Source organism: Anolis carolinensis, chromosome 3, assembly GCF_035594765.1.
Source record: "Anolis carolinensis isolate JA03-04 chromosome 3, rAnoCar3.1.pri, whole genome shotgun sequence".
Taxonomy (NCBI): domain Eukaryota; kingdom Metazoa; phylum Chordata; class Lepidosauria; order Squamata; family Dactyloidae; genus Anolis; species Anolis carolinensis.
In genome coordinates, this window is record NC_085843.1 from 113,397,672 (window position 1) to 113,469,760 (window position 72,089).

The following is a 72,089-nucleotide window of genomic DNA, read 5'->3' on the forward strand; positions in this document are numbered from 1 at the left end:
GGGGGTTGGTGCTCATCTCCATGTCTAAGCCGAAGAGCCGGCGTTGTCCGTAGACACCTCCAAGGTCATGTGGCCGCCATGACTGCATGGAGCGCCGTTACCTTCCCTCCGGAGCGGTACCTATTGATCTACTCACATTGGCATGTTTTCGAACTGCTAGGTTGGCAGAAGCTAGAGCTAACAGCGGCCGCTCACGCCGCTCCCGAGGTTCGAACCTGGGACCTTTCGGTACGCAAATTCAGCGGATCAGTGCTTTAACACATTTCGCCACCAGCGCTCCTGTTCTTTATATATTGTCCTGTAAATAAGTGAGCGAGAGTAAGTAAAAAAAGTAATATATTGTCCTGATTTGAGAGTTTACACCTGCAATGACTTCATGGCATGGAGCCAGGGTAGTTCAAGCGGCGCCCGAGTGCGTCAATTCACCCTTCCTTGTCTCTTTGGCGGGGGTCGCAGGCTGAAGGAGAGGGCGAGGGGCCTGCCGGACGCTGATTGGCTCTCCCGCCCTGGGGTCTCCGCCACTGGGCGCCAATGGAGACAAAAAGGCGGCGCCTCCGCTCCTCCTCTCGCCCGCGGACCCTTCGGAGGCGAAGATGGGTCTGTGCCGCCAAAGAAGCCCGGCTCCCCTGAAAGCCAGGCAGCGCCCGCCGACGCTCCCCTTCCCCTTCCTCCTCCTGCTCTCCTGCCTTTGCACCGGGCGGCACGCCTCGGGTAAGTCCTTCTACATTGGGACACCCTAAGCACATCAGGCATAGAGTTTTCTCGGCGTGATTGGTTCGGGGGAGTTTGCCACTGGGGCCGGGAGAAGGCAACTTCCATGCCATCCTTTAGGCAGGAAAGCGGGAAGGGAGGCCGACAAGGGGTACTCGGCATCACCATCTCCTCCTCCTCATCCCTTTATTTCTACATTTGCCCGCGAATCCGGGAAACTGAAACATTAAAAACATAATACTGTTAAAACTTTGAAAAGAGTACAATTCAAACCATAGGGGAGAGTTTGGGAAGAGATCGCAGCACTTCTAAGTTTGTTACCAAGAAAAGGCACCTGTTGAGAGATGATACAGGGAAAGCTGTTCCTCTGTTGGGTTGCTGTGAGTTTTCCGGGCTGCATGACCGTGTTCCAGAAGCATTCTCTCCTGACGCTTCGCCTGCATCTATAACAGGCATCCTCAGAGGTTGTGAGGTATATTGGAAACTAGGCAAGTGGGGTTTATATATCTGTGGAAGGTCCGGGGTGGGAGAAAAAACTTTTGTCTGCCCGAAGCAAGTGTGAATATTGCAACTGGCCAGCTTGATTAGCATTGAATTGGCTGTTTCCTGCCTGGGGGAATCCTTTATTGGGTGGTGTTAGCTAGTTCTGATTGATTCATGTCTGAAATTCCTCTGTTTTCTTAGTGATGTTCTTTATTTACTGTCCTGATTTTAGAGTTTTTAAAATACTTTTAAAATTGATTTTCAATGCTAATCAAGGTGATTAATTGCAACATTCACACTTGCCTCCAACAGACAGGAGTTCTTTCTCCCACCCTGGACCTTCCACAGATATATAAACCTCCCTTGCCAGGTTTCCAATATACCCCACAACCTCTGAGGCCATAGATGTGGGCAAAATGTCAGGAAAGAATGCTTTTGGAACATGGCCATACAGCCCGGAAAACTCACAGCAACCCAGTGATTCTGGCCATGAACGCCTTCCACAACACATAAATAAATAGACACTGCTTGCGACGCTCTCCAAAGTTCTGAATTAAGCATGGTCTGGTCATCTCTTTATACAAGCCTTGCCATTTAATTGACATAGAAGTGATGGTGGGGACGGAGCTATCAAAATCAAGTTACAGATAAGGAAACAAAGCACAAAAATTAACTGTGCTTAAATATGTTGTTAAAGGCTTTCATGGCCAGAATCTCTGGGTTGTTGTGAGGTTTCCGGGCTGTATGGCCATGTTCCAGAAGCATTCTCTCCTGACGTTTCACCCACATCCATGGAAGGCATCCTCAGGAGAGAAACGTCAGGAGAGAATGCTTCTGTTACATGGCCATACAGTCCGGAAAACTCACAACAACCCAGGGCTTAAATATTTGTTGTACATATTTGATTTACCTTAAGTCTACTGCGCTTTCTTTGAGAAACCCATTTGCAATTGCTTTATTACCAGTTTATTTTCCTCACCCCTTCTCAAGGATGACAACATTTTCTTTAATATTAAGCACTGACAGTGAAAATTATCCTTATTCCATGTATTATTGCAAGGGAAAGCATTGCTTTGTGCACTGGGCTATGTCAGTTGAAACAACTTTTTTTTATCCGCAGCTATGCCTGCATTTTATGAATTTTAATGTTTTACATTATGTATGTGTGTGGTTGAAATTTTGTGGTTTTTTATTGTTTCAGATTTATGTATTATATTTATGTATATATGTGGCACTTCGCTGTATTTTATTGGCCACCCCGAGTCCCTTCGGGGAGATGTTGGCAGGGTAGAAATAAAATTTATTATTATTATTGTGCTATTTGTTGTACCTGGATTTGTCTCCATTTTCTTCTTATGCTCCTGCCTTTATGCTCATTATTGAATTAAAACATTTTTACTCTATTTAAAGGCTTCTTTGCTGTTTTACAGGTTTTCCTCAACCTTTTGCTGGCTGGCTAAGTGAATCAGATATTCCTAAAAGTGAGGTACATAACTTTTTTAATGTCCTGTGCGTTTACTAGTAACAATATGAGCTCCCATGGGGAAAGTGCGTGCGATCTCTGTTATAGAGGGAAGGAGAAAGATTGTGATGGACAATCAGTTTTGGTGTGTGACTATTCCAGTCCTCAATGCCTGTTAATATAAGGATTGATTGTCACAGTTCTACATTGGCTGTAAGACCAAAAAATACTAGTGTAATGTATATATAATCTTTAGGGAATGTTATAAGCCTCACAAAATCAAGTGATAAGCTTTAGTGCAAACTACAGACTGCACTGGGCATCTGAGTTTATTTTTACATTTTTTTTGTAGAGACTGGCACTGTGTTTCAGTCAGTGGATAGAACTCTCTGACCAACCTCAGGTAAAATTGTGTTATGATTAACTTTGATTTTTATTAATATTTCTCAATGTCACCAACTGTGTGTTTCAGGGTTAGAGATAATTCATACAAACCTTTTCTACATTGCCTGAGCCACAAACAGCAACTTGGTGTATTTCTTTATATTTCTCTGTCTCACTTTAAGATGCATATCCAATTTGGTTTCTTATCTCTAGAGCAGGCATAGGCCAACTTGGGCCCTCCAGGAGTTTTGGACTTCAACTCCCACCATTCCTAACAGCCTCAGGCCCCTTCCTTTTGCCCCTCAGCCGCTTAAGCGGCTGAGGGGCAAAAGGAAGGGGCCTGAGGCTGTTAGGAATGGTGGGAGTTGAAGTCCAAAACTCCTGGAGGGCCCAAGTTGGCCCATGCCTGCTCTAGACCATATAATGATACCATCACTTCGCCTTCCATGATTATTTTCACAAACTATATCTATCTTGTAGGTCTCCAGTTCTGTTATGGATCTTTGTAACTCCATGTTTAATAGTCTGCAGATAGATGAGGTAAGATCTGAGTTATCTTTCCAAAGGAGCTACAGTATTTACCTAGTTAAGTAATCATTAAGTACTGTTTAATCTAATATCCCCATTGTCCTCACCAGGAAAACAATCAGGAAATATATAAAAGGGTAAGTATTTACATTTCTTCATCATAAATATTGTGCAACTTCGTCTAAACAGTGTAACCTACTAAAATAGCTTTCTCTGTGCAGTTTTTATTTCACTACTCCAGAGCTCAAGACCCAACTTATCCACTTAACGCTGGGGTTAGTATTTTGTCATACATTACATTATACACACAAAGTAGTCTAGAACACAGAACAGATAATTTGTCTTAAATACAATGGCATACTTAATAGCTTAAAACACATGCATGAAGTCTATTAGATTTCTCCTATGTATATGTTTTATATATGGCTTAGTTCTAAAGAGTCATCAAACTGGGTTGCTGTGACTTTTCTGGACTGAATGGCCATGCTTCAGAAGCATTCTCTCCTGATGTTTTGCCCACAACTATGGCAGGCATCCTCAGAGAACAACACTCTGAAAACAGGGGAAATCCAGACATGAAACAATCAGGGTCAGCTAACACCTCCCAACAAAGGATTCCCCCAGGCAGGAATCAGGCAGTTCTTGAAGCTGCAAGACTTTTTAATGCTAATCAAAGTGATTAATTGCAACATTCACACTTGCTTCCAACAGACAAGAGTTCTTTCTCCCACCCTGGACCTTTCACAGATATATAAACCCCACTTGCCTAGTTTCCAACAGACCTCACAACCTCTGAGGATGCCTGCCATAGATGTGGGTGAAATGTCAGGAGAGAATGCTTCTGGAACATGGCCATACAGCCCAAAAAACTTACAGCAACCCTGTGATTCCGGCCATGAAAACCTTCGACAACACAGTAATCAAACTACTTTAATAAACTTAGTGGGACGTTAGATAAGGCTATTTCTAGAATATACAAAATAGTTTGTGATGTGATAGAAACAAACTTTTAAAATATAACATGGGTTAATGCAAACTGCTGTTAAGCATTTATGAGTTTTTTGGACTACTGTATCTAATAGTTAATGATTTCATCCAAAAGGAAACTTAAGGCTATTAAATGCTTTTAATAAATAATTAATACTTTGTTGATTAAAAATGTGTGTATACATATATGGGATGATTTGTTTTATTAAAACAAATAAAATGATTGCTTTGAAATGTATTTCTACACATGAACCCCATTTAAAACAATGGTGTTTACTCACTCAACAGCATGTTAGAATGCAGCATGAGTGACCAATAGAATTGAACTGTTGTTTGCATTAACTCAGAAATAATGTGATGACTGTTGTCGAAGGCTTTCATGGATGGAATCACTGGGTTGCTGTGAGTTTTTCGGGCTGTATGGACATGTTCCAGAAGCATTCTCTCCAAACAGACAAGAGTTCTTTCTCCCAACCTGGACTTTCCACAGATACATAAATCTCACTTGCCTAGTTTCCAACAGACCTCACAACCTCTGAGGATGTCTGCCATAGATGTTCGGAGGTGTCAGCTGGCCCTGGACACAGCATATTATTTGAGAACACAGAAATACTGTATCACTCTAACAACTACCATGTCAGACTACACAGAGAAGCCATTGAAATCCACAAACATGTGGACAATTTCCCCAGAAAGGAGGAAACCATGGAAATGAACAAAATCTGGCTACCAGTACTAAAAAAAAAAAACCTCTATAACCAGGACAGTAAATAAAGAACAACACTTTGAAAACAGGGGAACTCCAGGCATGAATTAATCAGGGCCAGCGAACACCTCCCAACAAAGGATTCCCCCAGGCAGTAAGCAGCCAGACCTTGAAGCTGAAAGGCTATTCAATGCTAATCAAGGTGGCCAATTGCAACATTCACACTTGCCTCAAATAGAGAAGAGTTCTTTCTCCCACCCTGGACCTTCCACACGTATATAAACCCCACTTGCCAAGTTTCCAACATACTTCACAACCTCTGAGGATGCCTGCCATAGATGTGGGCAAAGTGTCAGGAGAGAATGCTTTTGGAACATGGCCATACAGCCTGAAAACTCACAGCAACCCAATGTGATGGCAGTTTCTAAGATAGAAGCAATTATGCATAGATATCTCATCACCTTTTGTGTAGGTCAACTCAAAGTAGAGACAGAAGTGACAAAAGCCATGGGTCAAGTCCCCAAATGAATGTGTTTGATATTTATTTCCAACTCAGTTTGGAATTTACTAGTTAGCAGGGCCGTAGCCAGAAAAAAATTTCGGGAGGGGTTTTGAAAATTTCGGGGGGGGGGGGGGGTGAACCCCTAGCACGCACCCCTCCCCACTACAAACCTGTCAATATCTGCTTGAGATAGTGCCTGGAGGGACTCTTAATGTTTTGCATCTCATAGACTTAGCATGGGGATTTAGTTAACCAGTTAAAATTCATGAGTAAACCAGGTTTTTTTTATAACCTGAAAAATTTCAGGGGGGCGGGGGTTTGAACCCCTAAAACCACACCCTCGCTACAGGCCTGCCAGTTAGGATGACCCAGCATTCTGTGCATATGTCTCTTTTGAAATACGCTTATTCATACGTTAGTAGTATAAGACTGTTAAAACCAATTGGTTTGTTGTAAGCCTTAGATATTTCCTTTTTTTGGATGTTTGTCACAATATAAAACTAGTGTTCATGATATCTCTTTGTTATAGTCTTTCCCTGTGCATCCTTTAATGAGCCTTGCTCCAAAGCTCTCGGAGAGAAGAATGAAAAGATTCCTTGATCCAGTATGCACTTATTACTTCCATAGTATTTTGTGGCACTGAAATGTCATCTCAACTGTTGTTGTCCTTTAAAAAGCCATTGTGCCAGTGTTAACACTGTGAGCTTTCGATATGGAGAAAACACCATCGCTGCCCACTCCCCTTTCCTTCTTCTCTCCTTATTTTATTTCTTTATATTTTCATTTCTTCATGACTTTCATGCAAATGTCTCTAAGGTTTTTCACAACAAAAATGCTGATGAGGCACACTAAGTTGGCATTGGTACTCAATTCTGGGCAGCATGGCATTTGAAGTTGCAAGTCTACTCCAAGCTTAACTTTAAAGGTGTTATCCAAGGTCCTGAACCATTTAAATTCCAGCTAAAGTTCCACTAACATGGAAGCTACCAACTGTTACTGGGAATGTAATGACAACATTTTCCATGCACATCTACAATATCACTGCCCAAGTAATGACCACTTCAGTTTGAAGCTTATTTACAAAACTGTTAGAATGTAGAAGTATATTGTCTTATCATTTCTACATCTTATAGAATAATTCATTGTTATTTGTGGAGCCCCCAGTGGCACAATGGGTTAAATTTTTGTGCCGGCAGGACTGCTGACTGACAGGTCAGCAGTTCAAATCTAGGGACATTGGATGAGCTCCCTCTGTCAGCTCCAGCTTCCCATGCGGGGACATGAAAGAAGCCTCCCACAAGGATGGTAAAACATTAAACATCCAGAAGTCCTCTGGGCAACATCCTTGCAGACGGCCAATTCTCTCACACCAGAAGCAACTTGCAGTTTCTCAAGTCGCTCCGACATGAAAAAAAATGCTATTTGTCATATGGAAGGAATGGTTCAATTGACTACCATCCACAAAAGGCTTGAGCGTAGACACACCTATGTAGAGTATCACAAAACATATACATCCTTTAACAGCAAATGGTAGCTATGGTGATTATTTGAAGGCTAAGAAAATACATTATTGAAGAATGTTATAATAAGGATTTAATCACAATTATAACATAATAAATTGCCATTTTATGAAGACTGTTCAAATTGCCATCCTTTATGCAGTAATGCACTGCTCTCATTGTTGAAGCACAGAGTTGTAAACTTTACTTAAAGTGTCTCTTATAATTTCACAACACTCTACTATTGAAAATGTATACATTTTTGAAAAAAAATAGGTAAAAATCCAGAATTATAAATTGTTAAGGGTATGTATCTGTGTGTGTGAGTGCATCTTTACTGCATTGTAAATTAGCATCTGCGGCTTGTGACTGGATTAAAATATCTTTTGAAAAATGTAGAGTGGCATATATAATATTCCAACAAAAATACGATTGCCCTTTCAAAAGCCAGCCCTAGAATATTATTTTTCATCTGAGCATTTGCACTGTGTTGAAGAGACTGAATTACTACATTCTCTATGTAGTAGGGTCAAAGAATGGCCTCAGCTAAACTCAAAAAGTATATTCTGTCTCTGTTTCAACATTGCCTGTATTGTGTTTTAAATGCTCCAATACACTACACAAATCTACTAAATTCCGTTGCAAGGCTGCAGTGTGCTAGCATTTGAGTAAAACGAAATTAACATTCCCATCTTTCATTGCAGGAATCGCAGGTGGCCGCTGCAGAATTCACGAAGAAGGTAGGCAAAACATGCTCATTGTGACTGACAAGGCAGGGAAGGGGAAGTCAAAGTGAGAAGGCAGCATGCTGCAAAATAAGATTAAAGAACAAAGAAGGGAAATGCATGGAGTGGCTGAAACAAGGGGTTGAGATGGATGCACGGCTGTGGAGGGTCCAGAGACCTGTCCCACTTGTTACACACCCCATGGACCCACATGGACCACAACCACACTCTCCTGGGAAACCATTAGCAATAAACATTGGCCACCTTTTAAAAATGGAGGGGGAGATGGCTGAGTTCAAAATATGTTATATAAATCATTTGAAGCCAGAACTGCACACTTGGATGGCTTCTGGGCACAACACTCCATTTTATATCATTTAAAAAAAGATGGAAGGTGCCCAGGGATGCTACTTAGAACAGAATAAAAACTAGATGTCATGAAATTCCTGAGTGGGAATTCAGATGTTGTTGAGCCAAAGTGTTTAACAGTTCTCACATTGGTGTGTTGGCTTTGTGAGTAGCAGTTCAAAACACATCTGGAGAGCTGCATCATTCCTCTCTTGAGCAGGGAGCAAGCCCCATTTAATTTAATGGAAACTACTTCTGGAATATAAAAGATAACACTATGTAACAAAATTTTCTGTTCCTGGTTTGAAAGTGTTATTTCCTTTTTAATTGTGCGGTACTTACTCTGAAAGTAGTTGTTATACTTCAGAAACTTTGTTTTTGTGGCTGTCATTTTAAACCTTTCATGTGCCATTCTTAACCTTTTGTGCAAACTGCAAAAAAAAAAAAGGTTTAGCAGTTCAATAATTTTCCCCATGTTTTTGTGATACAACCAATTAGGAAATGACATTTTATAACCAAGAAATAAAAATCATTTTACAAGGTGTAATATTCTGTACCTCTCTTGCTGAGAGGACAGTTCTTTGTACTCTGCTTGCTGTGGGATCAGTTTCCTTCCCTGATCTGTGTTTTACTGTTTCCATGTTATACCCCAGTATGTAGATAAACAAGTGCTAGTCTATGTCAAGGAAGCTAAGTCTACTTTTGTTTCTTTTATTTTACAGGATGGTTTGGATCCCTTGGGGCGACCCTTTTTCCTTTTTCGGGTATCTAATTTTTCTCTTCCCTTTGAAAACAACTTCCTTACACCTTCAGCCACACATAGAGCTCTTTGCATACACATTAAAACATATTAAAACTAGGGAGTTCTTTTTCAAACACCCTGTATAATGATAGCACGAAGACTCCACTTTGGCCCCTTCCACACAACTAAATAAAATCCCACATTATTTGTTTTGAACTGGAATATATGGCAGTGTGGACTCAGATAACCCAGTACAAAGCAGATACTGTGGGATTTTCTGCCTTGATATTCTAGGTTATATGACTGTGTGGAAGGGCTCTTAGACTGCCATTCCTACATTTGAAGAAATCCAGGCGTTTGTAGTTTGGTTAAGCAGTGCTAAAAATTCTAGGGGTCTAAGCTGCAAACCCCAGGAATTTTGTAGGATGGAATCATGGCAATTAAAATAGATTAGTGGTGCTAAAATTGTGAAAGGACCCACAGACCTGATTCTTATTGGTTAGTCCAAAGTAGCCTTATTAAACCAACAGTTACTGGTAAGTAACGTGTCAACATGTAGATAAATCTACTGATTCAACAAGTCAACTTCAGTTAGGGCTAACAGGACATCTAAAATATCAAATTAATTTTTACTCTTGAAGAAAAAAAACCTTTGTGTTCTAAACAAACAAAAGCTCTTTGTTCAGGTCCAAATGCTCATGAGATTGTTGTATAATCATTCTCTTGGCTATGTCAAAAAAAGTTCACATTTTTTGAAGTACCCATAAAGGTTTTAGTAATATTTTTAGCACCTCTGCTAAAGCTAATCTAAACTAATAACACCAACATTTTAAAGACATTTGGCCTGCTCCTCAATATGGCCCAAAATATCTCACTTTCGAGGTAAAACTTGGCTTCATGAAAGGAATTAGGATTTTCAACAAAGGCTTTACTAGTACTACTGCATTAAGCTGAATTTCACCACAGAACATTTGCTTAGGTTACAGCTTATTCATAGCTATGGAAAAACTGAAAATAATGCAAAAAGGACCCTTTAGTTTTTCATTAATGTTTAGTTCTATTTATTTTTTTTAAAAAAGAAAATAATGACCTTTTCATGAATTCTAGTTAGACAGGATCACTTGGAAGATCAGCTCAGGAAATTTTATCATCAGTCTCAATTAGTTTATTTTCATTTGTATTTGGTTATGTCATCTCACATCTAGAATCATAAATCTGAACACTATAGTTAATTCCAACTAGAAAAATCCATTTGATCAATGGGAACTACTTATGTGTTGACTCACCAGTGATCAGTTGATTCAATGAGTTTAATCCAGTTGGGGCTAATAAAAAAAATTCAGGGCATTGGTTGGATGTATTACCATATCTAGTACACAATATTTAACTGTAGGGAGTTAATTTGACAAGAAAGCCTGAATCAGAAAAAATGTGCCAAAGATTGGTATGCTTACTCTAGTTTCTATTCCAGACACCTTTGAGATTGCAGACTAATAGATGTGCAGTTGTCCCCCTACCTTTGTAGTTTGACTTTTGTGAATTTGAGTATTCAATATGGTTTAATTTAAATGTTCTTTCTAGAAACCCCAAGCTTCTTAAGTGTGACTCTTCCTCTGGTCATGCTGGGGACCCTAAAGATTTAGAAAAAAATAAATCTCTAGCAATCTCCAATGTGATTCTATAGTCAGCTTCCACCAGAGTTAAACTACGGAGCCATTCTGGAAGTCCAAGGATTTCCTGGAGGGATGCTCTCTCAGATAAAAAAAGGGCATTTTCTTTATTCGCATTTTTAAATTTAGGGAGTATCTGAGTCCCTTCAGGGAAAGAGGGTGGGTTATAAATAAAGTATTATTATTATTATTATTATTATTACACAACATCATGCAGTGTAGAAGAAAGGCCTACATTTAAGCATAGATCAACACCCCACACCAAAATAAAAGATCAAGCATAGAGCAATTATTTTCAGCAATTATTCTGCTTTGTGACCAAATTGTGCTTTTGTGAATTCTTTCATTTCAAACCAATAACTACGTGATGCACTGACAAAACCATGTCTGCATGTGTTCTTTTCTAATGCCCACCTTGACTTGCACAGAACTCTCATTATTTCTTAGATTTAGTGCATAAACTATATTATAACGTTTGTTTGCATATTGCATTTGCAGCCTAGGAATGGAAGGACAGTGGATAATGGAGGTGAATAGGCCAAAATAAAAGGTGATTTTCATTTATCATCATGGTTGTTCTATTTGCTTATGTATATAGCAGTACTGACATCAGTAGAAGCTCCCTCCTCCCTTGAATTTGTTATGGATGTGGCTGGGGAAATGTAGTCTAAACCCAAATACTATAATTTTAATGATACTATATGTCTTAATTGTTTAAAGTCTTATATTTATATGACCAATGTCTATAAGTTGTAATTATGGATTTTATTTTTATTTATTGTGTTTTGTCTTTGATCTGTTGGTTTGATTTAATTTTCTGATTGTAAGTGTGATTGATATCATTGTTTTCTCATGTTATAAGCCACCCAGAGTCCCTCTGAGGAGAGGGGACGGGATATAAATAAATTATTATAATAATTATTATAATATTAGTTAGTTAGAGGTAATTATTATTATCTCTAACTAGATTGGATGCATACGATCAATAGGTTTTTATCATTAATGGGATGATGATTTGCCATTTGGGGAAGTCACCTTTATTTATTAAAATGCCTAAAACCACATACTCAGGATGGGATCTGCACATGAACTGTAATTCAATCTGCTCAGCAAGGCAAGATTATCTACAATGTCTTTTTAAATTTGGTGATCTTTTTCCAGGCTCTTGTGGATCCTGAAATTCTTGGCTTGGCCTCCATGCTCCATCCGTTTGTACTACAAAGTGAAATGTTGGGACTATGCTTAGCCCCTGTTTTAAGAGACATGCCTCTCTACTATATGAAATCATACACAATAAACCTGCAGCCATGAATTATGCTTGTAAATTTTCTCTCTGTGTTTGCATCTTTATCTTTAATTCATTCAAACCTTCATGTTCTTATTCGGCTGAAACCCATTTGGGAGTCTGCTGACTCACTGCCCAAAAGGAAGCCCATCAAAATGTAGATTCCCCATTGCTTAGGGGAGATTCATTCAATTTTCTCCAACCTCACTTGTAGCTTTTTAAAATTGACATGTAGACTGCTTAATAAACCCTTCACAAAGATTCACAAGTGACCCAGTCATGAGGCTATGGGTTGTATCATTTGTGACTTTCATTGACTAATTGATATCACAACACTGTACAGTCACCTTCCTTTTATATATTTTTTAGCATGATGTGGATGGGAAATACAGGCAAGTCCCCAAGTTATGAACAAGATAGGTTCTGTAAGTCTGTTCTTAAGCTGAATATCTATGTAAGTTGAAACAAGTACATTAAAGATAGATAGGTAGGTAGGTAATAGGGGTGGACAATTCTCTTAAACCCTATTCTTTTTTCCTCTTCTTCTCCTTCTCCTTCTTTTTTGATATTCAGATTTTAGTGGACCCCCAGATCCGTTTTTCAATCTGGCAACCAAAAGATTGGAGGAGCTCCAGCCCATTGATGGCAATGGGGAACTTATGAGGCTTCCCTTTCTCCTTGAACCTCTTCACACATGCCACCATAGTGCCCACCCCATGCCCTGCACTATCGAGGTTTCCTCCTCATCCCCCTCATCACATGGAGGGAAGCCTAAGCCTCAATAAGCCAGCTGGGTTCAGACTTTAAAAAGGGAGACCCGGCTATTTCTCCTTCACTCACTCTTCTTTCCTAAGCTATTTCAATCCTCAAGCCAGCTGGATTCAGGCTTTAAGGGAGGAGACCTAGCTATTTCTCCCTTCAAGCCTCAAGCCAGCTGGGTTCAGGTTTTAAGGGAGGCTTGGTTATTTCTCCCTCCACTCGCCCTTCTTTCCTAAGCTCAGGTTTTACATTGCCAGAGATGAGAGAAGCCTCTCATCCTTTCTGGGATCCTTTCTCCTTAGCTACAATCAATGAGAGAGCAGCTAGGGATGGGGTGGACCCTATGGCTAGAAAATGTGCAGAAAGTAATCTGCTTCTTTATTGCTATTTGAATCAAAAAGCAAGCCAAGCCATGCAGAGCTGTGACCGGCACCGAAAATTTAGATCACTGATCTGTCTCTCTCAGAATCCTGCTCACAACAAAAACTGGAAGCCCGTCTTGGCTAAAAGAAACATCATGTCTTTCTTCTGTTCTGATTGGCTCAGTAAGCAGGGCTCATAGGGAAACCCCATGTGGGTGCACGGGTGCCTCTCCTTGCTCCATGTGTAGCCAAAAGAAAGAGAAAGCCATCGTTTTCATCAGCCACGTGGTCTGTTGCAGCTGGGGAAAAAATCTCGAAGCCTTTCGTGTTGTTGGCACTGCCTCTTGTGACAATTCAATTTCACTTCAGGCATGGAGCCCTACTGGAAGTAGATCTACGGCCTCCGTGCTGCCCTCTTTCAGAAAGCAATTAAAAACTTACCTATGTACCCAGACATATGAAGAGCCAAATGTTTGAAGAGCTGGCTTTACCAAATAAGGGCTGCTCTATGGATATGGCTTTTAATTTTGGATAGGCTTTTAAACTATGGATATAGTTTTTAACCCATTTATTGCTGTTGTGCAAAGTGTTTTGTTTTTATTATGATTTGTTTATGATAGAACCCTTATATTGTTTATTTATTGTTCAATTTATTGCTTATTGTTTTTGAGGCATCGAATGATTTCCTTCATGTTGTAAGATATCCATAGTCCCCATGGGGAGATGGGGCAGGATATAAATAAAGTTTGATTGATTGGTTGATGATTAATGGGATCTGGCAGGCTCCATGCCTGAAGTGAAGTCGTACTAGGATGGGCAATTTTGCCTGAGTGATGAAGTCGTAGGATTCTATAGTCTGGATCTCGGCCCAGCCACAGAAATCTACTGGAAAGCCTTAGACAAGTTGGACTCAGCCTTAGAAGATGACAATGGCACTTACCGTATTCCCCTCAAGAAATATTGTCAAAAAACCAGCATTAGTTGAGAGTAATCTTGAAGGCATGTATCAGTCACAGCACTAACTGCTCCTATCTCCCAGTATCTAATTCCAGTTTAACTGCTTATCCCAGATTATCAGATAGTGGAGACATATATAATCCAGTTCAAAGCAGATAATCTGAGATCAGATTCTGGAATATAGGGCAATGTAGAAGGTGCCTAAGCGAACAGTCGGTCTAAAGCAGTGATTCCCAAACTCTGGTTCCCCAAGAATTTTGGACTTCAACTCCCAGCAGCCTGAAACACTTTGGCCAATGGTCTGAGATTCTGGGAGCTGAAGTCCAAGATATCTGGATGACCAACTTGATGTAGCAACACAGGGCCTCTGACATTTAAAAATACAGTACTTCTATATTTTGCAGTCTATACTGTTCAATGTAACCATTCAAAGGTTAGGCTGAGACTCAAAATAAAATTTCCTACCTGATTTTTAAAGTAATAATTGGCCCGTAATATTTTTAAAAATATTTTAACAGTTGCATAGCAGAGCAATGCATCAGTTCTCTCTCTTTTAGAGCCTCAAAATGGTTTGCACTCCGATTCCTTTAAGGCTGAACTATGGTACCTGCCCCTGGCATTATGGGAGCTGTACATCAAAATATTTGGAGGGAACTAGGTTACCTACTACCAGTAGTAACATGTTAGTTGTGCCCAAATAGATGTCATTTTTATTTTATTTTTATCTTACCTTTTCCCAGTATAGGGAGTCATGCTCTTTGTGGAAGGGTTTGTTTGTATAACAATATAAGTTTTTAGCACTTGGATAAATGTTTGGAGAAAGGAGCAGCTGTCCAGTACCACCCCAGAAAAGAACAGTTGAACTGTTTATGTTAAGATATACAAGTCCAAAATGCTTCTAAGTACACTAGAAAATTTGCTTTTTATTTTAACATGTAAAAATAATGGAAATTATTTTACAGTACATAAAGGTATTGTGTTATTTTACATTAGAAAGCACACAGATTGTTGCTGCGCATATAGCCCAAAGCTATGATGCTTACAAATATTATCCAAGTTCATGCCTGTGAGATAGTAAGATTTTAGCAGGCTTTAGAATTCCTGAGACCAAGTATCTTCGGCAACCACTTTCTTCCTCATAGTCTTCTTAGGGAGAAGCTGGGCATGGATATGCGGCAGAACTCCTCCTTCAGCAATGGTCACACCGTTAAATAACTGGTCTAGTTCTGGGTCATTCTTCACCGCCAGTTGGATGTGTTGTGGCAAAATCCGCTGCTTCTTGTTTGCATGAGCAGTGATGCCTGACAGTTCCACCATCTCTAAAGCCAGATATTGCAACACACCTGCAAGAAATACTGCAGCTCCAGGGCTTACTCGGTGAGCATAGTGACCCACCTTCAAGTACCGTCTGATGCGTCCCACTGGGAACACCAGGCCAGCTTTGACACTCCTGTTTTCGTGCAGAGTAAAAGCAGGCTTTGCAGGCTTCTTGCCCCGTACAGACATTATAGCCCCTATAAACAGAGAAAAATATCTCTTTAATATCACAATTTATTAGGCTTCATATCATCTAACATTTTACTAATAAAAACCAGGACAAAGTAGAATGTGGTCAAGATGGGGAAAGTTGTTAATGATAAGGAAGAAGGCACAAACTATAACAACTTGTTTTGCCTGAACCTATTGGGAAAGTCAGGATTTCACTCCCTTTTTCCCCCCACCCACCGTTTTAACTGAGTGCAAATTACTTTTTAAAAAAATTTTGAACTCACTTTGTACCAATGGAAGTAAGCTAAGGACAAAGGGAGAAAGTTGAACTGCAGAAGATTAATTGTAACTGCTCATACCAAATTGGGAGAGTTGAAAGAGAAGAATAGAGGCATAGTAGACTTCCTTGCTAGCATATTGAAAAGCTAGAATTGAAGCATGAACTTCAGAGTACAGTATTATGGTGAACCTTATTATCTAAACCACTTTCCATATGTATTAGATCACAGTAAGTGCCACATCTGGAGTTCCCAGTGGCGCAATGGGTTAAACCGCTGAGCTATGGAACTTGCTGACTGAAATGTTGGTGGTTTGAATCCAGGGAGTGGGGTGAGCTCCCACTGTTAGCACCAGCTTCTGACAACCTAGCAGTTCGAAAACATGCAAATGTGAGTAGATCAATAGGTACCGCTCCGGCAGGAAGGTAATGACACTCCATGCAGTCATGCCGGCCATGGCCACACAACCTTGGAGGCATCTACAGACAATGCTGACTCTTCGGCTTAGAAATGGAGATGAGCACCGACCCCCAGAGTCGGACACGATTAGACTTAAGATCGGGGAAAACCAAAAATGTGTTACACCCAGATCTCTGTTAGGCAAAGTCCTTAGCCTCAAATCATTAGGACCTTTTTTAAAAAATGGAGGGAAATCAAAGTATTCCCAGTGAGACTCAGGAAAAGAAACTGCCCCCCAAGCCATGTTCAGCCCTGTGCTAGGTTTACTTAATTTCTTGCATAAATATTGCTTATGTCTCTCATTACTCAAATAAACTTAGGATTTGTACATTTTATACATTTTATACAAATATAAACAAGTATCAGAATTCTTTTTTTAAATTCCCTATTTTAATATGAATGCATTTTCCCCATTAACTTGTTTAGTAGTTACTTCCTTGTAAAATAATATGAAGATGTAGGAATTGATTATACATGTGGAAATAGATGCATACAGACATAAAAACACACACCAAAATCACAAGCTTACACAGATATTATTCAGCTCAAGACAGAACAGTTAAGTTGAAGAGAAACTTACTTCTAAAACGAAGGAAAAGATTCCTTTGAACCACCACACTTGTGTCAACACAGAATATGCCTCTCTCTGAGGTTTACAGTACTAGCAGTAGAAAAGTTGCTTCCTGTCAAAAAACCAAAATATTCTAACCTTCAGATATTATCTACGTAACACCACTTAGTCATTCCCTTGGAAGAATAATTTGCCCTTAATTTTCTTTTAAGCTCCCCGTTGCAGCAATCTCATTAGATTCCTTTCAGTTGAAATCATTTCATTAACTTGATTTAATCAACCACCCAATTAGGGAGAAATGTCAATTGCTTTATCTTGCAACAGGTGAGTTACCTGCTAAATGGTAAATGTTACTGTATATTTAACCCTAGTTAATTTATATGATTCAATGCTGTTTCAAAGAGGGCACTGTAGTCACATAAATAGATATGCAATCGATAACCCTACTAAACTGCAATTCTCTTAGATATTTTGGACTTTACACCTTCTAGGTTCAGAACAACATGGCCAAATGGCCAGAAACAATCGGAGCAATAGGCTAACATCATGATTCCCAAATTTTGGTCCTCCAGGTGTTAGACCTCAATTCCCAAAAGCCCTAGCCATCTTGTCCCACAGTTGGGGATTCCAAAGATCATCTGCATTGTGGAATTAATTCAATTTGACACCACTTTAACTTTCATGGCTCAATGCAATGGAATCACGGGAGGTGTAATTTTACAAGCTACTGTATTTAGCCTACTTTGCTAAAGAATGCTGGTGCCTCACCAAATTATAACTCCCAGGATTCCATAGCATTGAGCCATGGCAGTTAAAGAATCAAACTGCATTAATTGTAAAGTTTAGATGCATCCTCAGTTGAAGTGCAAAGCATCTGGAGGAGCAAAGTTTTGGAACCACTGGTTCAACAACATATGGAGAACCAATAGGTTTGCAAAAAACTCATCTCCTTCACCTTGAACCAAAGTGATCACGTTTTGCCACTATAAGTCTCTTATTAAGATACCACCAGACAGGCCTTTTGCATATCTTAAAGGTGCTTCCTTAAATTAGCTTTGATGAGTTTTTTGTAATGCTGGCAGATTCTATAATTTAGTATGTAACCTGCTTGGATAGGTGATATATGAGGAAGATTTTAGATGCCGAGATGTAGCCAGTGACTCAAAATGAAGTTTAGATTTTGCAGGTGGAGGACAAAACATGTGTGAGTTCTGCTGCACAAAGAGCATGCTATTTATTTTTGAGGGAACTAATGCTTCTGTAGGTATTGTGGGAACCTGTGTGCACCCCCATATTCACCCTAAGTTTCTGGATACAGAAGGCTGACCTTCTGATAGGCAGAGCTTTCTGAACGATCTTAGGTAAAGGTTTTCCCCTGACCTTAAGTCTAGTCGTGTCCGACTCTGGAGGTTGGTGCTCATCTCCATTTCTAAGCCGATAGAGCCGGTATTGTCCGTAGATATCTTGAAGATCATGTGGCCGGCATGACTGCATGGAGCACCATTACCTTCCCGCCGGAGTAGTACCTATTGATCTACTCACATTTGCATGGTTTTGAACTGCTAGGTTGGCAGAAGCTGGGGCTAACAGCGGGCACTCACCCTGCTCCCTGGATTTGAATCGTTGACCTTTCAGTTAGCAAGTTCAGCAGCTCAGTGATTTAATCCGCTGCACCATGAAGGATCTTCTGATTTGGAAAAACAGAGTACACATACACAATGCACGATGACTCTACATATGCACACACTACTCCCTGATGACTCTTGAGTTCTCAAAGACTATCATAGGTGTATATAAAGCCAACAAGTCTTCACCGATAACCACAGAAGTGAACTGTTCACCTATTGTTCATGGCTAAATATGAAGAGGCTAATCAGTAGAAGGATCGTCACCGGGTAATGAACTGGCTTTAGCAAGATTGCATGGGTTAGCAGCCCCTTCTATTGATGGAGGCACTTCCCCTTCAACAAAATTACAGATATTGAAAGATATCATTGTAGTGATATAAGATAGACACAAAGCTTCATTAAACTGCAACTACATTATCCACTTAGATTGGTTCTTAGCACTTAGTAATCCATGTTTGGGACCTCAATTCTCAACATTTCTGTGAATTGTCCATATTGGCTGGGATCTCTGCTAGCTGAGAACCACTGACTTTAATAGAGCCAGTAACTGGTATTAGAGGATACCTGGTCTTCTTACACCCACCAGCATATCAATAGATACTTTCAAATTTGTCTTCCTTGCTTCTTGTTCAGACTGTCACTTTTATTTTGATGTGCTTATTGTAATTACCTGGGCTTGGCCCCATGTAAGCCGCCCTGAGTCCCTTTGGGGAGATGGAGGTGGGGTACAAAAATAAAGTTGTTGTTGTTGTTGGCCACATCAGGGACTTAGAAATGTAGGAGGGAAGGCTTGCCACTTTTCACCATCCAGGTACTAACCAGAGCTGACCCTTTTAGCTTTCAAGATCAAACAGGATCTGGTGCCAACATCTGGAGGACTGCACAGTTCATACCCTCATCCTTGGAGATTGTGCAGCAGGAGTTGGATCTTGGGGCCAGTGCAACAAAAAGCAGTTCAGAATGCAGAAGGGGTTGAATGCAGAAGGCAGTACTTGAGTCTTCCTGCCTTGAGGGGGGTTTTAAGAGTAGCCCAGAGTTCCTTTGCACTGCAGCTTCATACAGGTAAAACATTTCATATTGGTGAAATGCTATAGTTCTTTTTTTTTTTTTTTTTAAACTCAAACCACTTAGTACCAGTTAAAGTGATAAGGGGCATTATGTGAAACATACAAGAGCTGTGGCTCAAACTGCTATTCTAGGAAATGGATTAATTTTTTTAAAAAGGTGTGGGGAGGTTGTAGGGAATTTATTTATTTACAGCATTTATATTCCTTCTCACCCCGAAGGGGACTCAGGGCGGATCACATTGCACACATAAAGGCAAACATTCAATGCCTTGACATAGAACAGAGACAGAGACAAGACGCAGGCACCGGGCTGGCCTCGAACTCATGACCTCTTGGTCAGAGTGATTTGTTGATTTGTTGCAGCTAGCTTGCTTTCCAGCCTGCACCACAGAACAATCTGTAGAGTATGCATTTGTTTTAATAACTCGTTAGCAGCCGAACTTGTAGTAAGTTTTTGAATGTGGTAACTAAACATTCTGCTCTTGTTCAGAAACCACTTTTATGTTTTAACAGTAGCTTCACATTATGTATATGCCATAAAATGTGAAACCGGCACTAAGGGGATAAGACATCCAAGTGTCTCCCCCTTTTACTAGGCATGAATGAAGAATTACTGAAGCTCAAAGCTTTTCAAGGACCCTTTGCTACAATGCAACAGAAGAGGATTCTGTTCATGCTTGGGAATATTCCTTATCTGCATAATTTTCAAAAGACCTACCTGATGAGCAGGAAGGAAGAGAAAATCTCCCACAGGGATGTAAAAGCTAAAAGAACAAGTGGGTGCTTGCTTAAGACTGTAAATTTGTTAAAATTATATGACCTAGAGAAATTTGAATTTGTTTCCAAGCCCAGTCTTTAAGCAATGGATAGCAACATTGAGGATTTTTTGGAGCTAGAAGACCTTCTTCATCTGGCATCAGCTGGGTTTATTGCTTTGCAACAAGAACAAATACTAAACAACGGGTAGATGTTAATAATAGTTTGAACTCAGTGACTTCCAACCTTGGTGCTGCTAAAGGATGTGGGTGGACTTAAAGCAGGGGTCCCCAAACTTTTTAAACAGGGGGCCAGTTCACGGTCCCTCAGCCCATTGGAGGGCCGGACTATAGTTTTTAAAAAAATTATGAACAAATTCCTATGCATACTGCACAGATCTTATTTTGAAGGAAAAAAACAAAACGGGAACAAATACAGCCTCAATGTTAATAATAATAATAATAATAATAATAATAATAATAATAATAATAATAATAATAAAGAGGGTTGGAAGAGAGCCCTTGGGCCATTTAGTCCAACCCCCTTCTACCTTTGTGCACCAAAAGCACAAGTAAAGCACCCCTGACAGATGGCCACCCAGCCTCAATGTTGATGATAATAATAATAAATCGTAGTCCTAAACACAGTGTTCGTCTTGTGATTTTGTTGTCGACCGCGTTTTAGGGGATCGGGCCCTTAAGGAGAGACCCGATCTGGTCCTGAGAGAACGGACCTTGGCGAAGCCAAAAGGAGAATTACTAGCCGCAATACAACCTGAAGCCGAAATGAAGAAGGTCCGCCAAAGTTGAAGGAAAATCCGCCAAGGAGTCTTTATTGAGCAATTCAGCTGAAGAGGACTCTAGTAGCGATCATTCGGTCTACCAGGGTACCATACAATCAAAATAAAGCCATACTTATACAAAATTTCAGTCTGACAACCCTTTGAATTTCCTGCCCTGCTTCCCCGCCCATCTGATCGTTGATAGGCTAGAAGGTTGAACGAGGTGGGCTTTCGTTTCCCGCCTTGCTCCGTTGGCCCAATAGGAAGCTGCCTTTTGTCTCTACTCGGGCTAATCAGGAAAGAGAAGGCGGGAGTTATCAAAACAATGAGGTGACGGGACAGGAACTAGCGGATTAAGTCCTGCTAGACCGATTTCTAAAGGGTGCTTAATTTATTAATGGCAGCAATCAAGGGTGTCCGGGTTTCTGTCACGTATACAGATTTTAGATATGCCTTGGGGTGTCAGAGATGGAAGCAAAGATGGGTGGTGATGAGCCATATTGACAGGCTCTGCAGGGCGCCTTCCTGAGGTGTCCTGGTTTTTCCTTTGGGTGAGATATGACAATGTTTGCCTTGGGGCGAATCACCTTTAGGTCAGCAAACTCCGAATTCGGCGACTCAAGCCCTATATTGTCCATGCAATTTGAATTTGATTGGATTTAGCGGTGGCAGATTATCCTTTTGTTTTTGGGAAAGGAAGCCTGGGTCATAGGAAATGGGATAAGTTCTGGGGTTCAGGTTGAGTTCAAAATATTTCCTATTTGATTTCATGATTTGACAATTATATGAAATAAAATGAAAAATAAAATAAAGTTGGAATATAAACCATGCTGGGAAAAATACATATTTTCCGGGGATCCCAAAGAGTACAAATACATATAGGCAGATAGATAGATTTCATGGAAATAAGGGAGAATCCATAAAAGTGAGTTACATTGCATAAAGGGGAATCATGAATGATATAAACAATTGAAAATATTTGATAAGAACGAAGTTCATAACATCTGGAGAACCCAGCATGGAAATTCATAAAAGTGGAGTTTTAGCAGCATGATTTTACAATTCATGAAGTTGTTATCTCTTGCCTCAGGCTAAAAGGTCAAACACCTTTTGTGCAGAGAGTCACAGTAAACTCCAGTAAAAAGTCTCAATCACCTTCTACTATAAATATATGGAATATAGAACATAAAGTCTTGATTTTTGAACTATCTTTTACAAAGTCCTGGGGGGGGGGGGTGGTCACCTCGATCACAATTTTGTGATATGAAATCCAGCATATATATCTCGTTTGCTGTGTCATACTATGCCTTTGTGTCAATAATAATAATAATAATAATAATAATAATAATAAAGAGGGTTGGAAAAGACCCCTTGGGCCATTTAGTCCAGCCCTCTTCTGCCTTTGTGCACCAAAAGCACAAGCAAAGCACACCTTAATAATTAATTATTAATTAAATAATAATTAAAATACCATTATAAACAAGCAAAGCTTTGAAAGGTACACACGCCTTCCTCAACGGAGGAAGAGGGAGCCGCCACCGCAGGGGGCCGGATAAATGGCTTTGATGGGCTGCATGTGACCCCCGGGCCTTAGTTTGGGGACCCCTGACTTAAAGAGTTTCACCAATATGAAATATTTCAACTGTATGAAAGTACAGTGATAAGGGATATCTCCCTTTTATACAGTAAGTCTCATCACAAAATACTCTTTAAGGATGAGAATCTCAAATGTTAAGAATAAAATATTTAAGAATATGGAGAAAAAAGTTCTGCAACAAGATCTTCCTTTTTCTGCTGCCTTCTATCTTAACAAGCATTATTACCTTTTCTATTGAGAAATTTCTTTTCATGATATGGTCAAAGCATGAGAGTCCCAGTTAAGTCTTCTTGGCTTCTAGGAATTGTTCAGACGTGATTTGGTCGAAATCTGGAAAATCTGTTTCAATATACTCATTCATTACTATAATTTTATGCAAATAATCTGTAAGGAGTCAGTATGGTGTTGTGCTTGGAACATTGGGTGACCCTAGTGACCAGGGTTTAAATCCTTTTGACTATGGAAACCCACTGGATAATTTTTGGCAAGTCACATTCTCACAGCCACAGAGGAAGGGAAACTACCACCAAATAAATAATGCCAAGAAAACGCCATGATAGAGTCACTCTGATGATTAATTATTGCAGGTTCGAACTATCTGCCCATTTAACAATAGGATACTCTGCCATTATTACTATGCTCTTTATTGACTACTTAGGCTAAGAAACTACCTCTCCCATGTTGAAATATGCTGCACCTTGGCCCAGATCCGTGTTTTAGTCTTCTGTTTTTAATATTTTATGCTGTATGTTGTTTTTTATGATGGTTTTATTGATGTTGATGTTTTATTGTTGAAATATTCGCTTCACTGTTTTATTGTTGTATATGTCGGGCTTTGTCCCCATGTAAGCCGCTCCGAGTCCCTCTGGGGAGATGGGGCGGGGTATAAAAATAAAGTTATTATTATTATTATTATTATTATTATTATTATTATTATTACTCTGGAGAGTGTCTGCTCCAGCCTCCTAGCCCCCGACTGGCCCCTCAAAGACACTGGAATGACCTGCTGGTAGAGCTCCTGACGGCTAGATCAGCTGTCAGAATGTAAAAGCCATCTAAAGAGGCATCTCTTCTGGTAGGCCTACTCAGTTTTTAACTGCCTCGGGCTGCAAGGAGAGGCGGGCAAGAAATAAAATTATTATTTGATACATAACAAGATTAGTACACAGTAAACAAGATCACTATTATGCTGGCTTTTGTATTGAATCACACGTTGGACATTTCCCAAGTGTCTAGGACTACGTGATGCATCAGTGAATAATGTGCGCAGATCCGAGTAGTGTGGCCTTTTGCAGCTGACAGATGGTAATTTTGTCGGCGCAAATTGTTTCGAAGTGCTGGCCAAGATCTTTGGGCATTGCACTCAGTGGGGCAATCACCACTGGGACCATTTTTACTGGGTTGTGTCAGTCTTTGCAGTTCGATCTTTAAATCCTTGTATCACGTCAGCTTTTTTAGTTGCTTCTCGTCGATTCTGCTGTCGCCTGGTATTGTAACATCGGTGATCCATGCTTTGTTTTTTTCCACAATCGTTTTTCCACAATCGTTAGGTCAAAACTGAATTCGGAAGTCCCAGAGTAGTTCAACATGTTCATTTTCTGTAACCTTTTCAGGCTTGTGATCCCACCAGTTCTTGGTCCCAGGCAGATGGTATTTGTGGCACAAGTTCCAGTGGATCATCGGAGCAATAGTATTATGCCTCTGTTTTAGTCTGTCCACGCTCATGCTCATGTCCACCAAGCCCTGTGAGGAGTTGCCTCTGCTTGTAGTCCGTCCAGCTGAGGATGTGATCCATCATTTCGTCTGCTTCCTTGCATAGCCCACACTTGGGATCTGTAGTTGACTTTTGAATTCTGGTTTTGATGGCATGGGTTCTAGTTGCTTGTTCTTGGGCTGCAAGAATCAGGCCCTCAGTCTCAGCTTTCAAAGTCCCATTTGTGAGCAACATCCATGTTTTTTCCTTGTCAATTTTGCTCTCAATTTTTCCAGTAACTGCCCAAATTGTTTATTTATTTATTACAATATTTATATCCCGCCCTTCTCACCCAACAGGGGACTCAGGACGGCTTACAATAAAACACACATATAAAAACTGTACAATACACTATAAATCAGTTAAAAAATTAACTTACATAAGTTGTTGTTGTTACATATGCATGTGCTTTCCAAACACCTGCTGCCTCGTGGTGATTCCATGAGCTTTCTTAAAGGCAAGAGGTGGATTTGCCAGTTTCTTCCTCTCAAATACACCTCACTTGCATTTATAGCAGACTCTGTAGAAGATGCTTCAGCTGTATTCCATAAAATGAAAAATCAGCCTATTTAGCAAGCCTGGAAAAATGCCCATTTGTTATCAGGAAATCTTTGGTTGTTATACCTATGTTATGTACCTATATACCCGGGGTCAAGTAAAAATTTCACAGGCTCAAAGGGTTTCGGAAGCAGTGCTGTAAGGCAGAGCTAGACCAGATCCTGGCTGATCTTGGAAGTTTAGTAGGGTTCAGCCCGGACTAATAGCTGGGTGGCAAACCAGTAAGGGGTGTGTCTACACCAGGCATGGGCCAGCTTGGGCCCTCCAGGTGTTTTGGACTTCAACTTCCACCATTCCTAACAGCCTCAGGCCCCTTAAGCGGCTGAGGGGCAAAAGGAAAGGGCCTGAGGCTGTTAGGAATGGTGGGAGTTGAAGTCCAAAACATCTGGAGGGCCCAAGTTGGCCCATGCCTGCTACATATGAACCCAAAGAGCACCGGGTGCTGTAGGCTATATTGCAGAGGAAGAGGCAGCAAGGAATACTGGGCATTTCTCCCATAACATGGCATTCGGACACAGGCTGAGCCTTCTCGTCCGACTGGGCTCCGCCTTCCGCGGCAGCCCTGGAACTGGTGCCCGGATGAGTCCTAATACGGGCAATTCAGGAAGGAAGGAGACAGGCAGACAGGCAGGCGGGACTTCGCTGCTGCGCATGTGCTCTGCCTGAAGCCAGCTCCCACCCGCGACCCTAGCAAAGTGGGCTGTATCCGAGGATCCTTTCCTCCCCGGTTGAGCTCCTCCTTCAACACCCAGAATGCAGGTGAGCCGTGGTTAGGAGAAGGGGCTGCTGGAGGGAGACACGCCGGGGACCGAGGCGAGGGAGCCAAACTCGGAAGGCCGTCTTGGCCCACGCGATTTCCGCTTCCCCGGATTGGGAGACACACGTGATCGCTCTCCTCTCTGCAAAGTATTTCCTTCTTGGGGTTGTTGTATGTTTTCCGGGCTGTATGGCCATGTTCTAGAAGTATTCTCTCCTGACGTTTCGCCCACATCTATGGCAGGCATCCTCAGAGGTTGTGAGGTCACAACCTCTGAGGATGCCTGCCATAGATGTGGGCGAAACGTCAGGAGAGAATACTTCCAGAACATGACCATACAGCCCGGAAAACATGCAACAACCCTGTGATCCCGGCCATGAAAGCCTTCGACAACACATATTTCCTTCTTGTCTTCTCAAGCGTCTATTTTGATATAACGTGCAGCCTAACGTTGGGTTTCTTTGGGAACCCTTGCACTGACATACCCTAAAACAGGGAAGGGCGAACTTCAACCCTCTGGATGTTTTGGACTCCAACTCCCACAATTCCTAACAGCCTACCGGCTGTTAGGAATTGTGGAAGTTGGAGTCCAAAACACCCAGAGGGCCAAAGTTTGCCCATGTTTGCTCTAAAAGGGACCTGATACCCGGGTTGCTGTGAGTTTTCCGGGCTGTTTGGCCATGTTCCGGGAGCATTTTCTGCAGACTAATCCAACCAGAGAAGTCAGCCACAGCAGAGCCCTTGATGAACCAGCCTGGGCACGGCATATTATTTGAGAGTACTGTACAGAAATGCTGGACCACTCTCACAACCACCATGTAAGGTTACACAAAGAAGCCACTGAAATCCACAAGCATGTGGACAATTTTCACTGAAGGGAGAAAACCATGAAAATGAAGAAAATCTGGCTACCAGTATTTTAAAAACTCTAAAATCAGGACATTAAATAAAGAAAAACTCTCTGAAAACAGAGGAATTCCAGACAGGAAACAATCAGAGCCAGCTAACACCAACAAAGAATTCTCTCAGGCAGGAAGCAGCCAGGCTTTAGAGCTGAAAGGCTTGTCAGTGCTAATCAAGGTGACCAATTGCAACATTCACACTTGCCTCCAACAGACAAAGAGTTCTTTCTCCCACCCTGGATATTATTCCACTGATATATAAAGCTCCCTTGCATAGTTTTCAGCAGACCTCACAACCTCTGAAGATGCTTGCCATAGATGTGGGTGAAACATCAGGAGAGAATGCTTCTGGAACATGGCCATACAGCCTGGAAAACTCACAGCAACCCAGTAATTCTGGCCATGAAAGCCTTCAACACAAAGTGTTTCCTTTTTTGCCTCTCAAAAGTCTGTTTTGACATATTATGGAGCCTGACATACCCTAAAAGGAACCAGATCCCATCTGAGCTTGGAGTGCATTCCCACTGTAGAAGCAATGCAGTTTCACACCACTTTAATTTCTGTTGAATCTTGGCAATTTCAGTTTCACAAAGCCATCTCTGGAGCTTCACCTAGTTACAATTCTTAAGGTATATCTCCACTGCAGAATGAATGCAGTTTGACACCACTTTAACTGCCATGGCTCGATGCCGTGGAGCCTTGGGAGTTGTAGTTTGGTGAAGCACCAGCACTCTTTGGCAGTGAAGGCTAAGGTAAAGCTACAGGTCCCATGATTCCATAGTATTGAGCCATGGCGTTTCAAGTGTTGTCAAACTGCATTCATTTCACCACTGTAGACACACCCTTAGAAACTAAGCTAAATGTAAGCATTGGGGGAAATGTAGGCAGCCAGTTTTTGTTTTGGTTTGTGTGTGTGTGTGTGTGTGTGTCAGGAGTGACTTAAGAAACTGCAAAGCCCTTCTGGTGTGGGAGAATTGGACATCTGCAAGGACGTTGTCCAGGGGACGTCCAGATGTTTGATGTTTTACCATCCTGTGGGAAGCTTCTGTCATATCCCCACATGAGAAGCTGGAGCTGACGGACAGGAGCTCACTACCACTCCCTGGATTCAAACCGCCAACCTTTCGGTCAGCAGTCCTGTCAAAGAATACCAGGTGCTGTAGATTATATTTTGGAGGAGCGAGTTTGCAAAACCATCTCTGAGAATTCTCTTCCTAAGAGAAGCCTAAGGAATTCATGGGATCTCCATAAGACACATGCACTTGATTCTCTCTAATCTTTCAATCAGAAGCACTGCTTTTTGCCCCATTGTCTCCTTGAGATGACACAAGAGTTATGGGTGTGGATGGCACAGCCTTCTTAGTTGTGGCCCCACTTTGCCAGGCATAGTTCAGATAGGGATTGCTAGAAGGGTAGTCTTCCTAATACTGTTGGACAGTGTTGGCTCCCATAGCCAGCCATAAGAGATGCACTTTGTTCATCTCTGCATTACTGTATTCACTAGGCTTCATTGTATATACTAAGGAGCCCCTGGTGGTGCAATGGGTTAAACTCTTGTGCCGGCAGGACTGCTGACTTGAAGGTTGGGTTGCTGACCTATAGGTCACCGGTTCGAATCCAGGGAGAGCTCAAATGAGCTCCCTCTGTCATCTCCAGCTACCCATGTGGGGACATGAAAGAAGCCTCTCACAAAGGTTGGTAAAAACCTTTGTCCCCTGAGCAAAGTCCTTGCAGATGGCCAACTCTCTCACACCAGAAGCGACTTGCAGTTTCTCAAGTTGCTCCTGAAACACAAAAAACATTGTATATTCTGTATAACACAACCCCCATATCTGCAGAACAAATATACATGACTTCATTTATTCACAGTTTCATTCGTATACCCTTCATCAATAATCCCATTGAAAATAATTGGGCTCACTATAATACCCGGTTCCACATATTTATTTATTTATTTTATTTATTTATTTCAATTATTTATACCCCGCCCTTCTCACCCGAGGGGACTCAGGGCGGCTTACAAGTGGCAATTGATGCCGTTACACTGATAATACAATAAACTAAAATGATTAAAACAGTTAAAACAGTCATAAAATAGTCATAAAATACAATATACAAAGTTTAAAACAATGCAAAGTGCTTATGCCATTCATCCACCAGACCTTATACAAGAGCCGTAATTCAGACCGCTTCGAAGCCAACACATGCTTATTCTTCAAATGCCTGCGTACATAGCCAGGTCTTCAGTTTTTTTCTGAACCCCAAAAGGGATGGGGCCTGCCGAATGTCACTGGGGAGGGAGTTCCACATGTGAAATCTGGGAACGTATCCCCTGCAGGTACGGGGGTTGTTTTGTATTCCGAAATATCAAATGATTTGCTGCGTATGGTGATTCCACACATTTTCACCCTTCAATTTTTTATTGTTATTGCTATAATTTCTGCATTTTTTCCCTCATAGCCATTTGATTTATGTAAGCAGATTTTTTCTCCCCATTCATCAGTAGAAACATGGAATAGAGATTATTCTTCACTCAGAAGTAAATCCCACTCATTTTATAAATGCTTGCTCCCAGGTTGATGTATGCAAGGAATCATGTCCTTGCATATTTAGCGTACATTATATGTAGTATATTTGTGAATACCTAACATTAATGTTTGTATCCCTAGACATTATTGATCCTTATTATAGGTGAGTTCATAGGATTACAGGCCCAGTTGGAATATGCTACACATGAACAAAACCTAACCAGTGCAGGGATCTATTTGGCTGGCATGATCTCTATAATCTAAAACATGAGTTACAATGATGAGGCACTGTTAGAATTTGACGGGGGGAAATACTTTTTTGGACTACAGCTTTCAGTGGCCATTCTGATAGAGGAATTCTGAGAGTTGTAGTCCAAGACCCACATGACGTTGCGTAGTGTAACTCTTTGATTTCCATTTGCTGTACTTACTTCCTATGGGGTATTTGGATTTGTAGTTTGGTGGCACAAGATCTTTGTGGCTTACAACTCTGAATGCACTTCCTAAACTACAGATCCCAGGTTTCCATGGCATGTTGCTATGGAAGTAGAATATAAAACCATAATTATGTAGTGTGAAAAGGTCCAAAAAGGACTTTCTCAATCTCTGCAACCCAGCATGTCAAGAACTAAACAACCAGTCTTGTTACTCTAAGTGCAATGCCAAATTCTGTAGGTCATAGAGACCTGAATGTCTGTTCTAGGATCCTAATGCAGATACAGAATGGAATGACATCTTACGTAAAAAGGGCATCCTTCCTCCCAAAGAGAAGCTGAGAGAGCAAGAGCAGGCTGAAGAGGAGCGGGAGCAACAGATCCTCCAGCAACAATCTGTCGGTGAGAAACCTAGTTTTAGGGGATATATGAATGCTTTTTGCAACCCAACTTGGGTGACCACTTGGCTTTTCAAAGTCTGTAAGTCTTAATACTGCAGACAAAACTCTCATTAACTTCAGTGGCACTTACGGCATTGATTGCCTATATGAGAGGTTTTGAAAGCGGTTCTTATTTATTGTGTCAGAAGTTCATTGAGGGTACAGTTATAATGTCTTTAAAAACACAAGCAAAGTTAAAAACTTGGTATTATACTAAATGTCCTTTGACCAGAAGCTGACCAGTGCCTCTGGTGTTGCTGTAAAGGAGATCCTCCTTTGTGCATGTAGCAGGGCTCAGGCTGCATTGTAGTTAGTGGTCTGTGGTTTGCTCTTCTCCACACTCGCATGTCATAGTCTCCACTTTGTAGCCTTTTTCTGAAGACTGGCTCTGCATCTCGTGGTGCCAGAGCATAGTCTGTTCAGCGCCTTAGAAGTTGCCCAGTTTTCTATATGCCCAGGGGGAGTTTGAGTTCCAGGTTTTAGCCTTTTTGGACTCTTGCTTGCTGAGGTGTTCCTCGGGTATCTCTGTTGATTTTAGAAAGCTATTTCTTGATTTAAGGCATTGGTGTGTTGTCTGATCTGAACAGAGGATGGGCCAGATATGTCGCTTCCTTGGTCCTTTCATTATTGGCTGCTACTTCCCGGTGGATTTCAGGTGGTGCAATACCATCTAAACAGTATAATTTCTCCAGTGGTGTGAGGTGTAGACATCCTGTGATAACGCAGCATGTCTCAGTACTGTTTTAACGTGGTGAGATGTGTTCCACACTGGGCATGCATACTCAGCAGCAAAGTAGCAAAGCGCAAGGGCAGATGTCTTCACTGTGTCTGGTTGTGATTCCCAAGTTGTGCCAGTCAGCTTTTGTATGATATTATTTCTTGCACCCACTTTTTGCTCAATAGTCAAGCAGTGCTTCTTGGAAGCATTAATAGTATTTTCTCTCTATTTCCCCTGTGATTTATGAAGAATATCAATACTGGCAAGCATACAGATCATTCCTTGAAAAAAAACATGCAAGAAGGATTTATAAAGAAAAGTCCTTGCTGAATAAGAGGAATGGAGAGTATGTAGTTATCCAGAAGTGGCTGGGCTACAACTCATGTCATCCATCACCATTATCTATGTTAGCTAGGGCTGATGAGAATTGTGATCCACCAACAAGGTTCCAGTAGCATTCTTCTTCTGCTATATTATTTGATTGTTGTGGGACTGAATTTAATCTGTGGTATGTACAACCAACAGATGTAGATTTGGGTACAGATTTCTATGTAATTTTTAATTAACTCAAAGCCCGAATTGAGGTAAAGCATGGTCAGGGATCATGGGGTCCTTATAATAATAATAATAATAATAATAACTTTATTTTTATACCCCGCCCCATCTCCCTGGAGGGACTCGGAGCGGCTTACATGGGGCCATGCCCGACATAAAAATACAATAACAGCGATAAAACAATAAAAACATTTTTTTCACATCGATAAGACATCAACGTCAGTAAAACAGTCATAAAAATCAATATACTGCATAAAATATTAAAAACGGGAGGCTAAAACAGATCTGGGCCAAAGTGCAGAAAGAAAGAGGAAGTACTCCATCAAGGACTCAGTGTCACAGTGGATGATGAAGCAGCAGCTCCCCCTGTGGCTGGAATCGAGCATACCCTCATGAAGCCGGAAGCTGGAAAATTTTAAATTGCCTCTGTGTCTCTGTCTGTATGTCGTATGTCTAATGGCATTGAATGTTTGCCATGTATATGTACATTGTGATCCGTCCTGAGTTCCCTTTGGGGTGAGAAGGGCGGAATATAAATACTACAAATAAATAAACAAATGAATAACTCCAGCTACTTGTCTCAATGCGACCTGTGTGTGGCAAAGTACACCAGTATTCATTTCCATTGCCCCAAGCTGCAGTGCCTTAGAAATCCTGCTACTGGGGTTCTGCCTGACTTCAGAGGCAAGTTCATGGGGCAAGTGTTGTCAGAAATAGCCAAGACGGGGGTCTCCCATCATTGTAGCTGCATCTGACAATGTAAGATGTTGATCCTTCATTTGAAAAACAAGCAATGACTTCAATTCATAATGTGATAATTGAGTAGGCTAGAACTTTATGGACCTTCGTAGCTTAGAAATAGTTCATTTACTTGTCCTTATGTACTTTCGTTAGTTTATTTGTGCAGATTGAGAAAGAACTCTTGGAAGTGTCCTCATACTCTCTTGACACCCAAGGGGTGCTCTTGTGGTTGTTAGAAAACCTTTATTGAACAAGAGCCTATCTCTCAGTGTGGATTGTAATTGGCTTTCATGTTTTACGTCATTTAGAAAAGAAACCGATGATTGCCACCTAAAATAAGAATTGGCTCTGTGAATTGGCTGTAGCCTTGTAACAAATGAACACTCTTGGGAGTAAGTGGTGAGAGCAGAGTTAATAAGACAGTGTGTGCTTTTGAATTTTGTACAGATTGGCCTTTGAATTGGTACTTAAAACTGATTCACACTTCTTTTACAGCAGGTGAATTTGCTACACTCACTGCCATCCACAAAGACGTTATCTCCATACATTGTATTGTTGGTCTCTGCAAACACAAATGTGTACAAGGCAGATACTCTTACCAAATGAAATATAAACTGTTTCTAAATATTAAAGTGTGGAGATTAAATTATTCACAGAATGAAAATATTATTTGAGTTATTCTCATTCTAATTTGTTGGAATTTTCTCTGATTTAAGAGAACACTTCAGTCCCCCCCCCCCCCAATTGCTGTACCTTACAACATATCATGACCTTGAATTTCTTAACGATTAGTGAAAACATATGAAGACATGACACTGGAGGAACTTGAAGAAAATGAAGACGAATTCAATGAGGAAGATGAACGTGCTATAGAAATGTACAGGTGAGAGGTTTTACATTCCACAGGCAGCAATATTGATCAAGTGATTGAATTATTGGATGGGGGAAGTGGGGTGCTCTTAGCTGAGTCAACAAAATCCACTCCTTGGCTCCTCAGGTTTCCAACACATGTTCTTCTGGTAGCTAAGTGAAGCATGGGCAGACCTCATTAGCATCAACATTAGATTTGATCCCATTGTTAGCATAAGTTATAGGCATGAATTTAACGAATATATAGAACATTACTAATATGTTTGGAACATTGTGTTGTCAAAGGCCTTCATGGCCAGAATCGCAGGGTTGTTGTGTGACTTGGGATTGAGGGACTTGGGATAGTTAGGTTCAAGCCATGAAAAGGTTCAAGCCATGAAACACAGTGAATGACCTTTTTCCCAGGGCTGTTGTGATGATAAAGTGAGAAGAAGATGAGCAAGGAAACAATATGCTGGCTTGAGTGAGATCTTTTTCATGGAGTTGACATAAGTCAAAGTTGACGTAACAAGAAGGTGTGGTAAAGACTGGAGAAGTCCTGAGCATCAAAAATTCTGGACACACAGTGCTGTCCGTGGTTTTGAATTCATTTTTATCTTTTTGTTTCTCTCCAAACTCTCTGTGTTACAGACAGCAAAGGCTAGCAGAATGGAAAGCCTCTCAAGAAAACAATAAATTTGGACAAGTTTTGGAGATTTCAGGTCAGGATTACGTTCAAGAAATTACAAAAGCTGGAAAGGATATATGGGTGGTATTGCATCTATATAAGCAAGGGTAAGCAAGTGTTTCAAGTATTTTTTTTCTTCCTCAAACACCCCAACATTTTAAGATTGTGCTTTCCTGAAACAGATTATGTGTTGATTATTTTCAGCAGGTTGAGGAATGATTGCCTTTCCTGATATTTTATACTACAAGTCCCACCATTGTTTGTAAGACATGCTGGCTGGGAAAGAGTCCAAAACATCTAAAGTGCATGTACAGCAAATACTGTGCTTCTTCATGGGTATCTTATTTGCTTTCTGAGAACCCTGAAGCCATGCAAAGGAAAAGAATTTTACAAAAATGATAAAAAATATGTTCTTTAACTTAGCTCAGCCAGTGCTGACAACTGTTGAGCCTTCAAAGGAAGGACATTTCACATGCAGAGCATCACAGGAAATAATGCCTTATTTTATGTCTTCACACAGTACATTTCTCCCACTGGTGAGACAGACCTTTAACATACCTCAGTCATTAGGAAGAAGTATTAATTCATGTTTAGAGGTCATAGTGCATATTTGTGAGATCATACTGCACATTATAGAAATTCCAGTATGATCTCTACATCAACGGGGATACATGGTGGGACTTTTTGTGAGTATAAATGAAACCACAGATAATACAGAAATCTATTGGAAAGGAGGCATTCTGGCCTAAAGCTGGAGGACCTAGAAAATGCCTGAAGAGGAGTCATTTTGTGGGATGTGGATAAATGAAACTATGGGTGCCTGTCTTGCAAATAATAGTAGTAGTAGTAGCAGTAGTAGTAGTAATCTTTATTTATAACCCGCCCTCTCTCCCAGAGGGACTCAGGGTGGTTTCCAAAAATATAACAGAAATGGCAAACATTCAATGCAAAAGTAAACAAACAGTATTCAAAAGGAAACGAAAAATAAACAAAGTCAACAAGGGATTTGTATTGTATTTATTTATTTATAATATTTCTACTCTGCTCCATGTCACCCCGAAGGGGACTCAGAGCAGCTTACAGAGATTACCTATCTTTCACGAAAAAAGCATGGCTTTCAATTGATGTCTCTTATTTTTCTTTTCCATTTAGTATTCCTCTTTGTGCCTTGATCAACCAACATTTAAATGGACTTGCCAAGAAGTTTCCAGATGTCAAGTTTGTCAAAGCTATTTCTACAACTTGCATCCCCAACTATCCTGATAGAAACCTCCCCACAATCTTCATCTATCTCGAAGGGGACATCAAGGCCCAGTTTATTGGACCGTTGGTGTTTGGAGGCATGAATCTGACAAGAGAGGGTAGGTTTTTGTTTCTTAGCTGGAGATACCAGAGAGAGAACATGAGGTCTCTGTACATGCAACGGGACTGTCCTGCCAATGACCTGTGTTCCCTCCTCATCAGCATAAATTGTGGTGCTATTACTTTTTCCTTAGCACAGATAATTTTCATGTGAGAAAAACATACTTGACAAAACAGATCTTATTGGAGTGGAATGGATCATAACCTGTTAGGATCGCAACCCATCAGGGGTAGCAAAGTTTGAGTGGCATGTTCCTTGAGTTTATTTAAAACTTTAGGCAGGCAAAGATTCAAGCAGACTTCTTTTGAAATAACAGTTTGTTTACTTATAACTTCATGTATTTAATGTTACAGGCACATTTCTTTTGGCAGGATAAACTTCATAAACTATATTGCCTTATGCAGTATTGTTAGTATGAGTCTACTTTAAACGAAAACACAAGCCTCAACAGTTCCTAGCTTCTAACATTAGCTTCAGCGCTCTAACAGACTTCTACATTCAAGCTGGCTCAGGGCTTAATTGACATATAGCAGTCATCCTTTTAAAATAAAACATTCTAAACTGTCACTGAGTCAGTCACATGGTTTGCAGCCCCTCCCACTGCTTTAATACAAAGAGACAAGGTATCTGCAAAACAAATAAGACAAATACTTCAGAATATAAAACAACATAATACAAAAACAGACAAACATCAAATTGAGGAGACTTGAGAAGGTTGCTTTTTCCAACAGATCTAAACTGAAGCTATGCCTTAAAAACTGTTTTCTTCCCCTCTGCCTATGGATTTTATACAATCAGCCCTCCACATTTGCTGGGGTTGAGGGCTCAGGGCCCCCATGAAAGTGAAAAAAAATATATTACTGTTTTGTTTAACATAAAATAACACCTCTCTGGGAATTTCTAGGATTAAAAGAACATTTTAATCAAATCCATGAATAATCGTATCCAAAAAAGTCAAATCCACAAATGTGGAGAGCTGATTGCATTTAGGTTGTGCTAAACTGGTATTCATAAGCACATTGAGCAGCTTTTTAAAATGTTTATTTGCATCAAATTGGGAGCTGGTAGCCCTGCTGCTGATGTTGAAACACATCATCAGTCCTGATCAGTAGTCATACTCAATAGGACTGATGGTCTTAGTGGTTCAGCAAAACCTGGGAGAATCAGGCAAAAAAGTGGTGTTACAGCGAAGAGTGTTTAGCCATCTCAAGAAGTGCATAGGGCCAGATTCGGATAGAAGTCTGGCTGGATTTGGCTCTGGATCATGACGTTCCCCACCTCACCATTTAACGTTTCACAAAACGGCTTGAAGGAGTGAGAAAACAGCACATAGGCGTATATGTCCACACAGATAGGGACACTGTGAGAGTTTCCATGTTTGCAAGTTGACATCATGTTTTCCTTGCTTGAGTTTAGAACTGGAATGGAAGATTTCCGAATCAGGTGCCATCAAGACAGATCTAGAAGAGAACCCCAGGAAGCAGATCCAGGACCAGCTGATGACTTCAATCAAGTGCTCTGTTCCAACAAGGAGAGAAGAAAGTGACTCAGAAGAGGACTAGGGCATTCTTTCTGGACCACTCTTATGCCTGATTACAAAGCATTTAGTTTTGATTGACATTGGTGGGACTTCCTTCTGCACAAGAGCTCAAGTTGCTCCTGACACGAAGAAAAAAAAGAGTGCATGTGAATGCCATCTAATAAATAGCATTGGTGGTATTTCTTCTTTTCTAAATATGTTTTTTAAAAAACCAAAACACGAGTTACGGTTTTATATATCCTGAAAGGGAACTAAAATGCCTCCTGACAAAACACAGTTCAAGTGCTGTTGGAAATAATTGTTATGGACATTTTCACTAGTGAAGTTAGTAGCAGCATAAGTGTGCTGGTCATAGCATTTGTGTGTTCCTTTTTTACTGGGTAGTAATGCATCCTCTGCACCACTTTGAGGTTGTTATAGTTTCGCCAGAGGTTATCAGCAAATGGCCATTATGCAACATTCAATATTTTTTTCCCAAAGAAAAATGTTTGGAAGACTGGCCTGAAATCATGAATGCTTTTATTGAGCACATTCATCTAGTTGTTGGTTAAGATTGTCACCAATGATTCTGAATTATATTGGGAGGTATGTCAATGTATTTTAGCAACCTGGAAATGCAAGAAGCTGGCTGTTTAGAGGAAATGCAATGTTAATTTCATCTTGAAATCCAACCTGATCTCAGCCTTGTAGAAGTGCCCATGAGAGAAGTTTAAAGAATAATATCTCTCATTCTTCAAGTTTTTGATTCAAGTTCCATTAACACAACAGAATAGTTTTGTTATTTTTTAGTTTGAAGAAAATAAGTTTGGTAATAAATTGTAATTATTTTATGATTATTTGTTCATATAAGTTATAATTAAAAATAAGCAACAAAATAAGGAGAATCTTTCATCTTTTTGGGGCATTTTAATTAGTAACAGTTTGAATGCAATGCCAAATCAAACCTGTTGAAAATCCTTTTGATCGGTTCTGTTGTTTTAAATTGGAAGTATGAGTGATCACATATTGCAGTTCTGAACCTTTAAGAAGTGACATATCACGAAAAGACTGGACTACTGGTCTTATTGGCCAAAATAATTTTGATCCTGATAAAGTATTTAGTTGTAGGATGGCCGAGGTTTGCCAGTAGGACAATAGGCCTAGAAGGATGTTTTGCCCAGGTCATTCATCATTATCCATTTTGGCTAACATGGTAGAATTGTATGGGATAGCCATCCTTATGCAAACTATCACTAGGAAGTCATCATTGTGAAATGACGTATTTGATGCCTCCTTGCACAGCAATATAAAAAGAGTTTCTGCTTGTGTAACTCCTATTGCACAAGCCTAAATAATGAAGAGTATTATGGCTGCTGTTAGTGATCAATCTTTCTGGCTGGAAACTCAAGGCAGAGTTATTTTGCTTCAGAATGTATCTACACTGTAGAATTAATGCAGTTTGGCACCACTTTAACTACCATGGCTCAATTCTATAGAATACTGGGAATTGGAGTTTTACAAGGTCCTTAGCCTCCTCTGCTAAAAAGTACTGGTACCTCATCAAAATAGAGCTCTAATGACTTCATAGCATTGAACCATAGCATTGATGTCAAGGACAGAACGCCACAAGGTTCAAGATAACAGAGTTTATTTAATTACAGAACTCAAAAATGCCCGTAAAACACAAGGGCCAGGCAATTTTAGCCTTTAGGAGCAAAAAAGGGACAAGGAAAAAAACGTACAAAAGATAAACCGGATTAAACCGAAGTTTAATCCGGGTAAAAACAAACTGCTTGCTTCAGCCTGAGGGTAAACAAAACAAAAGCCGAGGAACAAAAGATACAAAAGAATGCAACTAATTGGCAGCAGATTCCTCTCTGCTGCCAACACTGTGCTTAGAGGAACTTGCGTCGCTCCCACACACACACAGCAGACAGGATTTCCAACACGAACAGATCAGCCAAGGATTGTAGCAGAAGAGTAGACCCAGTTCCTTTCCGTGGTTCAAAGCCAGAAGTAGACGTTTGTAGTTTCCAAGTCCAGAAGGGGGAAGACAAGCCGTGGTCAGTTCAATCCGAGTTTTCAAAGCAGGAGATGGCGTCCGTCAAGAAGACGACGGAAGGTCAAGCTAATAAGAGTAAGCACAGGTTTGCACAAACAAATGCCCACACAATTCCTCCCGCCGTCTGACCCTGAATTCCAAAACCACTTACGTCTCAGCACAGGAAAACACACCAGTCTTCAGGAAAGCGTCCCACACAGATCCCAAGCGTTTGTCCAGATTACCTTGCCCAACGCAATTTGCAATTGCTCCCAAGCCCCATTTTATGCCAGTTACAAATCCTCATCACTGTCAGCTGTCCTCCTTAACCCGGGCGTTTCCTCATCACTTTCCTCATCAGAGCTGGAACACCTCTGACTACGCCCCACAGCATCTCCAGCTGTGGATCCCGTCCCATCCCTCCAGCTAAGCCATGGGTCTAATCCTGAAGGTCCCCATTCATCTTCTATCCCATCATGACCAGTGGCACCCAATTCCTCCCTTACCCGAGTCCAATCCATCTCATCCTCCTCCGAGGTAACCAGCCCCTCTTCCATTCTCTCCGTAAACCCCTCAAAAGACTCTTCGTCAGACGGTGCTGCAAAAATGTCTCGCAGTCTTTTTCTTTCTCGCTCCTCGAGAGTATCTGACTCTCGAGGAGTCTTACGCCCACGTCTGTCAGTAACAGAGCCATGAGGCTCAATCATAACACTATCCCCTCTCACAAAGGCCTCCTCCCCCGATGGCGGAGAAGTGGCAGTAATACCCTCCGCTATAGCACCACGACGACTAGAGGTATCTAGTTTCAACAGCGAACGATGGAAGACTGGATGGACCTTTAAACTAGACGGTAAACGCAAACGAAACGCAACGGAAGAAATCTTTTTAACGATAGGAAAGGGACCCAAATACCGAGGCGCAAACTTTCCCCCAGCCTGTTTAATATGTTTGGAAGACAACCACACCAAATCCCCTTCTTCCAACTCCTCCCCTGCCTGCCTGTGGCGGTCAGCCTGAGTCTTTTGCGTTGCCTTAGCTTCCAACAGTAAGCGACGGGCAACATCATGCAATGCAGCCATTTCCGAAGAGCGGTACACAGGGTCCGAAGAGACCACATTGGTCGACGGCGCCACACCTCCCCGTGGGTGAAAACCATAAGTTAGCTCAAATGGCGTATGCTGACTAGACGCGTGCACCGCATTGTTGTAAGCGAACTCCGCCACCGGTAACCACTTCACCCAAGCCGTGGGTTGATCCAAGCAAAAACAACGCAAGTACTGCTCTAAGAGCCCATTAACCCGTTCCGACTGTCCATCCGTTTGTGGATGAAAAGCTGAAGAAACGTTTAACTTAGTCCCTAAGCACTCATGGAAGTGTTTCCAAAAGCGTGACACAAATTGCGGAGCCCTATCTGAAATAATCACCTCGGGTGCTCCGTGCAAACGATAGATGTGCTTAGTAAATAGTAAGGCCAACGTAGGGGCCGCCGGAATGGTTGAACAAGGAATAAAATGAGCCAGTTTGCTAAATAAATCCACCACCACCCAAATACAAGTATAACCCCCAGACTTAGGTAAATCCGAAATAAAATCCATGGAAATGATTTGCCATGGCCTCTCTGGAACAGGTAGAGACGACAACAACCCTCTAGGGCGCCCAACAGGCGTCTTACTCTGCTGGCAGACAGCGCAACTGTCACAAAAGCGCAAAATGTCTTGCCGCATCTTTGGCCACCAGTAGCTCCTGGTGATAAGCTGTACGGTCTTGAACCTGCCAAAGTGCCCAGCCATGGGTTCGTCATGGTGGGCTCTAATCACCTCCAACCTGAGGGCCCCCACTGGTACGTAGACCTGCCCCCTGCGTACCAATACTCCGTCTTGATCTTGTAGATGCGGCAGTATTGTACGGTTACCTGCTGATAGCAACATCAGTTGTTCCTGAGTCCACACATCATCCCTCTGAGCCTCAAGGATCTGGTCATGTAACCCGAGCTCATTATCTACAACACATAGAGAGGCAGTAGGCAAGATGGTCTGACATACTACCTGCTCATTGGTCTTAAACTCCGGCTTGCGGGATAAAGCATCGGCCCGCAAGTTTGCCTTCCCCTCCACGAACTGCACCTTGAAGTTAAACCTGGAGAAAAACAAAGCCCAGCGGATTTGACGCTGGTTTAACTTCTTTGCTGTTTGCAAGTGCTCTAAGTTCTTGTGATCAGATCTGACCACGATCTGGTGCCGTGCCCCTTCAAGCCAGTGCCGCCACACCTCAAACGCCACCTTAATCGCCAACAACTCCTTCTCCCATATGGTATAGTTCTGCTCGAAGGGTGTTAGTTGCCGCGAGTAAAATCCACAGGGACGCAAGGTCCCTGAGGAATCCTTCTGAGACAATACAGCCCCCAACGCGTAGCTAGAAGCGTCCGCTTCTACCACGAACGGTTTGTCAACATCAGGATGTGTTAGTATGTTATCCGATTGAAAACTAGACTTAAGTTGTAGAAACGCATCGTGAGCTTCCCGCCCCCACACAAATGGCTGTTTCTTACGCAGGAGCTGCGTCAAAGGTACCATGAGCTTTGCAAAGTTCGGAATAAACTCCCGGTAGTAGTTAGCGAAACCTAAGAACCTTTGTACATCCTTCTTAGTCTTAAGCTCCTGCCATGAGTTGACGGCGTCAACCTTATGTGGGTCCATTTTAAGTTCCCTACCTGACACTACATGACCTAGGAACTCCACTTCAGGCACATGAAAGACGCACTTGGAAGCCTTGGCGAAAAGCCCATTAGCCCGCAGACGGTGCAGAACCTGCTTGACATGTTGACGATGTTCTTTCTCGTCCTTAGAAAAAATCAAGATATCATCCAAATAAATCACTAAAAATTGGTCAATTAGGTCCCTGAACACATCGTTCATGAACCTCTGGAAGACCGCAGGAGCGTTGCAAAGTCCGAAAGGCATGACTCGGAACTCGTGGCATCCGAAACACGTGTTAAATGCCGTCTTCCATTCATCCCCTTCCCGTATACGGATTAAGTTATATGCCCCCCGCAGGTCAAGCTTGGTAAAGACCTTAGCCCCTTGCACCCTTGATAATAGTTCCGAGATTAAAGGTAGCGGGTACCTATCCCGAATGGTGTATTTGTTTAGGATTCGATAGTCGCAGACCAGCCTAAGTTCCCCAGTCTTTTTGGCTACAAAAAATACTGGTGCCGCAGTTGGTGAACTAGATGGGCGAATAAACCCCTTGGCTAAATTTTCATCTAGAAACTCCCGCAAAGCTTGCCTTTCCGGTACAGTCAAGGCATACAGCCTTCCTGCTGGCAATTTCGCACCTTCAGCTAACTTGATGGCGCAATCATATGGCCTGTGTGGTGGTAATTTGTCCGCTTCTCTTTTACAAAACACATCAGAGAACTCCCCATACTCAGCAGGCACTCCCTCCATATCAGATTGAGTAACATTCAGAATGCAACAGTCCTGCCTCTTTAAGGTTACTTTACGTGTCGCCCAATCTACTTGTGGATTTACTACAGCTAGCCAATCCATCCCCAGGATCACGTCATATCTAGGCAAGCTCGTAATATCCCACACAAACGTTCCCGTTACTCCCTGCACCTCCCACATTACTGCTGAGGTTTCATGGTTAACCACCCCAGTCTCCAGCAGTCTCCCATCTGCTCCTTCCACCCACACGTCGCATGCTTTGCGCACTCTAGGAATGCCATGCTTCCTAGCAAACTCAATATCTACATAAGAGACCTTAGCCCCTGAGTCCAGCAGTGCCAAAGTAGAAACAAGTTCCCTTCCCCCAACAGATAATGTAATGGGTATGAAAACATGCTTCCTCCCCTCAGTTGACTGCTTGAGGAGCCCTAGTGCGTTGGACTCACGTCGCACTAGGGCTGGCCTTTTCCCGAAAGCTGGGAAGGTTTCACATTACAGTTTTTGGCAAAATGCCCCGCATTCCCACAGTACAAACACAAACCCAGCTGCCTCCTACGGCTCTTTTCCTCTGTAGACAGCTTTTTAAAGACCCCAAGCTCCATAGGCTCTTCCCCCATCACCACAGGTGCCCTGGTAATATGCATGGGTGGCGCACACATTGCTTTCGAGTGTCTACGAGCCTCGAACCTTGCGTCTAAACGCAGCACCATAGCTACTAAGGCATCCCAATTTTCAGCCGGCTCCAAGCGTGCTAATTCATCCTGGAGCATATCACTTAACCCGGCAGTAAATAAAAGCATGAATGCATTTTCCCCCCAATCCAGCTGGTGGCGATACAAGTTAAACTTATTTAAGTAATCCAAAACAGTCCCCTTTCCCTGTTTCAACCGATACAAAGCCCACCCAGCATTCTCCGTGCGGAGAGGATCCCCAAAAGTGTCAATTAATAACTTTTTGAAATTATCCAAATTGTCTTTGACTGGGTCATTTCCCAAAATTAAATTAGTGGCCCATTGTCCTGCGGGACCGGTCAACAAACTCAAAATAAATGCCACCTTGCTAGTGTCTGTAGGAAAAGCATGAGCACTGAGCTGGGAAAAATAAAGCTCCACTTGTGCCAAAAAGGTTAGCAACTTGCACCTGGTCCCATCAAAGCGTTCAGGAGTCAAAACATGTCCTTTCACAGCATGAGCAGCTTGGCTAACGGTAAAAGCCGTTTGTAATTGGTCAAATTTGGCTCTTAACTCATCCATCGTCTTCCTGACGGGTTTATTGCTGCAATAAACTTTTTATGGCGTTGGGCAATCTGTCAAGGACAGAACGCCACAAGGTTCAAGATAACAGAGTTTATTTAATTACAGAACTCAAAAATGCCCGTAAAACACAAGGGCCAGGCAATTTTAGCCTTTAGGAGCAAAAAAGGGACAAGGAAAAAAACGTACAAAAGATAAACCGGATTAAACCGAAGTTTAATCCGGGTAAAAACAAACTGCTTGCTTCAGCCTGAGGGTAAACAAAACAAAAGCCGAGGAACAAAAGATACAAAAGAATGCAACTAATTGGCAGCAGATTCCTCTCTGCTGCCAACACTGTGCTTAGAGGAACTTGCGTCGCTCCCACACACACACAGCAGACAGGATTTCCAACACGAACAGATCAGCCAAGGATTGTAGCAGAAGAGTAGACCCAGTTCCTTTCCGTGGTTCAAAGCCAGAAGTAGACGTTTGTAGTTTCCAAGTCCAGAAGGGGGAAGACAAGCCGTGGTCAGTTCAATCCGAGTTTTCAAAGCAGGAGATGGCGTCCGTCAAGAAGACGACGGAAGGTCAAGCTAATAAGAGTAAGCACAGGTTTGCACAAACAAATGCCCACACAATTCCTCCCGCCGTCTGACCCTGAATTCCAAAACCACTTACGTCTCAGCACAGGAAAACACACCAGTCTTCAGGAAAGCGTCCCACACAGATCCCAAGCGTTTGTCCAGATTACCTTGCCCAACGCAATTTGCAATTGCTCCCAAGCCCCATTTTATGCCAGTTACAAATCCTCATCACTGTCAGCTGTCCTCCTTAACCCGGGCGTTTCCTCATCACTTTCCTCATCAGAGCTGGAACACCTCTGACTACGCCCCACAGCATCTCCAGCTGTGGATCCCGTCCCATCCCTCCAGCTAAGCCATGGGTCTAATCCTGAAGGTCCCCATTCATCTTCTATCCCATCATGACCAGTGGCACCCAATTCCTCCCTTACCCGAGTCCAATCCATCTCATCCTCCTCCGAGGTAACCAGCCCCTCTTCCATTCTCTCCGTAAACCCCTCAAAAGACTCTTCGTCAGACGGTGCTGCAAAAATGTCTCGCAGTCTTTTTCTTTCTCGCTCCTCGAGAGTATCTGACTCTCGAGGAGTCTTACGCCCACGTCTGTCAGTAACAGAGCCATGAGGCTCAATCATAACAATTGATGAAAATATTTACAGCAGTTGTTTTCAGCTAGAGTATGTGTTTGTGCTTCAAATAATAGGGCTTCCAGAATACCCAACTCTTGGCAATGGTACCTACATCTTTTGGGGGCTGAAGTTTAACATCCGATGCTCTGCTGGTTGTCAACCATTGATCTTCAAGTTAACTTTCCATGCATTTTGTATGGCATTTTAACCCACAACATACTATAATTCACATATGTTTCTTAGTAGCTGGATGAAACTTGTTTATCCTTTAAACTCATGAAGACATATTAGTATATAACACCACTGCAGCAAACAAAGATGGGACATTAAAGAAACTGAATAGGATTATTGACTCTGTGAGAAGACCAAGCCATGAGTTATTATGGAGCCATGCAGACAGCAATTTATCTCTTCTCTTTGCTTCTTGGCACCTATGCTTCTGTGAGAATAATTTCTTACCATCCTATCACCACTTCCTCCATTTCCAATCATTTTACCAACTTGGGGGGCTTTTAAGTCAAAATGAGATCTCTACAGGACGCAGATAATGAGGTCAGATAAACTGTATGGCACAGTATGGGCTATACAAGCATGCGGCCAAAGAAACAAATGTGATTCAAATGGTCCTTGAAAGTCAAAAGTTTTTTTCAAAAAGAAAATCACCAAAAATACATAAAAATCAGAAACCAGGGCCCACATTGTCCAGTTATTTATTATATTTCTACTTTCTTGCTGATGAGCTCACAGTGAGATGCATGACTCTTCTCTCCCTGCTTCATCCACAAGATTTTTTTTCTTGCCAGGAGCGACTTGAGGATATGTAAGCCACTTCTAGTGTGAGAGAATTAGCCTTCTGCAAGGACGTTGCCCAGGGGACGTCCAGATGTTTGATGTTTTACCATCCTTGTGGGAGGCCTCTCTCATGTTCCCACATGGGGAGCTAGAGGTGACAGAGGGAGCTCACCTGCTCTCCTTAGATTCAAATCAGATCCATAGGATGAGGAACTATTAATAGATGTTGGTTTTCTCAATAGAACTTGAGAAAGTTGGTTTTTTGAACTCCCTAATTTCCCTGGTTTAGTCTGGGAGATCATTATGCCAAGAGTGTTTATTCCCAGGTTTGCATTCAACCTTACCTTTTACGTCCACATGACATTTCCTGGTGATTGTTTGCTTCAAGGTTTTTTTTTATTTTATTATATATGTTGCCCCATCAAAGGTTGCTAGCTGTGTACTTGTGTACCATCAAGTCATTTTCAACTTACATTGATCCTAGATGGTGGTTTTTTGGTTAAGATTTGTTCAGTGTGGGTTTGTTTTTACCTTTGAGGCTGAGAGGGAGTGGGTTGCCTAAGGTCACCTAGTGTGTTTCCATGGCTGCAAATGCTACACAAAGAGAAAGAAAACAGTTAATTTATTATTTGCCATATTTATATCCCAACCTTCTCATCCTGAAGGTGACTCAGAGTGGCGAGTTAAGATCAGTACTAGCCCAAGGTATCTCCTTGTCTGATGCAAAACCCAAATGTTGCCCATACCTACCACCACACACGTAAGCAGATCTTCATTCATTCAGAAACTAGTTTCAGGGCCATTCACACTACATGATTATAGCACCGTGTTCCAGGTTAACTGCCATGGCAACTTACCATGAAATATTAGGATTCGCAGCTGTAGAAGGAATATTTAGAATTCTCAACTTGAGAGCTCTTGTGCCTACTCAAACCAGAATGACATAGGATGTTGCTGTGGCAGTTAAAGTGGAATATAATGTTACAATTATGCAGTGTGGATGGGGTCAAGTTCCCGTCCCTCCAACTCTTGATACACAGGATCATCAGGTCCAGGGGAATCCAGATTGTGTTCTGCATTGAGTAGCTGACATTGCGAGATATGAAAGGGAGCCATGCAGAGAGTTACTAGCATAAAGATGGTCACTACACCACTTCTTTGGAAGGATTGGATTTGGGCCTTTGTTTCAATGCCTGTTCTGACTGAAAAAGACTCCCTAAAGAAATTGTTGATGGTTGAAAAAATAAATAAATAGAAGCTTTACCACAGTTTCTAAATCAAGATAAACCCTGTAGTATAATAAAATGTCACCCAGGTTTGTGTAACATGTAACAGTATCTTTACTTCAGTTCAAAGGTTCAAACAGGACAACAATATATATATAATATTCTTTCTGAATTCACACAGAGAATATGGGAATAAGCAGTCCCTTTAAATATGCATCATTTGCCTTATAAATAACTAGGCTTTGGAGAATATGGCAGCCACTTCCTCCCTGACCATTTTCAGTCAGCAGTCTCCTCCCTCTCTGAGATGAAAGTAGCAGTTAAAACTGTTTGCCTCAGTACCAAGCTAGAGGCAGCAGCCAATTGGAATTCTGGCTCCTGACTGGCTCAGCCATTCAGCTGTTGCCACATGCCCTTTCCAGTCAACTCACCACATCATGGAGCCTCTTTTACAAATCCTCACAGAAATTGTATTTGCTGACCAGTAATGCCAATATTTGCATGATTGCAAAAAAAAAATGTCTCCACCAAAAGGAATTAATGGGAAGGACAAAGGGAGGGAAAACCCAGTGCTTATTATTGCAATTTCATCAGTGTGACTTGAGGCAGCAATAAATTTGGATGTCTTTGGGGCTTGCAAAAAGGGGGAATTCAAGAGACACATGTGTTGCACAGGTTGGGCAATGCCAACACAGACAGTGGTTGTTTTTCTTCTCTATGGGAAACAGCACCATCTTCTGGACAGAGCTAAAGTTATTGTTTTTATGTTTTAACATGAGGAAGGTTTGGGTCTCATAACATTGTTCATGCAGGCAAATAAAATAAAACTGAATGCATACCTTTACAGGTTTAAATGTTGTGATTTAAATTACCAGACAAGACAAGAGTTTCCAAGAATGTCCACTGATGTCTTTAGTACTGGGAGTATATTTCTTGCTCCTGGCATATTGTTGATTTTTGTTACCTTTGCAATTACAAGTGAGCATTGGGAGAAATCTGTTAGTGGTGGCATATCTTTCACATTTAACAACTTTACACAGAATGCTAATTTTAGTGCCAAAGGCAAAGTATCATGAACCTCTCAAGAGATTAACATGGATGACTTTATTTAAATTAGTGCATGATACAAACAGTGGCATCTTGATTTGTAAAGGTGTACATTCAGTTTTCCTTTATTTGCCTGCATGAACAATGTTATGTGACCCAAACATCTTATCCTGTTAATTCTGTACATCAAAACAATAACTTTATTCTGTCCAGAAGATGGTGCTGTTTGCCATGAATAAAAAAAAAAACCACTGTTCTGTCCCTGGACTTGGGAATGCAAGATAGCGTTTGTATGATTCTGAATCAGCAGATGTGTCTGGCATGCATATGTTGCTGTTCAAGTTTTTATATACAGCTTGTTTATTAAAAATAAAGGGAACATTGTCTATTGGTCCAGCATGGCTTTCACTAGTAACATACAGTTTGCTGTATAATTATCACACAGTACATGATGGGAGTACAGGCAATCCCTGAGTTACAAGCATCTGACTTACATACATCTCCTAGTTACAAACAGGGGATGAGACAACAGAAAGTGTAATAAAATCTTATGGACCTCATCACGCTAGAGCTTGGATCCACTTTAAATCCACTTTAGAAAGGGGGCTTTAAACATCTCAGCTAGACAGGTCCTGGACCTCATCAAACTACAAACCCCAGAATTCTGCAGGAGGCAGAAACCAGATTTAAAGTGGATTCATGCTCTAGTGTGATGAGGCTACCCCTAGGAGGAGAAATTCAGTTATGCAAGAGTTATCATGGGGAAAAGGTCTCCACGGAAGCTTTATCACCAATCTATGCTTCCATGACAACCCAACATTTTCAAAATCCAATTGTCACAGGGACAGAAAATGAGGTGAACTCTTCTGAAAAGGGGCACAGGCAGCAAAACAAATACCACAGAGACATTAACTCTTCCCTACACTATCCAAAACTTGTTTAAAAAATGGCTTGAGTTACACTTAAAATGCACTTGTTTCAACTTATATACAAATTAAGTTTAAGAATAAACCTACAGAACCGATTTTGTCCATGACTCAGAGACTGTCTGTATTTGCAAAGGTACCATAGACCTATTTAATCTTCTTGGATGGTAAATAAATAATGAAATATAACATCAGCATTTCAGGCAGCAGAACACATTCAAATCACAGACCGGTGCTGTGCACTTCTCCAGATATGATTGGACTGTAGCTGACATCATTCCCTAAAATTGGCTGTGCTGGCTAGGACAAACATCTGGAAGACCAAAAATCATCCACCTATGCTATAAATCAGTTGCGTGTTCTCATTACAGCATTTATTGATCTTATGCACAAGCTAAGAGACCATTCCCCTTTCATGGGACTTTAAGATGCCATGGTGATGGGGCAAGAAATCGGAATAACATGTACGGCAGGGAGGATTTACAATGACAAAGTCACTGGAAGGTGGGTTTTGCTGTCTTTTCTCAAGCTGGTGCTCTCTGGATAATACTTTTCGTTATTTCAAACCATGACAGACATTTGCTGATTCTAGGGTCTCTTCTGCTCTGCCATATAATCCAGATTATCAAAGCAGATAATCCACATTACCACAAACATGTGGAGAGCCATAGTTGCTCAATTCAAATAAGAAGAAATGGTCTGCTTAGATTCTAATTTGGTAGTAATCACAGACAGATCATGGATCAAATGGATCAGTAAACACATACACAAACACTGCCCACAAGTCACTATTTGCAATAATGACTGTCATTTTCTGGCACTGATCACTCACTTGCTTATCAAATAATTTACTACACAAGGTTTATTTATTTCGTGTCAAAAGCATTGTACAACAAATACGTTTCAAATAATGGAAATAATTAAAAAAAAGAAATCACAAGCAACTAAATAGTTTTGGACCAAAAGCGGGCAACAGCAACCGCATTGTCTGTAGCTTTAAACAACTCCTCCTCCGTACATGAGGCAGGGCATTGTGGGCAAGCATACATATGCTGAGTTGTTTGTTCTGCTCCACAGTCACACAAGGTGGAGGATTCCTCCAGGTAGTGCCACCTTGCCAAGTTGTCTTTTGATCTGCCCACTCCGCTTCTGAGTCTGTTCAGGGACTTCCAAGTTGCCCATTCTTGGTTTGCCCCTGGAGGAAGACCCTCTTGGGGGGCCATCCAGTTAGAATTGCCAGGTTTAGCTGCCCAGAGGGACACCCTTGCTGTTGCTGGAGGAACATCAAGAGGAGTGGTGGTTCTCATGAAGCCCTTCCTTGATTTGAGTCTGGTGGGAGGAGGCTGATAGTCATGCAGTGGGTGGCTTTCACAATGTTCAACCTTTTTTCTCTCACCGTTAGCAGCAACTTCCCGTCGCACGTCAGGAGGGGCAATGCCAGCTAACTTGTAGAGTTTATCAACAGATGTAGGTTTAAGGCATCCTGTGATGATTCTGCATGTTTCATTCAGTGCTACGTCCACCTGCTTTGAATGGACAGACTTTTGCCAGACAGGACAGGCGTACTCTGCAGTTGAGAAAGACAAGGCCAGGGCTGATGTTCTTATTACTTGTGGGTCTGCACCCCATGCGCTGCCAGTCAGTTTCCGCAGGATGTTATTGCGTGCAGCTACTTTGTGCTTGGTGTTCATGCAGTGTTTCCTATATGTTAGTGTTCGGTCTAAGGTGACACCAAGGTATTTAGGATGGAAACAGTGTTCGAGCTCTTGGCCTTCCCAGGTAACTTTCAGTTTCCTGTTGGCTTCGCGGTTACGTAGGTGGAAAGCACACACTTGTGTCTTGGCAGGGTTGGGCTTCAGGTGGTTCTCTTTGTAGTAGCTGGAGAGATTATTATTACAAGGTTATTGTGAGCTTCTTTGAAGGAATAGCAAGATTGTTTTAAATAAATGTAATGCATACATTTTTGTTTCAACCCCCCTTAATACTGGAATTTAACAAGCTTCAGATTGGAAGGATTTCATCTGAAATTTACTGTTTCAGATACAGCATGCTCATCCACTGGGCATAGGGGGTCAGTATTAGTAATACATTAACTCCAATTATAGTGCCTAAATATATTTTTGTCTCCCATGGAAAATAAAGCAGATGGCTTCATAAACGATGTGTACCTTTAAAGGCAGAATATTTTCTGAAATAGTTGTTAGTATTGGTGGGGAGCTTTTGAAGAAAAAATTGCAGAAAATTCAGTATAACCAAAAGAGGATTTTGAAGCTTGACATTATGGTAAAATAGGATAAACGTGCATGGTAAAACAAAGGACAAAGGCAAAGACACTTAAAAAAAATAAAAGTCTTACTTATAAAAGAAGCTTCTTTGCCAGACATTTTGTTAACTTCTATCCCTTTCCCCTTTCTTCCTCAACTTCTGCCTGGCTGGAAGTTTTAGCAGCATCAACATGGATAGGATGGTCAAGAACTGCAATAAAATCAGAAATGTTGGGTGCTGGTTTGCAGTAACATATCTAAAATAAATAATGCAATGAAGATTTAGCTGGTTGGGGAATGTAATTTGATTCTAGCAGTTCTGCTATAGACGGGTGTGCCTGCCTACCCTAGGCAAAGCCAACAGTAGCTGCCACAACACTCCCTTATCAAGCAGACATGAACAGTAAAGCAGACAGTAAATAGTAAGACAGCTTACGTGTTCAGATGTGAACATTGCTCCGTGACTAGCAAAATACAGACTACAATCAACTTAGAAATTAAAAAATTAGTCACAGCTTTATTTTACAGCTGAATGTTATAGCCATGTTATTGCTGCTTCTAATGCCAAATTTTCTATTAAAGATGTAATGCTTACAAACACTTCTACTTCATTAAATGATATTTTGTTGTTATTGTTGTGTGCCTGAAGTGGATAACTAGGACTGCAGATAAAAGGATTTGTGCCCAGCGAGCACAAGCTAAACCGAATGGGCCAGGACAAAGAAACACTCCAAGTTGAAGACAAGCCACAGAGGTTTATTCACTTCGACCAAAAGGGTTGCAAGTAAAAGCGGGTGCTTCAAAGTGTACAAGCATAAACCATACAGAGAAAGCAAGACATGTTAAACCGTTTGACAGCTATTCTAAACTCCTGCTCCTTTCCCTGATTGGCTGAGAGAGGGGCCGGTCTGGATCCGTGCCCAGATTGGCTCTTGCTGGTAACAAACTAATACCTTCACTCTCTGTGTGCCTGCTTCAAGTCTGCATCTGGATTTATGCCTGTTTCTTTGTCTGAAGTAAGACTTCCTGGCTTTCTTTTGCATTATTTCACTGAGTGTACTGTACTTTATGTTTTGCTGAAGTAAAGCAATTTTCATTTACTTACCATAGTGTCTTAAGGCTGTTCTTGAAAGACAAAACATGACAATAGTCTTCCTGACACAAGAAAATTATGTCAGTAGGTAGGGGAAAAGAAGGGAAATCCCTCCCCCGCCCACCTCCTAACGTGCCATTTTCTCATATCAAGAGGACTGTGGAGAGAGGCCTGAGCTGCCCACAGGCCCCTCCTATAAGTTTTTGGGGTGAAATAGGGAGCTGGGAGAGAAGGGGAGCACCATCCTCCTCCTCGGGGCATTTTGGAGTGGGAAAAGGGAAAAAGTTGGGGGGAGGGAGGGGGAAAATGGGGGAAGGCATGTAGTCATCACCCCTTTCCCTGAAGGGTGGATAGCTACATGCCCCCCCCCCCATTTTTCTCCTCCTCCCCCAACTTCCTGACATGTCATTTTTGAATGCTAGGAGAGCTGGCCTGTGCTGCAAGCAAGCCTTTTAGGAAGGTTTTGTGGGGGAAATGGGGGGCTGGGGTGGGAGGGTGGGGGTGTCATCCTGCTCCTTTGAGCTCTTAGAACCCGAAGAACCAGGATTGCTGTGGGGATTAACCCCAGGATGGTAGAAGCAGTCCTGGCAGTCAATCCTTACAAGGCTCTCACCTGGAAAGATCCAGACCTCAGTTTAAGGTCTGGATCTTTCCAAGTGTTTTATTAATCTGGAGCAAACCAGGAAATCCCATTTTTATCTGGATTAATTCACTTTTACCTGAGGCGTTATTTGGAAGCCTCAGATAAAACTGAACCAGGTCCCTGAATCTGGGCTTGTTTGGATGGGCCCTGTACCTTTCATATGTGGATGTCCATTTTTTAGGTGCTTTTAGGTTATTTCATCTTCCTTGGCACCCAAAGCCTCCACTCCCCAATTTATTGAATCCATTGAACCCACCCCACATAGCCATTCCATGCATCAGGGAAGCATCCAGCTACATCTCCATAGCTACACATTAAATGAGGACACTCAGGGCTCTCGGGCTCTCAGTGCCATTGTAATCATTGTGCACCTAGCATCCTATGTTCTCACCAAACAAGCCTGGGAAGGTGATCAAACCAAGAGAAAGCCCTCATAGGAAGATTTAAAACTCAAGCAGGCTCATATATTTCAGGGTATCACGTACTAAAATCAGTTCAAACAATTGAAAACAAAATCCGAAGCAGTAAAAATAGATTTTACCCTCTAAAATATATTAAACTAATAAATCAAAGCACATTATAATTATTAGAACAGTTTGTACATGTACAAGTTGGACAGAATCAGTAGACTCCTGAAGGCTTTAATAAAAGGCCATGTTTTAATTTGTTGCCAAACTGAAGCCAATGTCAGCATCAATCAGGCATCTAAAAGGAGGGAGGTCTGAAACTGGGCTACAAATGAGAAAGCCTTTCCCCATGTCCTCATATATAGTCTCTCTGTCACTGATGGATCTATAGAAAAGTGTGTCCCACCACAGAAATGGGCTTCGTTGTTTCCATTACTGCATTCGGTTCAGCTGCAAGAGATATTGCATAGTAAATTGGCAACTGGCTGATGCCCAGAACAGCGTTGCTTTATCTTCAGTGCTGTTTGAAGCTAATGTGAAGAGCAGGTTGGTCAAACACTAATCTCAGTAGCTGACAGGAAGATTTAGTGCAAAAGCTATTTCCAAGTTTTAATTGCTCTTGTGTCAGAATTGTATGACCTGTGCAATACTTTATAGGTGTTATCAAAGCTTTTGGTGTGAGGCTGGGTAAGTGTCCCCCAAATAAGTCTGCACTTCCTTTTGCAATGAACTTACTTATGCTCTTTGAACTTCAAGGTAGGAGGGGGAATCAAAGGGACGATGTTTCCCTGGCGTTCCTGACCTACTTTCTAGAGATCTGCTCATGTTTCCAGCAGAAATGTGGAAACTATGTCAAGAGGATTTACTCAAGTTGTTGTTAAGCATTTATTTCTTTGAACACAGTGCATTCCAAGGGAAGAGGTTTAACAGAGACATTTGATCAACTGTAGGTGGAACTGAACAAAGAAGTTGCTTTGTCTGTCAGATGGCACCTGCATCAAATGAAGAACTTACCAGATGGGTTATCTAATGTGCTGCGAACTCTGTAAGACAGATAGCTGCACAGAACTCTTACGAAATAGATTATGTCAATGTGGCTACAGAATATAGAAGTGTGCTGCAGTTTCCTCATTTAACACAAAAGCAGGGATGGGAAACAGACAGCCCTCCACTCTTGCTAGAATGCAACTCCAAGCAACTCTAGCCAGCACAGCCAATGCAGAAGAATGTTTGGAGCTGCAGTGTATGCTTGAAGAATCACATGATCTTCATCATTGCCCTAAGCAGTGGTTCTCAACCTGTGGGTCTCCAGATGTTTTGGTCTTCAACTCCCAGAAATCCTAACAGCTGGCAAACTGGTTGGGATTTCTGGGAGTTGTAGGCCAAAACACCCCAGACCCATAGGTTGAGAACAACTGCCCTAAAGTAATTTCAATTAGATTGCAGTTGCCACTCCCATATCAAGCTAGTTATCATTTCATCATCTCACCTATCCCTTCTTCCTTGGGAAATAAACCTTCTCCAACTGGGAAATTGGGAAAACCAAGATGAAAACACTTTAATTAACTTCAAGAAAACAACTTAGATTACAGTGCTACAAATATCCTAACATGCATAGAAATTGTGTCACCAACCTTCCTTTTTGTAATGCTTAGTGCCTCTCAGGACATTCGAGAGTCATGTCCCCCATCTTAAAATATATATATGCCATTTCCTTGCCCAAAAATATTCTGAGGGGACCAAAACATCGCAAAATGTAGCAGTTATATTTCTATCTTCCTGGCTTTCCAGGTCTTGACAGGTGACCAAAATAGAGCCAGATGTGATACCACATCACTTCTGATTTTGGGATGGAAACATGATGGATACCCTCCAACATTTAAAAAATGAAAATATCAGAGTGTAGCCAACTAATATCAGAGTGTAGTCAACTGGCAGTTGTGCCCATTTTTATGCCGAAGTTTTAGCAGTAAGAAGGCAAAGAAGTCCTGCTTTATTACAATGATCGCCTCTGCATATATTGGCCATTTGAAATTTTTCAAGGGGTGCCTGAGGCTGAGAAACTATTTGCAATTCCCTTCCATTTTGTGATTTAGGCTGGAAGCAGCTGACCGACATTTCAACACCACTCTTGTGAGCATTCTTTGATGCAAGGAGGAACTGCACAAGGACCACATCTCTTTCACAGGGAATTCTTGAGGTCAGCATAGATGGGAGTATCATTGTTGTTCCAGATCTTCTTAGCTTAGGCCCCTTTTACACTGCCCGATAAAATCCAGATTATCTGCTTTGAACTGGATTATCTGGCAGTGTAGACTCATATAATTCAGTTCAAAGTAGATAATCTGTATTATCTGTCTTGATAATCTGAATTATATGGCAGTGTAGAAGGGGCCTTAGTGAAGTTACTGCATTACACATTTTCGGGCCAAGCTCTGAAACCTATTATATGCCTAAGAGTCAACGCATACCTATCCAGAAGAAAGATCTACAAAGTTCAGTAGGACTTACTCCCAGATCGTATCCTAATTTGTTAAACATGAATTAAACAAGGCAGATATTTAGGAAAATCTGAGATTTCCTAATGTTTTTCATCCTGCTCTGCTTTTTTACCACTTAATTCATTACTATTAAGGACGCAGGCCCGGTCCAACGTGGAGGCTGTGATGACTCATGGGCCTTGTAGTCCTGTTCCTAGTACTATTGTGGCAGACGAAGAGGACAACATGGGATTTTCGCCGGTTCAGCCAGAGCCGGAGCCTCTCCACCTGGAGGATGTTTGCCCTCAAGAATTCAGCCAAACAGGCCTTGGGCAGAACTCCCCCCCGTTTTCCCGGAGGGACAATTATACTAGAGATAGAGGAGTCAGAGAGGCTAATCGCCGGAGCCTGAGAATCGCTGCCAAACAACTAGCTGATTAGGTCTGCTTCCCTTGGGAAATTCTAAGGAGTCATGCATCTGGACAGAGTTGGGTTTCGCTTCTCGTTCTCTAGGGAAAGTGTTCTGTTGGCGGGAAAACGAGACCCAATATAGGTGTTTGTCGCAAGGGGAACTTTGCGGAGTCAATTGATCAGCTTGAGGAGAGAGATCGTGTGTGGACTTCGTAATCCCAGTCCCTTGCTTCCCGGATCAAGTTTCAAGCCTTGCCTTGTTTCACGTTTTGCCACGGACTTTGTTTCATGCTTCATGTTTGCCTCGTTTCAAGTCTTGGATCAAGTCAAGAATCAAGTTTAATTCCAGCCTTGTTGTCAAGCTTCATTGGACTATAAAGACTCTGTTATTTCCCCACACTATTGCTTGGCAAAGTGTGTGTTTCGGTCAAGTGGATTAAAACTTTGAACTCTAATATCTTATATTGGACAATACATTTCTGGACTATATTTGACCTCATCTGAAAGGTCTGCTTCTGAACTATATTCTTCACTTGTTTTTATTGTTTTTATATATTTCTTTAATAAAGATATTAGATAGAGTCTGGCCTCTGCGCATGGTTATTGGTGTTCTGCAGCCTGGGTCCTGACAGAGGCGGACTAAGCCGCCATGTTGGGTGCACGTCAAGAGGGGGCGCTGTCGAGGCCCCCGTGTAAATTTACTGAGGAGGGAGGCGGCGGTGGCAGGGACCATCGCCTCCCTCCTTGGCGAACGTGGAAGGCTTCATCTGAGGCCTAGCTCTTCTCAGCTAGGCCTCAGTTGAGGCCTTTGCCGAGGAGGGAGGCAATGGTCCCTGCCGCCGCCTCCCTCCTCAGTGAACGTGGAAGGCCTTGCGAGAAGAGCTAGGCCTCAGTTGAGGCCTTCGCCTCGGAGGGAGGTGATGGTCCTCGCCGCCCCCGATGATGACGATGATGAAGGAGGTATGTGCGGGGCCTTAAGGGTGGGGGCGCAATTTGGGGGGGGGGCAGCCACTAGGTTCACTTACAAGGAGAAATTACTTCAGGCTTCCCCTGTAAGGACGTCACAGTTTCTCACTACTTCAAAATTGAATTTTACCACATCTGTCATGTTATCAAGCCAAAAGACAACTGGGATGAATCTTGTGGTTCTGGCCCTCTTTAAAGATTAAAATACAAAATCAGAAGTGAAATACAAGAGAATGTGTTATTAAAAACAGCAAAAAGCAAAACTCTAAATCCTAAAGTACAGAATAATTTCTTTCCGTACGACTATGGTGCATGCTCCTATCTTGTGCTCTCATACTGCAAAAGTAGGCATGAATGATGCAAAACAAGTTATCGGAAATGGGCATTAACAGTTACCTCCTACAAGAAAGTACATGTTTTCCAGTGGAATATAATTCATCAGGTTTTATCTAGAAATTTAGAAACAGTCTACTATATCTCTGACGACAGCTGTTCTTCATGTATACACTCTGACTCCTTAAGTCCTTGATGTTCTATGTCATTGGTTTGCTTTTTTATGTAGGCGGTGGGCTGATTTCAAAAGATCTCTAATAGCAGAACTTTGAAGCAAGGATTAAATCTTCAATCAATCCTCACTGCTATGAATGTATAAATAATATGGTCTGTGTGAGTGGCTGTGGCATTTGCAGTACTATGAAAATAGTATTTGATTTATAGGCAGTTCCTGAAGTCTTATTTTCTACTTCTGCCCCTCCTGTATGCAGCAATTCCAACAGCTCTGTGACATGGATGGTTTAAGACAGGGGAGAGATTACTTTTCCTCACTGATTCATTATGTCTCCTTTCCCCTTATTTTCGGCACATATCCAGCAGTGAAGCACAAATGCTCCTTGAATCACATTTCTTACCTCACAATGACAGAGATAAACCTTTCCAACAGAAAGACAGAACAAATAATAGAAAATATGTAATTAAAAACCTGAGTTTAATGGACAGTTTAATAAGAATATATTTCAAACACTATCCACCAAACAATATATTGATTTTTAAAATAGAATTGTCCTTGTCTTTCTGTTACACAATCTAACATAACCAATTCACACATAAAATAAAAACTTCATTTTGGGAATATACTTAGCAGTACTGGTCATTTTCCAAAAAAAAAAAAGTAGGTCAGTAGGTCACTGATTTAAAACTTGAACGGAAAGATATTTCCTGAGCTAGCATATCAGAGAAGGGACATGGATAGGCAAGTCCAGAATCTTCTATATGTGCTTTGAAATTTCATTTCATTTTTATCTCAGAGTGTAAGTAATAAGAGATAAAAATCCAATTCCATCGAAGAATCTAGAAACTAAAATATCCTTGCTTAGCACCAATGATGAAAACCTTACTACAGGACTGATTTCACACTACAGTACTATTATGCCATATAGGCAGGAAAATATATTTCATCAAAAAGTCCTCAGTGCCACAAATAGAAGGCTATCAGATGCTCCCCATCACATGTTTTACTTGCTTTATACTCCAGAGTGTATATACCAGTAATTCTAATTGGTTTTATGGATGTAACATCTTACTATCACAGAAATAGGATGCACCACAGAGAACACAAAGGAGGTAGCCACTATGACTTCTTCCCTGGGATTGGAATGTTCCTATAGAGAGAGATTTAGCCAGTCCTCTCAGGGGAAAAAGAACAGATCAAAGAACAAGACATTGTTAGTTGTTTGAATTGTTGTTGTTGTTGTTGTTGTTGTTGTTGTTGTTGTTTTAGAGCAGTGTTTCTAAATCTTCCTAATGCCGTGACCCTTTAATACAGATCCTTATGTTGTGGTAACCCACAACCATAAAATTATTTTCATTGCTATTTCATAACTTCATCCCTTAGTACGGTCTACGTTTGTGTGACGATGTTGTTCTTCCAAATACAGGCTGTCCCTGAGTTACTAGTTAAGAACAAGGCTGAGACAACAGGGAGAGGGAGAAATGTATCCTTTGAAGGGGAAGTTCACTCCTGAAGGGGTTATCAAGGGGGAAAGTGTTTCCAATTTTTTCAAAATCCAATTCTTACAGGGACGGAAAATGACATCTTCTGAACAGGGACACAGACAGCAAAACAATTATCTGGCAGTATAGATTGATATAATTCAGTTCAAGGCAGATAATCTGGGTCAGATCCTGGGATATAGGGTAGTGTAGATCCAGCCTGAGTCTATACTATATAATCCAGTTCAAAGTAGATAATCTGGATTTTATATGGCATTGGAGATGGGGCCTGAGGACTCTTCCACACAGCTGAATAAAATCCCACATTATCTATTTTGAATTGAAATATATGGCAGTGTGGACTCAGATAACCCAGTTTGTGCAATGGAAAGTTGCTGCCAATTATGAGAGAAATAAGGTTGAACACTGTGAAAGCCACCCACTGTATGGCTATCAGCCTCCTCCTAGTAGACTTAAATCAAGGAAAAGTTAATGAGAACCACCAGTCTTTTAAATGTTCCTCCAGTAACAGCAAGAATATCCAGGTGGGCAGCAAAATCAGGCAATCCCAACTGGATGGCCCCCACGAGGATATGCCTCCAGAGGCAAACCAAGAACGTGCAACTTGGAAGTCCCTGAACAGACTCAGAAGTGGAGTTGGCAGATCAAAATGAAATCGACCGTGAACTTTGGGAAGTCTGCCCCTGTGAGGGGAGACAATATGATCCCAACAAGGAGGGATCACTACTTTGGCGAGCCGGGGAAGCCCAATCTATAGATCTATTATTTCTTCCTGAGACGAAATGAAAGACTCAGCCAAAGTTGAAGGAAATGCCACCGAGGTGATCTTTATTGCGATTCAGCTGAAACGGATGCGATGCCGCAATAGTTCGTCAGGTAAAGCATGTGGATACAGAGAAAAATGCCATTTTTATACAATTTTCAAAGTGAAGCCTCTTCAAATTTTCCGCCCTCTTCATCCCGCCCACTGGCCGCTGATTGGCCGGCGCGTCCCAGCTGGGAGGAGGCTTGGTCTCCCGCCTCGCTCCAGGAACCAATCACGGGCTTTCTTCGTCTCCGCGGCAGCGAATCAGGAGGCAGGGAGGCGGGACAGGGAGAGACAATGTACTGATGAATGATTCATGTGCAATCGGGCTGCCAATCGACCCCCCGAGGTTTTCGCCTACAAGGGGAGTCTAGAGTTATTGTCTTTTTGGATGAGACATTGATAGGATTATGTCCGGCTTTCCTGTCTTCAACGGTTCCTTGATTACCTACAGTGTGAGACTGGGGTGGACGTGCAATATAGAAAAGAAGTTTTTATTGTTGTGGGGATTAAAAAGCTTTCCTAAGGCTCTTTTGGGTCCCCAAAGCAAAATGACTAAGTCTTCCATGCGGAGATCCTCGCTGATGGACCAGCTCCGAGACCAGGAGGATTTCCTTTGTCCTGTCCCATGCAAATGTACTTTGGGATTAACTTTGTATGATAAGCTGATTGCTCCCTTTCAATCGGCAGGACGCTTCCTTCCAGGAAGAGGGGGGAAAAAAACTGGGTAGAAGGTCAGGGCGAGGTCAGGCACAAGGAAAAGAGATATTGGAATTTAGAAATATAGAGAATCATATTCTAGCCATTTCACCCCAAAATTACCGGAAAAAGTACTAAATATCAACATTTATAGCTTATTTTCCATTCCTACGCTAATAGCGCAAGGCGGGAAGCTGTTTACGCAAAGAACGCAGTTTGACAATCAGCTGACGAGGAGAGAAAAAACGGTCCAAAATGTATTTTAAAGATTAGGCGATTCTAGCCATAAATATGAAAAGGGGTGATTCTCGGTGCAAAATTGAGTGAGTTATGAATGAAAGTGTATGCTGGGGGTAGGCAATCCGGCAGTATCGCGGTTCGCCTGAGGACAGAGGAGAGGGAATTCAGGTTCCCTCCAGTTTTAAAGGGAAGGGAAAACCCGGGTTTCTCTGTAATAAAATATATGTAAAGGGGAAACCGTTGAGTTTGGGGGTCTTCCAGGGAACCCACAGACCAAGTTACATTTGGCTAAACAGTTAATAAAGAATTGATTCCAATATTTCATAAACATATAAGCATACAGTTCATATAAAGGGGGGAATGAGAGAAATTAGAGCATTAAGACATAGTGGAAAATCCAGATCTCTTGGCAGCAGGCTGGCAGTCTCCATGGGGTTAGAAGGAGGGTGAATCCCAGGCAAAGTCCTGTTCTGCGGGGGCCCCAGAGCTGGCCCTTGGTCCTTGGGAGACTATAGCTTTCCTCCCAAGTTGTGGCTCAGTCGTGGTGTCATTCCAGGGAGATCCAGAGGAACGGCCACCAAGGCTCCCGGCTTGGCAAGGGGGGGGGGGGGGCGACGGCGGCAGCGGACTTCCACTGTTCAGCTGTTTTTTGTCCCTTTAAATTTGCCTCTTAAAACAAAAAGGTTATTTTCCGAGCACAGGAGCCCTTGGTGCAAAAAGTGAGATAGCAGTTAGTGTTAGGATTTAGTCAGGAAGAATATGCCACCGAAACGGAGCGTTTTGGCGGACTCGCGGTTACGGGGGTTAATGAGGTTTCTGTATCTGCGGTTTGGAGAAACGTGGTTCTGTTCCCCCCAGGTTGCCTATGGAGGCCCCCTGGGTTGGCCAGTGGCTTCCCACGGCCCCAAAAGGTAGTTTATAAGGTTTTATTGTTATTTTTGGACACAAAGTATCAGAAGGCAGGAATAAAGTTGCAAGTTAGGAAACATTTTATTAGGGGATTTGTTACAAGGTTGGGGTTAGGAAAGAGATCAGAAGAAGCATTTGAGATGAGTGGCTGCAGACTGGATCACGTTCCCACCCCATTCCATCCAATTGTGGGTCTTGGGACCTGTGGAACTGCCTGCTGCAGGTCAGATTAACTTGAAGGCAGGGGTCTGCTGAGTTCTCGATGACAAAAAGACAACCTGGCAAAATGGCACTTCCTAAAAGAGTCCTCCACCTTGTGCGATTGTGGAGCAGAACAAACAACTCAGTATCTGTATGCTTCCCCACAATGCCCTGCCTCATGCACAGAGGAAGAATTGTTTAAAGCCACAGACAATGCAGTTGTTGTTGCCCGTTTTAGGTCTAAAACTATTTAGCTGCTTGTGATCCCTTTATTTTATCAGTTTAAACTTATCTATGCAATGCTTTTGACATAAAATAAAACCAGTTCAAAGCAGATATTGTGGGATTTTCTGCCTTGATATTCTGGGTTATATGGCTTTGTGGAAGGGCCCTAGGTCACAGAGGTTTGTTCTGTTGCAAATCAAGAGTTTAGGAGGAGGATTTTTCCATATACCCCATCCCACCAGCGAGTCAGGCTGCAAATTACAGAAGCAGGGCCCTTGTGGCAATTCCTCATTGTGGTCTCACCCGATAGGGGCAGATGGCTGGACAGGTCATCCTCCTGCCACCCGATTGCCAGTTGAAAAGACTTATTTTGCTCGATTTGGCTGATGGCTATTAAGGTAGGTTCACAGGGGCATTGCTCCTGGAGATGTTACTTAGCTACATATGCGTAATTAAGTAGATGATGGAGGCAACTATTACTTGTATGCTGCTTCCAGAAATGAAGGTGGTGAATAGCATAACAACTCCAACACTAAAATCTAAAAATATAATCCTAAAATAACCATGTGCATTTCAGATTTCAAAAAATAAAGCTGCCCTTGGCTAGGTTATCCTTTAGAGAAAAATCTCCACATGAAGCTAAGGTCCCCTCTACACTGCCATATCATCCAGATAATCAAAGCAGATAAAGCATATTATCTGCTTTGAACTGGATTATATGAGTCTACACTATTTTGCAATCCAGTTCAAAACAGATAATCTGGATTTTATACAGCAGTGTAGAAGGGGCCTTAGGGCTCTTCCAGACAGGCCTCATATCTCAGGATCTGATCCCAGGTTTTCTGCTTTAAACTGGATTTTATGAATCCACACTGCCAGATAATCTGGGACAAACAGAAAACCTGGGATTAGATCCTGGGATATAGGGCCTGTCTGGAAGGGCCCCTTAGTCTTAAAGAAATGCATAATGGTCAGGATGGTAGATTCTGCTTAATGCCAAAGGGAAGAGAACTCCATCAAGAAGGTACTGTCCAAGACTCATGTAAAGGTAAAGGTAAAGGTTTCCCCTGACGTTAAGTCCAGTCATGTCTGACTCTGAGGGTTGGTGCTCATCTCCATTTCTAAGCCAAAGAGCCAGCACTGTCTGTAGACACCTCCAAGGTCATGTGGCCAGCATGACTGCATGGAGTGCCATTACCTTCCCGCCGGAGCGGTACCTATTGATCTACTCACATTGGCATGTCTTCGAACTGCTAGGTTGGCAGAAGCTGGAGCTAACAGCGGGAGCTCACTCCACTCTCGGGATTTCAATCTGGGACCTTTCAGTCTGCAAGTTCAGCAGCTCAGTGCTTTAACACACTTCGCCACCGGGGCTCCTCAAGACTCATGTAATTAATGCTAAATCGTCATTAACTGCAATGCTTAATTCTGGCCTAACGAGGCTTCCCCCTTCCTCTTTCCTTGGTTTGGCATACATAAAGCATCAAAGATGCACGAATTGTATGCTATACAAGTGGAATGATACTTTTGAACAGAATTCTAAACAATGCATTTAACAGATAAAAGACTAGAAATATGAAATGAAGGTTTTTCCATGCGGGATATAGATTTGTAAGTTGGCAGTGACAGTTTCACCCCCCTCCTTTTTTAAAAATCCCATGAAAAGTTGGAAATAGCTTTGTACAATACTTGTGTGCCTCTCGCTAAGATGGAGCTTTTCATCCTTGACCTACTTCTGCTTCCTGCACAATATACCTAATGAGTAATAATGACTTCAGAAAGGGCAGCTCTAGAGAAAAAGCTGAAGTAATGCCTTAAGATGGTGTCTACAAAAACATCAAACAGCATATTCTGAAGTGAGCCAAATTTTTCTTTTTAAAAATAGGTCTCAGATTAAAAGAGCACTATATTGCTAATATTGAAAGTTCTGTTGCGTGCAGTATTAAATATAGGTTGTTGTCACCATTTCTCTTGGACTGCTGGAAATTTCCAGTGCAATTTGACAAGTGAGAGCGGGATTTGAAATGGGAGGGAGAAAGGGAGCTCCTTAGTGTTTTGCATCTCTTTCACTGCTATGGGAGTTTCCCATTTTTCTCTCACTTCCACCCCTTTTTCATCCTCTTCATGAGGGATGCATCTACGCTGTGGAATTAATACAGCTTGACACCACTGTCTGTAACTGCCCTGGCTCAATGCTATGAAATCCTGTGAATTGTAGTTTTGTGAGGCACCAGCACGCTTTGCTAGAGAAGACAAAAGACCTTGTAAAACTACCACTGAGCTATGGCAGTTAAAGTGGTGTCAAACGGCATTAATTCTTCAGTGTAGATGCATTGCTCTATATCCCAGGTTATCTTCTTATCCCAAATTATCTGACAGTGTAGACTCATATAATCCAGTTCGAAGCAGATAATCTGGAATCAGATCCTGGGGTAAAGGGCAGTGTAGATCCAGACTCATTTAATCCAGTTCAAAGCCTACCGTATAATCTATGGTCTCTTCCACACAGCTGTATAAAATCCACATTGAACTGGATTATGTGGCAAATATAAGCAAACCGTTTATTGTAAAAGACATATAAAGACATATAAAAATCAGGAATAAAAAAAGAATAAACATAATCCAAAAAGGTTTAGCGAAAGGTGAGAATCAAACAATAATCCAAATGTCTCATAAAGTTCCAAAGGTGACAGTCCAGGAACAGCCAGGAATCACAGATACAGCATAAGCCCACAATCAGGAAGATATAACTAGTAAAACTTGAACAGGAATACATGAATAGGCACACAGAAAACTTCCAGGATATTTTAAATCCAAAATCAAAGCCTGACTTGAACCAGGAACAAAAGAACTCAGGCTTAGGGTTGTTGTGAGTTTTCCAGGCTGTATGGCCATGTTCCAGAAGCATTCTCTCCTGACGTTTAGCCTGCATCTATGGCAAGCATCCTCAGAGGTTGTGAGGTAAACATTGTTAATCGCTGGCTCATCTTCCAGTCTATGCTCCTGTCTCGAACTCTTTCTCCCAGTCTCTTCATCCCCTCCAAAGCAAAGTTGTCGAAAAATGTAGTCCCAAACTAGCACCTAAGAACTGCTTTGCTCTCTTTGAAATGACTCCAAGTTCATCCTTCACCTCCATGTTAGAGAAAAGGGTAGTGGGTGAATTATGATTATTATTATTATCTTTTTTCAAATAGTTTCATGTGGACAGACACGCTCACTATAATAAAAAAATTAAATGCGGGGAGGGGAAAGAGAAAATAGAAATAAAAGCACTTACCCAAAGGAGGTCCTGGCTTTGGAGAATTCGAATTATTATTATTATTATTTTAAGTGTTTGACTGCCGTTTAAAGTTGCAGAGAGAGAATTCGGGTCCTCCACTGCAGAACAAAAGAACTCAGGCTTAGGGTTGTTGTGAGTTTTCCAGGCTGTATGGCCATGTTCCAGAAGCATTCTCTCCTGACATTTCCTCCACATCTATGGCAGGCATCCTCGCAACCTCTGAGGATGCCTGCCATAGATGTGGGCAAAATGTCAGAAGAAAATTCTTCTGGAACATGGCCATATAGCCTGGAAAACTCACAACAACCTTGTGATTCTGGCAATGAAAGCCTTTGAGAACTCAGGCTTAGCTTCTCACTCTAATGCAGTGTTGTCTGAACTGACCTTAAGGTCAACAACTTGTTGCTTAATAGACACCCCTGAAAGCATTCAGTTTCCCATGAATTTCCTTCACAATTTCCCACATAATCTCTCTGAACAAGGCAATCTATTTTCAGCTTTGATTTGTAAACAAAGATCTTCGTTGATCTCCATAGCTGCAGGTGGGTTCTCATGGGAACCCTCCTTATCATTCAGTTCTTCACTATCTGTTGTTGCTACTTCTGACTCCCCTGAATGCTCTTGAGGCCCTGCACTTTCCAAGCCGGTTTTCTCACAGAGAAAACCATCATTTCCCAGACTTGAGAACACATCACTTTGTGCCACAGGAAAACTCATAATCCTCTCTGAATCATCAATTAAACCATCAGCTTCTGGTGACTGATCTACAATACAAATAACTGAATTCAAAGCAGATGTTATTATCTGCCATGATATTCTGGGTTATATGGCTGTGTGAAAAGGCCCTATGGCTGGATCTACACTGACCTATATTAAGGCAGGAATGAAGGGGTAGGAGGAAATGGCCATATAAGGAGGTACAAGCAGGCCAGGAACACAGCCGATGGGTTATCACATGATTTCCCCGAAATCATGTGTTTTGAGAGAAACGAAAGTAATGAAATGTAATACTGCACCATAAATATGCACCAATGGTTTGATATGTGGGCGGTCGTAAACTGAATCCATTGAATTGTATAAATAGACACTTGACCCTGTCGGCGGGGTTCTCCCTTTTCAGCACCTAGTTGTGCGTGGGATGAACCTCTGCAGCTGCATGAACTTTAGTAAACTGCTTTCTTTGGAAAAAACTCCAGTTGTCTGTCTCCTACTTCCACTGCGTCCGCACAGACACACGAGAAGCCGAGAAGAGGGGAAGTCTGGCTTCCGCTACATTTTTGGTGACCCCGACGTGATTCCACAATAAGACGGGCCAGGAGGTCGGAGACGGATCCCGTTGGCGGGACGGTCCCAACTCGGCGGTGGGGGCCGGAGGCAACTACCGTGAGACGAGAAGGGGCCCCTGAATATTGCAAGACCGGCTGCGGTACTTGCCTCTGATGCCAACGCCGGCCGACGGTGGGAGCTGCAACACCAGCGAGGTTCCATAGAAACCAGCCAGGAGGAAAAGGATCCAGGGAAAAGTCCAGGGGCGAAGGTTGGTCCGACGTCTACAGAAATCTGGCAAGTATAGTGGTTAAATGAGACACTAAGGGAACACCGGCGCCGGGAGGGACACACAAAGGTTCCCAGGGAGGTATAAAGGGGTTCTGTCTTGTGATTCCTGACGCATACCGTTGAGTGTCCGGGTGCCCAGGCCAAGGCAGTCCCCTCTATTAGGCAGGATGGGAGGCAGTGGGTTCAAATCCACCACCCCATTACAGTGTATGTTAGACAATTTCGGCTCAGTTGCAAGTAGAGCCGTAGAAGGAATTCCCCAGAGAACAAGACTTGTGAGGGTGCCCCAAGACCAAGTCGTGCAAATCCATCCAAGACTGAGTCGCAACTCCCGGGGAAAGGAAGAAAAAAAAAATGAAAAGAGGGAAGGTGGCATACCCTTTTGAAAAAAAAAACTGTTTGATTTCTTTGTCATGTGTGGGGAATAATGAGTTTCAAGTTCTGCATGTTTCGTGGTAATATTGAAGTGAAAATGAAAAAATGAGTCTATAGATTTATACAAAAAATGTTGAGCACAAATATCTAGAAATGTTTTATTACGGTTGAAAAATCTGATTCGAAGAGGGTCTGTCTGTGTTGTTAGTTTACTTTTGCTGACAAGCTGCAGAGAGGCCAGAAAAAGGGAGGGAGGCTGTTAAAATTGTGTTGAGGTTCAGAGACTGTCTTTCAAAAGAGAGCCTTTGATGAGGACCTTGTGTGTGCAAGAAAACTGGAATTATTTTGAGTTACTTGGCATAAATGGAAACTAAGCATATAATTTCTATGAGAAATGTTTAAAAGGTTAAATTGTGTTTCAAAAGAGTTTTCCTTGTTACTTCTGAGAAACAAAGGCTGTTTTCTTAAAAAGATTTCTTTTGCACCTGGGCCTCATGCCAAAAAAGATAGTGGGAAAATCTTGGCAGACAGTCCAAGGTAAAAACGATAAGTTATGAACTTGTTAACTGTGTCTTAAAAAAAAAACTGATCCAAGTTTGTTAGAATGTTTCTTCCCTGTCATTCTTGTTAAACTCAGGCGAAATGCCCAGAGAAAGATAATGGAATTCCAGTGGACAGCCAAGGTCAACGAAAGCCGCTGTGAACTAGTGGAGTTTTAAAAATGTAATGTGAATTTAATATGAGGAAAAAAAAGAAAAGAAAGAAAAATGATGATAAATGAGTGATGATGTGGGGTTCGGTCTTTCACCTGGATCTTAAATCCTTGCTTTGGACTTGTTTTGGGACAACTGGGTGAGAATGTTTCATGAGCTGAGAGAGAGTGTGTGACTTTATCTAAACAACTAACCACTAATCAGAATTCCTGTTGACCTTGTGTGAATGAGATGTACGTGTTGAATTCAAAATGCATAAAGAGTTATAAACAATGTTAGTAGATTTTAAAATGTATGTTGGACATGTGAATTTAATGAAAAAAGATGACAATTGAGTGATGTGATTCTAAATAAGAGATGTAGAGTGATTTTGGTTAAATCATTCTGTGTGTAAATATCTGCTATTTCCTGAAATGAGAAAAAATCCTGGTTTCTGTGTGCTGTGCATTCTGACCTGGGAAAATGTCTTGAGAAAAAGCCAACATGTTTGTTCAGAAGCAATTCGGAAGCTGTAGATATCTTTTTTTTTTTTGGAAAAAAAAATGGTCTTAGGCTTGAAAAAAAAATCCTTATTTTGAAAGAACAATGCTTCAGTGTTTTTGGAGAACATGGTGATACAACAGATAAGAGCTGGACATTTGCCCAGAAATTGAATCTCAAGGAAAAAAAAATGAGCCTAAACACGTGTACTTTTGAAAACTCAAGCCTCTGTGGGCTACTTCCCCCTTTTTCTGTTCGACAGACTGTTTAAACCCTTTACAGGTTATAGGGAAATGTTAAAAGTTCTTTTTTGCAGCACTTTGGAATACAAGTAATCTTGGTAAGTCAAGAAGGAGAAAGAATGTGAATGAATGTTTTGGAGAGGAGATGGATACTGAAAAGAGAGGACAAGGAGAGGAGTTATTAGTTGTGGAGACTTTGTATGGAAAACTGTCACAAGGTGGCAGTGCAAAAAAAATATATTTATTTTTGGAAAAAAAATTGATCCCATATTCCTGACACAGAAGGATTAAGAACTGACATTGATTTTTAAATTTTTGATTCACATTTTATTCAAAAAGGGAGCTAGTGCCCAAGTGATAAAAAGTTATCCTTTTGAGAACCAAAGGCATGATATAATTGGCTACATCTCATGTTGCTTCATAATAATTTTGTGAGATTTGGATTCTGGACTTTGTGATTTTGGCACAGCTCTTTCTAAAGGTTACGGAAAGGGAGGACTAGGACTTTTGTAAACGGGACATTAGATCATGCAAATAGGGGCATTTTTTCCATCGCCCCCAGCCTGGATTTTGCCAGATTTGAGAAGCGGCAGGAGGCTTTTCAACGTGTGTTACTAACAAATTTTGATCTGTTAAAGCTGAAGAATAAGAATGTAGCAACGAGTCGGTGTAAAAGGGGAGTTGAGTAAGTTTAACACTGCAGCAGGACTGGAGTGGAAGATTGCATTGCAGCAAGTGGATAGACGATTGTTAAATCGTTTGCGGAAAAGAAAAGAAAAAGATGCGGAGAAGAAAGATTTTGTTGGATTTCAAGACAGATGAGTGTGTTGTCGAAGGCAAAACCTCTGAGGAGGCCTGCCGTGGATGTGAGCGAAACGACTAGAGAGAGTGCTTCAAGAGCCATACAGCCTGGAAGGATGAGTATTTCCCTCCCCTTCTTTTCCCTCTCATTGTTTTTTGCTACAGGTCCTGAACTCCTGTATGGGATAAACCCAGAAGTCTATGAGACATGTTTATTGAGAGGCCTGGGAGGGCCTATAGGTGTTGCTGAGTGCTAAGGCTGTGATGGAGTGTGGCATCAGGCTGGAGGCTGTAAGGGCTGACCAACTCAACAACATACAATTTTCTATTTTGACCCAACTCTCCTGGTTAGGACCTTTTGTAATGGGACATTGCAAATAATTTGGATTTTTGCCGGATTTGAGAGACAATGAGGGACTTTTTCATATGCCATCTAACAACCTTGCTTTTTAAGCCAAAAGGAGGATATAGCACGGAGACAATGTGACAAAGAATAAAATAAGTTAACCATTGCAGCAGGACCAGAGTAAAAAGGATTGCTGCAGATCGCGAAAGAAGGCCCATGGAGGAATCGTTTCTCAAGAGGCCATGGAGGGGTCGTTTGGGAGCTGAATAGTGGCCTACCTGCCCCACCCGTGAAGAGACAAGGGATTTCAACAAGACTGGCTGAGACAAAAGTGATGCTGAACAGGATGATCGACAGATGGGTAATCCGTTCCCCCCCTTCTCTCTCACTATCTTCCTGCTTTCTTTTTCAGTTTTTTTTTTTGGACTCCTGTTCCTAAATTGGAGATCCATAAGGCATTGTTACTGAGAGGCCTGTTTTCCAAAATGGAGATCCATAAGGCATTATTACTGGAAGGCCTGTTTTGGAATCCAAAACCCGCAGGGGTTGAGTTCTACCCTACACCACACGCTGGGTATACTGGGTATGACAGCTAAAGCCCTGTGAGAGATGGAGATTTTCTTTACAGACTTTTCTTTACACAGAGACAATTCTTAGAGACTAGAGACTTGATTGGATGAAAAGAGACTTTCTTCAAATTAACTGACCATTATTCCTTTGATCAAGGAAGAGGAAACACACCCCCAGTTTGACTTTATGCCAAAGACTGAAAAGACCTGAAAGTTGGACATGTATGTGAATGGCCACCTCTGGCCATAGCAACAAATCCATCATCGGAAGAAGCCAAATGACTGGGCTAGATCAGAATTCTACTGTGGACTATATCCTTTCTAAAACCTGATTAATATTTTTAATCCTCATGTGTTGTTTACCTCTGGTGATGAAACTATGTACAAATGCTATTCTGCGCTCATTTTCCACTGAAAAGATAGCTCGGCTGCAAGCTAGAAGGGATTGGAGGGACCCATAAGTCTGCTCATTTGGTTTGCTTCAGCTTTTGTATACACGCTTCACAAAAAAAAATAATGGGGGAATAAGGCAGGAATGAAGGGGTAGGAGGAAATGGCCATATAAGGAGGTACGAGCAGGCCAGGAACACAGCCGATGGGTTATCACATGATTTCCCCGAAATCATGTGTTTTGAGAGAAACGAAAGTAATGAAATGTAATACTGCACCACAAATATGCACCAATGGTTTGATATGTGGGCGGTCGTAAACCGAATCCATTGAATTGTATAAATAGACACTTGACCCTGTCAGCGGGGTTCTCCCTTTTCAGCACCTAGTTGTGCGTGGGATGAACCTCTGCAGCTGCATGAACTTTAGTAAACTGCTTTCTTTGGAAAAAACTCCAGTTGTCTGTCTCCTACTTCCACTGCGTCCACACAGACACACGAGAAGCCGAGAAGAGGGGAAGTCTGGCTTCCGCTACAATATTACCGGGATCTGACCCTAGATTATCTGATTATCTCAGATTATCTGTTTATCCCAGATTATATGGATATAGGTTCCAAGCAATGTGGGGCAGTACTTGGAAAAAGTTTTATTTGGACAAAAACTCACAGAATCTCACAGTCAGCAGAAGTAGAAGCAATACTGACCAGGAGACATGGGGAATTATAGTCCCAAAGGTAATTTTTCATTTTGCTAGTCTTTGGTCCTCAATAAGATTCCAAATACAGAACCTATGTATTTTTCATCCAGTTCTCCTTTTATCCCTTTCCAGTCCCTTCTGCCTTTTCTGTCCATTATGAAGGAGAAAAGGAAACAGGGAGGAATGTGTATGTGCATGCATGTGTGTACTATTCAGCATAAGACAATCTATGTTGAAATATATGTCTATGCTTATCTTCCTAAGGAGATATGACCCATTTGAAATATGCACAGCATGCTTCCATTATTTAATGCACAAGGCTGTTTGAAAATAAGTGAGACTCCTTGCTAAATGCTTTGCAAGGTAATGTGCGTCCTCATTATATTGAAATATGTTGCTAGCTATTCAAGAAAGAAAAGAATTAATGAGCCACATTAGGGGAAACTGACAAAAGCTTGCTCAGAAAGAGCGTGTTCCTGCATTTCTGGGATGCATACTTGTGCCCTGCATAGATGCCCACTCTCCTAATTATAGAACATTATGCTAGTGTTTGATATGTATACAATAGGTCTGACTCATATACCTGTGAATGAAAGTAGCACTCTCTTCTGCTGATGTTAAGGAATGATATTCACTAATAAATAATCCACTTTATAGAAACAGCAACTGTAGATCATTACTTGAAAAAAAAGAGAACTCTGTGAAAATGATAGCATGAGCATGTTTCTTCCTCTTTGGTCAAAATTAGCTGGTTTAATTAGCACATGTAAAACTGCCAGACATTATTTCCTTCAGATGAGATCGATAGTACCAGCGCACCATTCCT

At 41.7% G+C, this 72,089-nt stretch overlaps 2 protein-coding genes and 1 long non-coding RNA gene across 6 annotated transcripts; 2 read left to right on the forward strand and 1 right to left on the reverse strand.

Moving 5' to 3' along the window:
* The first annotated feature begins 495 nt into the window (after window positions 1-495).
* nms (neuromedin S) lies at window positions 496-12,059 on the forward strand. Its single transcript, XR_010004316.1, has 11 exons — window positions 496-711; window positions 2,625-2,680; window positions 3,009-3,059; window positions 3,521-3,580; window positions 3,679-3,705; window positions 3,790-3,843; window positions 6,293-6,367; window positions 7,967-8,002; window positions 9,058-9,099; window positions 11,246-11,297; window positions 11,909-12,059. It is a non-coding gene; the product is annotated as a neuromedin S (long non-coding RNA).
* A 2,954-nt stretch (window positions 12,060-15,013) lies between these two features.
* LOC100562384 (histone H2A, sperm) lies at window positions 15,014-25,357 on the reverse strand. Of its 4 annotated transcripts, XM_062975379.1 has the most exons (3): window positions 25,126-25,357; window positions 24,868-25,026; window positions 15,014-15,624 (listed from the first exon to the last, which is right to left on the reverse strand). In XM_062975379.1, the coding sequence occupies exons 2-3, from the start codon at window positions 24,929-24,931 to the stop codon at window positions 15,203-15,205; spliced, it is 486 nt and encodes a 161-aa protein (XP_062831449.1). In that variant the 5' UTR covers window positions 24,932-25,026; window positions 25,126-25,357; the 3' UTR covers window positions 15,014-15,202. The 4 variants fall into 4 exon arrangements, with proteins under 4 accessions (XP_062831449.1, XP_062831448.1, XP_062831450.1 ...); XM_062975378.1 differs by having other exon boundaries at window positions 24,868-25,356; XM_062975380.1 differs by lacking the exons at window positions 24,868-25,026; window positions 25,126-25,357 and adding an exon at window positions 17,045-17,222.
* A 288-nt stretch (window positions 25,358-25,645) lies between these two features.
* Window positions 25,646-37,439, forward strand: pdcl3 (phosducin like 3). Its single transcript, XM_003227871.4, has 6 exons — window positions 25,646-25,805; window positions 29,937-30,069; window positions 32,914-33,004; window positions 33,622-33,765; window positions 34,811-35,019; window positions 36,438-37,439. The coding sequence occupies exons 1-6, from the start codon at window positions 25,800-25,802 to the stop codon at window positions 36,581-36,583; spliced, it is 729 nt and encodes a 242-aa protein (XP_003227919.1). The 5' UTR covers window positions 25,646-25,799; the 3' UTR covers window positions 36,584-37,439.
* Window positions 37,440-72,089: the final 34,650 nt, after the last annotated feature.

What these genes read in the sequence shown, in the direction of transcription:
- LOC100562384 (XM_062975379.1), bottom strand. Translation starts at nt 24,931, where the DNA reads ATGGAATCACCACGAGGCAGCAGGTGTTTGGAAAGCACATGCATATGT. An exon ending in ATGTAACAACAACAACTTAT is followed by an intron (nt 15,625 to 24,867) that starts GTAAGTTAATTT and finishes CTCTGTTTATAG; the next exon opens with GGGCTATAATGTCTGTACGG.
- pdcl3 (XM_003227871.4), top strand. An exon ending in CGTGCTATAGAAATGTACAG is followed by an intron (nt 33,005 to 33,621) that starts GTGAGAGGTTTT and finishes TCTGTGTTACAG; the next exon opens with ACAGCAAAGGCTAGCAGAAT. An exon ending in CATGAATCTGACAAGAGAGG is followed by an intron (nt 35,020 to 36,437) that starts GTAGGTTTTTGT and finishes GCTTGAGTTTAG; the next exon opens with AACTGGAATGGAAGATTTCC.